This window comes from Nannobrachium achirus (genome assembly GCF_963921795.1).
Source record: "Nannobrachium achirus genome assembly, chromosome: 23".
NCBI lineage: Eukaryota > Metazoa > Chordata > Actinopteri > Myctophiformes > Myctophidae > Nannobrachium > Nannobrachium achirus.
This window is the reverse complement of record NC_137830.1, coordinates 31466161-31538249: the sequence shown is the minus strand read 5'-3', so window position 1 is coordinate 31538249 and position 72089 is coordinate 31466161. Positions and strand designations below refer to the sequence as shown.

The 72089-nt window shown below is 40.9% G+C and overlaps 1 protein-coding gene and 1 pseudogene across 3 annotated transcripts; one reads left to right on the top strand and one right to left on the bottom strand.

Moving 5' to 3' along the window:
• Positions 1 to 15529: 15529 nt before the first annotated feature.
• Positions 15530 to 29831, bottom strand: LOC308308455 (rac GTPase-activating protein 1-like; annotated as a pseudogene). The gene is made up of 11 exons: positions 29810 to 29831; positions 26547 to 26737; positions 26167 to 26303; positions 25965 to 26034; positions 25832 to 25882; positions 25667 to 25741; positions 25373 to 25515; positions 24465 to 24616; positions 24268 to 24360; positions 23597 to 23797; positions 15530 to 15574 (listed from the first exon to the last, which is right to left on the bottom strand). The product of its transcript is annotated as a rac GTPase-activating protein 1-like (transcript).
• Positions 29832 to 30668: 837 nt separating this feature from the next.
• Positions 30669 to 55771, top strand: LOC308309010 (inositol polyphosphate 5-phosphatase K-like). 2 transcript variants are annotated; one of them, XM_080754466.1, is made up of 13 exons: positions 30669 to 30806; positions 33335 to 33397; positions 38856 to 38960; positions 39476 to 39584; positions 39789 to 39905; positions 40391 to 40566; positions 40959 to 41070; positions 42029 to 42138; positions 46865 to 47114; positions 48467 to 48604; positions 51046 to 51129; positions 52453 to 52557; positions 53081 to 55771. In XM_080754466.1, exons 2-13 carry the CDS (start codon positions 33345 to 33347, stop codon positions 53159 to 53161), a joined length of 1440 nt encoding a protein of 479 aa, XP_080610592.1. In that variant the 5' UTR covers positions 30669 to 30806; positions 33335 to 33344; the 3' UTR covers positions 53162 to 55771. The 2 variants fall into 2 exon arrangements, with proteins under 2 accessions (XP_080610592.1, XP_080610593.1); XM_080754467.1 differs by having other exon boundaries at positions 30669 to 30812; positions 33340 to 33397.
• Positions 55772 to 72089: the final 16318 nt, after the last annotated feature.

Here is a 72089-nt window from a genome sequence, read left to right as displayed (position 1 = left end):
ACACACACACACACACACACACTCACACTCGCACTCGCACTCGCACACGCACACGCACACGCACACGCACACGCACACGCACACACACACACACACCTAGTTGTGGGCTCGCCTGGAAGGCGAGCACACGTATGTTATCTTCATTATTGTGGGCTCGCCTATAAGGCGAGCACACTTTAGATATTGTCATTATTTATTTGTTTATTTATCTATCAGTAGACGGGATCTTCGGTTCCTTTCTACTCCTACATACTTAGTGAGAAAATGAAAATAAAAACATCAATGTGTTCAGTTTACAGTGGCGAAGTGTGCTATTATTTTTTACAGCAATCGGCCAAATGGTGGCGCTGTAGGAAGCCTTCGAAAGTGCGAACTTTGAACAGGTATAGCTCATGCTGTGTTTGAGGTCCAGCCATGAAACCTGTATACACTTATGCGTCTCCTCATGCCGAACAACTTTTACCCTCTAACTTTTGACCTCTGACCTTTAGGTCTCCCACAATTCGGAATTATATGAAAAACAGTAAAAATCTATCTCCTCCTGGGATTTTCGCGTCAAGTGCACAAAACTTTTTTCACATGAACTTTGAACCTATATCTACACAGGCTATGTGGTGAGAAGTTTGTACGTTAAATAATGATTTTTTAATAATTCAATATATATTGCGGTTTAATGCAAATTATTCTTCGGCCTCTAAATCATACATGCAAAGTTACACGTTCATGGCATTTGGCAAAGATGTGGAGGGTTAGTCAAAGTATCACTGAAACCAATTTTATTCCAATCGGCCAAAGGGGGGCGCTATACGAAGCGTCTGAAAATTCAAACTTCAAACGGGCATAAGTCATGACTCGTTTCGTTTGAAGACATGCAACTTGTTACACGCGTGCTTTGACTCAAGCGGAAGACATCTGTGTCGTTGTTAAGTAAGCTCCGCCCTTCGATTTTCCGCCACTTTGAGCAGTTTGTAAAACGCGTAAACCCGCTTTTATTCTGGAATTTTCGCGTCACGTGCACAAAACTTTTTTTACGTGAACTTTGGACCGATATCTAAAGATCTGTCAGATCGGATTTCTTTAACATTGAAACGTGCTTTTTTAAATAATTCAATGAATATTGCATTTTTATGCAAATTATTCTTCTGCCTCTAAATCATACATACAAAGTAGCATGTTCATGGCATTTGGCAAAGATGTAGAGTGTTATTCCAAATATCACTAAAACCAATCATACCCCAATTGGCCAAAGGGGGGCGCTATATCATTTTGAGCAGTTTGTGAAACGCTTAAAACCGTTTTTATTCTAGGATTTCTTTTTAGCAATTTGCATGAAACATTCTACACGCAATCTAAGGACCTTTATCTAACATGCCTATGAAGTGCATACAATAAAATAATAAAATAATAACTAGAAATACTGTTCCTTCGAAACAGTGTGGGCTCGATTCCAACCCAACAAATAGGATACTTTAAGGTACTGTAAGGTACAGTACCTTACAGTATTGTACTGTACCTTACTATACTGTACTGCACCTTACTGTACTGTACTGTACTGTACTGTACTGTACTGTAACTTACTGTACTTTACTGTACTCTACTGTACTGTACTTTACTGTATTCTACTGTAACTTACTGTACTTTACTGTACTCTACTGTACCTTACTGTACTGTACTCTACTGTACCTTACTGTACTGTACTGTACCTTACTGTACTATACTATACTGTACTCTACTGTACCGTACTGTACCTTACTGTACTGTACTCTACTGTACCTTACTATACTGTACTTTACTGTACTCTACTGTACTTTACTGTACTCCACTGTACCTTACTGTACTTTATTCTACTTTACTGTACTTTATTGTACTTTACTGTACTCTACTGTACCTTACTGTACTGTATTGTACTTTACTGTACCTTACTGTACTGTACTCTACTGTACCTTTCTGTACTGTACCTTTCTGTACCTTACTGTACTTTACTGTACTCTACTGAACCTTACTGTACTTTTACTGTACTCTACTGAACCTTACTGTACTGTACATATTCTATGTGTTCTAGATCTACATTTTTGATTCTGTGTTTGGGAACCAGCAACTGTCAAATGGACTCCAACTGTAGTGGAGTATATTGAGTGCATATACTGTAGGCTAACAATCCCAGATCACATCTGTCCTCCACTATGTCTATAACCAAGGCGTTCTTCTATGTGGCCACTCCAGACTGAGGAGTGGAGCATGGCTTTTATTGTGTTTGTGGATCTGACTTGGAAATGCATTGGTTTTGATATCTCCCTGACAACCAACAACAACCACTAAAATGGCTGACTGTCCCTGCGGGCTCTAGGATATATGGCTATGGGATTTACATCCCATCGCCCGGACTTGATTCTTGATCACAGCTGTGTAATCAGTAGAGTGGAGAGGGACATTTATTTATAGTTTTAACTATAACTATAGTTTTATACATCACACAGCTTAGACATTTGGATCAAATCAGAGAGCAGACCTGTGTGAACGCAATGATATAGATAGCATATCTGAAGTGTGAACACTGCAGCCACAGCGCCTTAACATAAACATGGGTCTATTATCCTTCTCTCCACTCTACTAAACCCATTGGAAATGCATTGGGTGCTTAAAGTTAAACATTTTTATTTTTTTATATTTATACTACAAAACATTTCAAAACCAAAAGTACAAGCACACGTGTCCTCAGTAAGCTGAACACATAAAAATTTGAATGGTGTTGAAAGGTGTAAGCGTTTAAGAGATGAAGCGCGCCAAAGTTTTGAGGATACTGACTAGTATAGTATAGTATAGAAACTAGAAAAATATTGTTCCTTCGAAACAATTGTGGGCTCGCTTCAAGCCAGAAAACAATGGCTATAAAAGCACAAAATGTCAAGATCGCAGGCAGTGCTCTCTTTGACGTTACTGACGTCAACGATTGGTCCATTTTGTTCCAAAAATGTGTTGTGCAAAAGTTGACCCGCTGGTGGCGCTATAACAGGCCAATGTGAGAAGGGTGGTATCTGTTCCTTGACCTATTGGGAATGTGCTTGCAAGATTTCACGCACATTGCAGGCTGTGTTCATGATTTGAGGTGTTTTTGGCTTTGGCCACTTTATCGCTGCTTGCAGCTATATTCATTATTATTATTTTTTTGTGTGTGTGCACTTCATAGGCATATTAGATAAAGGTCCTTAGATTGTGTGCAGAATGTTTCATGCAAATTGCAAAAAAAAAATCCTAACGGGTTTAAGCGTTTCACAAACTGCTCAAAATGATATAGCGCCCCCCTTTGGCCAATTGGGGTAAGATTGGTTTTAGTGATATTTGGACTAACACTCTACATCTTTGCCAAATGCCATGAACATGTTACTTTGCATGTATGATTTAGAGGCAGAAGAATAATTTGCATAAAACTGCAATATTCATTGAATTTATTTAAAAAAGCATGTTTCAATTTTAAAGAAATCCGATCCGACAGATCTTTAGATATCGGTCCAAAGTTCACGTAAAAAAAGTTTTGTGCACGTGGAGCGAAAATTCCAGAATAAAAGCGGGTTTACGCGTTTTACAAACTGCTCAATATGGCGGAAAATCGAAGGGCGGAGCTTACTTAACAACAACACAGATGTCTTCCGCTCGAGTCAAAGCACGCGTGTAACAAGTTGCATGTCTTCAAACAAAACGAGTCATGACTTATGCCCGTTTGAAGTTTGAATTTTCAAACGCTTCGTATAGCGCCCCCCTTTGGCCGATTGGAATAAAATTGGTTTCAGTGATACTTTGACTAACCCTCCACATCTTTGCCAAATGCCATGAACGTGTAACTTTGCATGTATGATTTAGAGGCAGAAGAATAATTTGCATAAAACCGCAATATTGATAGAATTATTAAAAAATTATATTTCACTTTAAAAGAAATCCGCCGAGATTAGTTTGACCGTATTGGTCCAAAGTTCATGTGAAAAAAGTTTTGTGCGCGTATCGAAAAAAACCCAGGAGGAGATAGATTTTTACTGTTTTTCATATAATTCCGAATTGTGGGAGACCTAAAGGTCAGAGGTCAAAAGTTAGAGGGTAAAAGTTGTTCGGCATGAGGAGACGCATAAGTGTATACAGGTTTCATGGCTGTATGTATAACACAGCATGAGCTATACCTGTTCAAAGATCGCACTTTCGAAGGCTTCCTACAGCGCCACCATTTGGCCGATTGCTATAAAAAATAATAGCACACTTCGCCACTGTAAACTGAACACATTGATGTTTTTATTTTCATTTTCTCACTAAGTATGTAGGAGTAGAAAGGAACCGAAGATCCCGTCTACTGATTGCCTGCCTGATAGATAAATAACTAGAAAAGCAGTTCCTGCAGAAACTGCGTGGGCTCGCTCGAAACTGTTATGAAGTAATAGTAGAAAATGCATTTAAGCGCAAGGGTGTAAAAAAAAGTTTTAAAAAAAATATTTTTTTTTGAAAAAAAATTATTTTTTTGAAAAAATATTTTTTTTTGAAAAAAAAAAGATTTAAAAAAAAAAAAAAATGGAAAAAAAAACTTTTTTGAAAAAAAAATTTGAAAAAAAAAAATTTGAAAAAAAAAAAAAAAATTAATTTTGAAAAAAAAAAATTTGAAAAAAAAAATTTCGAAAAAAAAAATTTTGAAATTTTTTTTTGAAAAAAAAAAGATTTTTGAAAAAAAAAAGATTTTTGAAAAAAAAAAAAAAAAAATTTTGAAAAAAAAAAATTTTGAAATTTTTTTTTTGAAAAAAAAATTTTTTTGAAAAAAAAAAATTGAAAAAAAAAATTGAAAAAAAAAAAAATTGAATTTTTTTTTTTTAGAATTAGATCTACAAATCATGTGGATGTGACAGGTGATGGATTTAGAGCTAAAAATTATGGTATGGAACTGCCGATGGAATTAGATCTACAAATCATGGGACTGGTTTTAGAATTAGATCTACAAATCATGTGGATGTGACTGGTTTTAGAATTAGATCTACAAATCATGTGGATGAGACAGGTGATGGATTTAGAGCTACAAATTATGGTATGGAACTGCCGATTGAAATAGATCTACAAATCATGGGGATGTGACTGGTTTTAGAATTAGATCTACAAATCATGTGGATGTGACTGGTTTTAAAATTAGATCTACAAATCATGTGGATGTGACAGGTGATGGATTTAGAGCTACAAATTATGGTATGGAACTGCCGATGGAATTAGATTTAAAAATCATGGGGATGGGACTGGTTTTAGAATTAGATCTACAAATCATGTGGATGTGACAGGTGATGGATTTAGAGCTACAAATTATGGTTTGGAACTGCCGATGGAATTAGATCTAAAAATCATTGGGATGGGACTGGTTTTAGAATTAGATCTACCAATCATGTGGAAGTGACTGTGTGTGTGTGTGTGTGTGTGTGTGTGTGTGTGTGTGTGTGTGTGTGTGTGTGTGTGTGTGTGTGTGTGTGTGTGTGTGTGTGTGTGTGTGAGTATGCATGTGTATGTGTGCATACATGCGTGCGTGCGACCGTGCGTCCATGTGTTCCCTGGACCACACTTTGAGAACCAGATAAATAGCCGATCTACAAGCTCACAAAGTTACACAGTGCAACTTATTGTGAGCTTGTAAATCATGTGAGACCACTGACTCAGCACTGTAATTAAAGTTAATAAGGAGCACCTTTGCTTCTGAGCTGTAGAACTGTTTGTTCAAGATATGGGCCATATCCATTGGTTTGAATAGGGAGCGCAAGTGTACGAACTGATCGCTCTCCCGGAAACACGAAAAGTTGAAAACACATAGTCTTTGCTCGGGGAGTGGCTCGGTGAGTGGCTCTACGAACATTGCGATTCTGATGTTAAAAGGATCAATAATGTGCGCATGAGAGCAAGCTAGAAATGTTTGGGGGAAAATAAAAACATTCCGAAAACCAGAAAAAAAATGACTTGAGGTGAAGGTGAGGTCTGAGGCGCGACCCGGCACTCAGAGGGCCATAGATGAAATTCTGTAAGTCTCTGTTTTATTTTAGTTGCACTTTACGAAACACGACGAGCGTGGCTACAAACGTGCCAAAAAACATGCATACATTTTAAATATTCTGGCCGCGAGGACGATTCGTTCAGAGAACTTCATTACTTTAAGAACAAGTCTCCCACACTCTAGCTACACTCTAGGACTGGTTTTCCCGCCAAAAATATCCCCAAAATACCCCAAAACGCTCTACCTTTGGACTGCGATTGTGGAAGAACGGTATGACGTTTTCGAATACCGTTTGAACCACGATGAAGTCCAAAAGCGTGTGAGCGTTTTTCAAGTTTGAATCGCGTTCCTACGTAAATGTATGCCAGAGTAATGAGGCTATAAAGTTTAGTGAAAAAGTAAAAATGTTAAAGTCAGATCCCATTCATTCTCTATGGGATGAAAGATTTATGAATAAAGTTAAATATTTCAAACAGTATAAACTTTTTTTCAAAATTATTAAAACAACAATGAAACTTCAAACCTCGCTGAACATTTCAAAGTTGGAACGAGGTTTTTATGTGAAAGTATGAAAGAGCTATAAGAGCACAAAGAATTTGCACCAGAAAAGTGGGCACTTTTCTACATAGACTCCCATTATAAGGAGGAAAAATTAAAGTTTAAAAGTTAAATATTTCCAAAAATATGAAATATTTTGAAAAGAAAAATACAAGCACACATCACTGTAGAAAGCTGAACATGTTGAAGTTGGAACGAAGTTTGTAGCACAAAGTGTGAGGGAGTTGAAAGCGGACGAAGAAAGGGTACGGAACCTTGGAAGTTAGAAATAAATAAATAAATATAAACTGGGGTATAACAAGCTGGACTCGCCTTCAGCGAGCCCACAATAAATAATGAAGATAACATACGTGTGCTCGCCTTCCAGGCGAGCCCACAATAATAAATATAGCTGCAAGCAGCGATAGAGTGGCCAAAGCCAAAAACACCTCAAATCATGAACACAGCCTGGGATGTTCGTGAAATCTTGCAAGCACATTCCCAATAGGTCAAGAAACAGATACCACCCTTCTATCATTGGCCTGTTATAGCGCCACCAGCGGGTCAACTTTTGCATAACATTTTTGGAAAAAATGGACCAATCTTTGACGTCAGTAACGTCAAAGAGAGCACTGCCTGCGATCTTGACATTTTGTACTTTTATTGCCATTGTTTTCTGGCTAGAAGCGAGCCCACAATTGTTTCGAAGGAACAATATTTTCTAGTTTATCTATCAGTCAGTCAGTCAGTCAGTCAGTATCTCCTCAAAACTTTGGCGCGCTTCATCTCTTAAACGCTTACACCTTTCAACACCATTCAAATTTTTATGTGTTCAGCTTACTGAGGACACGTGTGCTTGTACTTTTGGTTTTGAAATGTTTTGTAGTATAAATATAAAAAAATAAAAATGTTTAACTTTAAGCACCCAATGCATTTCCAATGGGTTTAGTGAGTGTCCCCAGAGTGGAGAGAAGGATAATAGACCCATGTTTATGTTAAGGCGCTGTGGCTGCAGTGTTCACACTTCAGATATGCTATCTATATCATTGCGTTCACACAGGTCTGCTCTCTGATTTGATCCAAATGTCTAAGCTGTGTGATGTATAAAACTATAGTTATAGTTAAAACTATAAATAAATGTCCCTCTCCACTCTACTGATTACACAGCTGTGATCAAGAATCAAGTCCGGGCGATGGGATGTAAATCCCATAGCCATATATCCTAGAGCCCGCAGGGACAGTCAGCCATATTAGTGGTTGTTGTTGGTTGTCAGGGAGATATCAAAACCAATGCATTTCCAAGTCAGATCCACAAACACAATAAAAGCCATGCTCCACTCCTCAGTCTGGAGTGGCCACATAGAAGAACGCCTTGGTTATAGACATAGTGGAGGACAGATGTGATCTGGGATTGTTAGCCTACAGTATATGCACTCAATATACTCCACTACAGTTGGAGTCCATTTGACAGTTGCTGGTTCCCAAACACAGAATCAAAAATGTAGATCTAGAACACATAGAATATGTACAGTACAGTAAGGTTCAGTAGAGTACAGTAAAAGTACAGTAAGGTTCAGTAGAGTACAGTAAAGTACAGTAAGGTACAGAAAGGTACAGTACAGAAAGGTACAGTAGAGTACAGTAAGGTACAGTAAAGTACAATACAGTACAGTAAGGTACAGTAGAGTACAGTAAAGTACAATAAAGTACAGTAAAGTAGAATAAAGTACAGTAAGGTACAGTGGAGTACAGTAAAGTACAGTAGAGTACAGTAAAGTACAGTATAGTAAGGTACAGTAGAGTACAGTACAGTAAGGTACAGTACGGTACAGTAGAGTACAGTATAGTATAGTACAGTAAGGTACAGTACAGTACAGTAAGGTACAGTAGAGTACAGTACAGTAAGGTACAGTAGAGTACAGTAAAGTACAGTAAGTTACAGTAGAATACAGTAAAGTACAGTACAGTAGAGTACAGTAAAGTACAGTAAGTTACAGTACAGTACAGTACAGTACAGTACAGTACAGTACAGTACAGTACAGTAAGGTGCAGTACAGTATAGTAAGGTACAGTACAATACTGTAAGGTACTGTACCTTACAGTACCTTAAAGTATCCTATTTGTTGGGTTGGAATCGAGCCCACACTGTTTCGAAGGAACAGTATTTCTAGTTGTTGTATATTTTGTTCATTAATGATGGTGTTTTTGATGTATTGCTCTATCTACACTGTGTAGAATTCTGCAGTGTCTAAGTCTTTAACTGACTCTGAAGATACATATCAACATGACTCCAACATAAGAATACACAATGATAGCGTTATCAAATTGCTCAAACAAGTCTATGAAATCTATTTAAAGGTTTAATCTGCAACACAATTTTATACAATATGTGAGGGGTCCCTGCTTCATCTATCTCTCAACTAAGGGGTCCTTGGCCTGAATCATTGATCAAGACCCCTGGTTTAGAGTGCTAGCACAGTATTTGAAAAAAGAAAATGTACAATAAATAATACCCTGTTGATTGGTAAAATAAAATTAGATTCATTAGTTCTAAAATAAAGACATCCAATGCACTCTAATGGCCGGGGTGAAAAGTTAAAGGCCTTTATTATCAAACAGGGCTTTTTCAAATTGAAAATGTGAAAGACGAGTAAAAAAAAATAGGTTGGTTTACAAAAACATCAAGAGGTCATTTTAGGTCACAACAGTCTGCAGTGTCTCCACCTACTGCAAGCCTAAATCCAGCATAGAGGCGTTGTGTGAAAGTGGTGTGGACTGTGTGGATGAGAGTCATGGTGTCAGAGACACTGAAGTAGGACAGTACACCTGCACTGTGATCCAGGTACACTCCTACTCTGGAGGACGTCACACCACCTGCTGGGAGTGGGAGTTTAGTTTCAATGCCTCTGTGTCTGAAAACATAACCTCCATCACGACGACACAGCAAGGATCAGGAATTGTCGCTGAATCCAAATCCACTTTCCTTAAAGGTTCCGGCTCTGTTGTCGATATCCAAATATGAGACTGCTGCGTTAACAATGTGTCCCCTCCACTCCACCTCCCAGTAGCAGCGTCCGGCTAGACCCTCTCTGCTCAGAACCTGCCCCGATGCAATGAATCTCATGGGGTGATATGGATGTGGCTGGCATTGGTACATCAATGTTACTTTTCTGTTGCCTCTGGAGAGACGCAGGCATTGAGACGCCGTTTTCGGATCCAGTGTGATTTCACATGCGTACTGCAGGAACTCGGCTCTGGTCAGGGGTTCTGGTTCAGGAGGAGGAACGGCCTGGAGTCCTCCTCCCATCTTCAGGCTCTCCACCACCTCTGCCAACATAGTGTTTCTACTCAGAGCTGGTCTTGGGAAGAAGGTATGTCTGCACAGTGGACATGTGATTCCAAACCGGTAATTATGGTTCCAGTATCCATCGATGCACAGGCTGCAGAAGTTGTGTCCACATGCTAGGCTTACTGGATCCTTCAGTAGATCGAGGCATATAGTACAACAGAAATGCAGAGGGTCCAGTTGAACTTGCTGCATCATTTTCCTGTTGACTGTGACAAACAAAATACTCCCCTCCAGGTGTCCTTAATTACTGGTGGTGATTACTGATTACACTTCTTGTCAGGGCTGTGGGGGCATGAACGTGTGTGTGTGTGTGTGTGTGTGTGTGTGTGTGTGTGTGTGTGTGTGTGTGTGTTATAAGCCTAATATATATTTAAATTGAGACATTCTCTAGGGTATGACTTTTTTCCATGTTGATGTCAATCTTTTTCTGCACACAAATAACCATTGCCATGAATTGCCACATGCTTAGGTACGCAGTAAAATCCTCAGTGTTTATTTATCCATTTCTAAACTGAGTGCACAAATCAAACCAAATGGACCCATAACTACAAAGGTCATGGGTCCATTTGGTTTGATTTGTGCATTCTAAGAGTTAAATAAACACTGATTATTTTACAGTGTCTCACCAATCAGTGCCTTAACTGATTTAGACCTAAACGTTGCCTTTCATGCTGGGAACACATCTGTCAGTTTAGATGTTGCTATATTTAGTTGTTTATTTCTCATCCTCTGTAGCTGATAGACATACAATAAATAATCTGAGAGAGCTCACATCTTTGGCTAATGCTGAAAATTACTTTAATTTCTCCTAATATTCTCTTTTTTTTTTTTTACATTGGAAATCAATAACCAAAGGAAATTAAAAAATCACACCCGTGTGAACTGAGCGGTGGTTCCCCCCCCCCCCCCCCTTCCCCCCTGTGTGTGTGTGTGTGTGTGTGTGTGTGTGTGTGTGTGTGTGTGTGTGTGTGTGTGTGTGTGTGTGTGTGTGTGTGTGTGTGTGTGTGTGCGTGCGTGTGTGTGTGTGTGTGTGCCTGGTCTGGCCTGGCCTGAACAACAGCGCCCCTCCCTTAACATGTGTGGTCAGAAAAGGTTACTGCAGGCTACAGACAGACAGACAGACAGACACGCAGACAGACAGACAGACCCACACACACGGCCACGTATAGGAGCGTTGTGACCACCGCTCAAAAAAAAGCTAAGCAGAATAAACGGTGGGAAGTTCTGAAGGAGCGGAAAAACCCCACCGACAGGTTTGAATCCTGCCTGGATCGGTGTGTTGTCCATCACAAAACAGAACACTAAATGAGGCAATATATTTTGTTGGAATCGTGATTCATTCCACCAGACCTTTAGAATCGCTGCCAAGGCACACAGAGGCATTTGGCAGACACACTTATCCAGAGTGCAAGATCAGAGTAAATTCCCTAAACCGTAAGTAGAACAAGTAGAGCAAAGAACAATTATTTAGCGTTAAAACAATAGCATTTGAGGCTGAGCAAACCGCGTATGTCTAAAATAACATACAGTATGAAGTAAGTGTTTTGACTTATTTATTTTTTAAATCTCAAAACACTTACTTCTTTCCAAAGCATTATTGACAAGGAAGTCATCAATGGGTAGAATGGGCTCTTAAAAGCAAGTGGAATTCATCCAAAGCAGCAAACTGCTCGTGCTCTCTTCTTCTTCCCTTACTCTTATGGAAATAACAAAAAATTAACAAAAAACAATGAAGCTTGCACCAAAACAAATTTCACACAATGTTTTACACCTGTAATGAACAAACCTGCGATGTGATAATAAAGTTGATTCTGACGCTGATAAAACCTTCGTAAATTTCATTTACACAATTGCTTGTGATGCAGCTGTGTTTACTGTTGAAATAATTACCCAGGCTCGCAATATGCTTCTTATTTTTTCCACCCTTTGGGCTACCTACGTATGCCTGCATTGCAATGGTTTATCTCTTATCCCTTCATGGTCACTGCGCTGCAAATAACCATGAATGCTTCTTGATAAGGGTTCAAATCCATGCATGGGTTAAGGTTATTGTGTATCATCTTGCTCTGAAGCCCCCCCCCCTCTCTCTCTCTCTCTCTCTCTCTCTCTCTCTCTCTCTTTGTATCAGTAAAGAAGCAACCCAAAGGTGTGCATTGAACAGGAGAGGGATTTCCCAGCATGCCTTGGGGCACACACACACACACACACACACACACACACACACACACACACACACACACACACACACACACACACACACACACACACACACACACACACACACACACACACTTATTGTTGTGTTATTGATTGATTTAGTTGTTGTTTGTATAGGGAATGTGTATCAGGTGGGGATTCATACTGCATGTTGGTTGTGATTTATGTATTGGCTCGTGTTCATTTAATCATTTATTTTGGGGGGAACCATGATGGATAGGGCCGTTACAGGAAGCAGTTTGTGGGCCTTATAAAGGAGAGTTCCAATGACAGAAGTTGTCAGCTTGCTTGGATTCCATCGCTCATTACAATAAGATAAACCAGAGGCTCCCAGCCCTTTATGGTTCACCAATCACCGACCACTAGAAAATCTCAAAAGCGTTCGTGCCCACCCATCTGACCACTTAACATGGCAGCTGCACTCCATGGTGTAAACACATTTGGAGTCACAGTCCCACAGGAAACAGGATGTGAAATGATAAAAAAAAAACTCCAGATCTCCGTCTGCTTCCTATAATTCACTCTTTGTCAGCCTTCTGATTGGTCCCTGACTGACCAAACCAGCAGGTTCTTTCTGCCTTGTCCCGCCCCTTTTTGCCAGACCCATGAAATGGGTAGGCCTACATAAGCAAATGTCGGTCTGTCCCTTTTCTATATAAAGGGTATATATGATGATGACATGATGATGACATGCCTACAAAAGGCATGATGTCATAAATGATGATGACAGACAGGGGGTCTGGCACAACCAGGTTGACCTGGTCTAGTTTATGTTGGATTTGCTATTTTTGGAGAAATAAAAACATTTAAAAACATGCCTAGTCACTATACTGCACCCGAGAGGCTCCTTTTTACTGAAACCAAGTTTAAAATGAGAATTGAATAACAATAAGAAGCAACCGAATTTCAATGGTAGTGGATGGAGAGAAAGGACTTTTGTCCCACCAAGTCACAGCAACCAATGGGTGCAAAGAGGGGCGGGACAACAGGCGGGAATTGACAAAGGGTGAATTCTTTTTCATGGAAACGCCTTTTCTCCGCTTCCTGACTTTCGCTGCCGTTTTCGTCAAAACCGACTAACTTTTATTTCTTTTTCTGGAAGGACATCCCAATGGAAGTGTCCTTGATCCATCGGTGGATCGATTGAAAAATAGAAAACTCTTCTGTCACTATACTGGAAAGGTCAGGAAAAATAAAAAATATATATTTTCAATAATTAATTGTTGTATTAAAATGTTTCCATTTTCCCAAAGAATTATTAAAAAGAAATGAAAAACGTTATAAAAAAATCAAACCTCGGTTCGAAGTGAAGCGGTGGACAGATAAAACCTCTATTCTGAATGTATTTGTGGCTTACTACATTTTTTAAACCCTGAAGGCCAAATTATCATGTGAAGCTTGACCAATCCTCAAAGTATCCATTCATCTAACCGGGAGGGACATCGACATTTTGCTTTTTGAAAAAACCTATTCATTCTGGACTGATATTCTACACGTACGGGACAGGAAAAACCTGTTCATTCTGGCCTGGAGTGACCATATATGGACATAAGGTAACATACTTTGTGTTTTTGAAAAACCCTGTTCATTCTGGACTGAGATCACCATATATGGTAATTAAACGGACATTCTGTGGGACAGGAAAAACCTGTTCATTCTGGCCTGGAGTGACCATATATGGACATAAGGTAACATACTTTGTGTTTTTGAAAAACCCTGTTCATTCTGGACTGAGATCACCATATATGGTAATTAAACGGACATTCTGTTTTTGAAAAAGCCTGTTCATTCTGGACTGGATTGACCATATATGGGCGTGATACACACAAAGCCATTCATTGGAAGCGGTTTTCACCGCATCAAAAAACACTGCTCATGTATTAGGAGGGTAGTATGAGTCAACAGAAAAAATAATGTGCTATCATGGTTAAAATGGAGTTTGAAGTTACAATGGGTGTGCATGGGGAGTGGCTCTGGATCAAGCCTCCTGATAACATTTACATCAAATATCTAAATATTGAATGAAGCATATTAAAATCTGTTCAGGGTTTTCATAAAAGCCTGATTACGCGATAAAATGACAAAGTGTTTTTGAAAGTGAAATATCCCTTTAATGCAATGTATTACACAGCTTGGTTGAATGCCTCATCGCGGAATTCAGCGGTGTGGCATTTCTTGATAATGACCATTCCGCTCTATCAGACCACTCTCTAATCAAAGACACTTCTCGGATGTTATGCCGTATCCAGCATGACAGCCATGTAAACAAACACACTATGTAATTTACAACTAATATATTATATACAGTATTACTATATTCACATCGGGTGATTTCTGTCAAGGCCCCTATGTGTGAAAGGCACTTTGCAGAGTGTGTCGGGTACAGAAAAGCCACATGGTGATAAGGCATGCAGCCCTGACTGTTATAATGCCCGGCTCAGAAGGAAAGCAAATTATTGAGGACAATCTATTCCACTCCAATGGCTGCTATACAGTCACTTCAATGCTGCCTTTTCAATACGGCCTTTTTCGGAGCCACATATCACAGTCAGATGTGAATACCATTCACATTTTATTATTCCTGTAAAAAAAAAGGCAACATGCCAGTCCATTTCATCTGCTTTTGGCCCTCCGTCCGGAAAGGGGAAAATAATTAACTCGTACAGGCCACCCAGGGGTGGGGTGAGTGGGATAATGGAGGTGAATCGTTGGTCCGGCCACCTAAACCTAACCCTAACCCTAACCTCAGTAAAACTATGCCTAAACATAACCTTAACCCTAAAACTATGCCTAAACCTGACCTTAACCCTAACCTCAGTAAACTATGCCTAAACCTAACCTTAAACCTAACCTAAGTGCATTTTGAGTGTAGGATCTAGATCTTACAACGCGTCGCAAAGTTGTGTTGTCGTTGTGCAAAGAAGTGCATTTTGTGTGTGTAAGATCTAGTGCCATGAGTTAAGTATTTGTTGTATCGTATAAGACAGCAGCTCAAGCATGCAAAACAGTAACAGAGCGTGACACATTGCAAAGCTGGATGTTGTTCAAATAAGAGCGTTCATGCTTGACAAATCCTACCCATATGCTTTATAACCAGGGATTTTATAATGTATGCTCCCTTGCAATGAAGTTGAAAGCATTTTTATAGCCACACAGTGTCGTGGCCAGAGCTTTCATACAATGAATTGTAATCTTTTTGAATTAGTTATCATACCATTTGAAGACAATGCATTTCCCTTTGGCCTCCATTTGTCTTTGAAGACTCATGACACAATCACGCAAATGTGTGGCTTTTATGATACTGCTTTAAACCGCAACACTGAATTCATCCAGTTACACGCTAACATATGGTGAGCAATATACTGCAATTATCCCGTTGCTCTGCCAATATGTGTGATATACTGCACAGCAGTTATTAAAGTATTCTATCACACTGTAGCAGCACAGCTTTGGTCTTTGCTAAATGGGTTCCGCTGAAAGAGAGGAACCAAAAGAGAATGTGTTGTACAAGGGGGATTGTTTTCTAAATGAAAGATTGGTGGAAAACGTACTCACATTTTACTTAAGTAGAAGCATCAACACTGCAATGTAGAATCAATATCTACACCAGGGCATATAATTGTGTGCAGTAAAAAGTACAATATTTGCCCCTGAGATGTAGTGGGGTGGGGCAGAAGTAGTGGGGCAGAAGTAAAAGTATTGAAAATTGTAAAGTAAAAAACAAAACAACAATAACAACAACTTGAGTACATGTACAGGGTAGAGGGGCTTTTAGGCTAAGTCACAGTGGTGTAAACTTTACACCACTGCGAATTAGCCTAAAAGCCCCTCTAGCCACAAAGTTTTTGAGGCAGTTAGGATTTATCCTGCAATCTGCCAGTTATATCTTGTGCACAAAGTTGACATTTAATTTAGTCCAAAGGGTGGCACACTGGCACTGGAGTAAAGGCCACAATGTCACTCAAATGTTTTGGCTCAGAGGAGTACACTTTTCTTGATGTTTATTGGTTTTGTTTATTGGATCCATTAGCCACAGGAATCCGAGTAGGCTTATACATAATAGTTCCCCCGCACCATTTTATTGCTTTGGTGTTTCCCATGCACTCCCACATTCACATCAGTAAATTAATTTTGACCCCTTAAGTACATAAATCATGGTGAGCCACCGCACATTGTCTCTCCCTGAGAGCGGATTTTCTTAAGCGCCGGCCATAAAGAATGGTTTATCGATCGTCCCAATACTGGCGCTTTATTAAATGCTTTGCATAACAAGTGTTTCGGTGTGTGATCAATCACGTGAACCCACGCTGTTTGTTTGTCAAATAAACATTCATACCTTCATTGTGCATTTGTGAACACACCCACAGCACGCACACAGACACGCACACCTTCATCGCACGCTTGTGAACGCACTCACACAGACATTGTACGGCTTTATTGCACGCTTGAACGCACCCACGCACACAGAGTGTGGTCTGCGGTGGAAGACTAAAGACAATAATGATGATGACCTTGTCAAGTCTTTAAGAATGAGAAGAAAACAAATAATGAAACCGCAGTGTTTATTTCACTTCATGGCAACTCACAATATTCAACTGACACCAATATTTCAGACAGTTAGTGATGCTGGAAATAATATTCTCACTTAGATTTTCACCTTGATTTTTAGTCTGCAGTTGCTGTCAGGTTTATTGCAACCGTAGGTCGCAGTTAACTATGAAAACCGGAACATGTTGTCCATAGAGTCGTAGAGTCGTAAGTTCTCGTAACGCCTCATTTTTGTTGACATTGTGACATCACGTAACATCACCTCATCAAAGATCAAAGCCTGGATATCCATTATGGAGACAACTGGATCATCACCTAGATCTCCATATATGAAGCCGACCTCCATATATGGACACACTAATAGAATCCCTATTGGACAATAGACAATGGAAAAAAACATAGCACATTTCTATGAGGCGATATGGTGGAAAGCGAGGTTGACGCGAGAGCCTCCATCTCTCAAATGGTTGGTGGTGTATGGACCAGGATTATTTTCCGATTCTAGTCTTTTGCGGGCTCCTGTGGAGCAACGCAGTATATTCAGGTTGATGAAAAACGCTTTAATTCGTGGCAATGAGTTACGGTAATACAGAATGACTTACAGTAAGCAAGGTAAACACAAAGTAATAGGCCTACATCAAATGCATAGTAATAGGTGAACCAAGTACATCTATTGACTTAACATAAACAGTGTTGTTTCCTGGAGTCACTGGGTGTTTCGAGTCTTACAACAGCTCCTCCAGACCCCCTCCTCCAGGCGACCTGACCTAGGCTGATCAGAGCGTGGCCTGATCATGCTACTGCCCACACTGTCTCTTGGGGGCTTATTCTGACAGGTGAGCTGTTAATTGCATGGCTATGGGCACTGTGGAACCTCAACCTATAATCAGTCTAAAAAGTATAATATTAAAAAATCTGTAATCTGTACTCAACAATACACACTACTATAGGAGTCCAGGTCTACAAATTATGGGACGGCCTAAGAGCTCGCCCTCCCTCAAATTATTAGCCAGAAGGTCTACAGTATAGCTGACACCCCCGGATCACTTTGGGATAGGCAGCCCCCAGTCAGATCACTTGGGGACAGGGGGAATTCAATCAGGGAGATCCATGGGCCACAGCCCAGGCTGGTGAGTGAGATAGATGGACTGAGAGGGAGGTTGTGATGGGGGGCAGATGTCTTGGTGCTAGTATTTCATCCCTGTCCTGTTGTTGCTACACTTGTTTCGGGATTGTTGTGCTCGCCTGGGCGAACGGAAAAAGGGGGAACGGGTCTCAGACGGCCTCCCTCTTAACAGCTTTTTATCTGACTGTTAGTTTAAACCTCGTGGAAGATGATTAAAGGGATTTTGCATTTCAAACATGTTTGGGGTCGTTTTAACGTCTACTTAGGAATTTGTGAGCGCCACAGACAATTTTTATGTTGCTAGATTCTGTATTTAGATATTTAATATTTAAGATGTTTATATGTGTGAAAACTTGAAATAGGACTAGGCAGACTGGTAAACTTATACTTTAAGTACATTTTGATACCAATACTTTTGTACTTTTAATCAAGTGATAGTTCCAGACTTTTATTTGTAACAGACCATTTCTATTCTGTTATTTCTATATTCTATATTGCAGTATTGATACTCCACTGCCACTATTCTGTTGTGCAGGACATCATTTTACAATGTAAGCAAATTGAAAATAATGGTTAGTTGCAGCCAGAGGTAGGCCTACCCATAAAAATAAAAGATAATGTATTTTCAACACCTGCGAATGAAGAACACCAGCGCGCTATAACAGCCATTCCCTGTTGATGGTGGGTAGTGTGTTATGCATGGCAATGACTTGTGTCATGTCCCATTAATAATGATAATGGCAGCATTAAGGACGGTGCCATGCTGTGACATAATTCAATGTTCTTGCCAGTTGTTTGGTGACAAGGTCATTCCATAATGACAGCGAGGGGGCCTGACAGAGAATCTCCTGTTTCACTTCACTGAAAGAGGGAACATGAAAACCTATCCACAACTTTCCCACGTCCGGTCGTGCATTGCGCAGAAGTTGTGCGGTAGTTTCCGGTGTCGCAGCCGAGAATGATCTACAAGCTCACAACGGTTGCAACTGCGACGCGAGCTTGTGTGTCTGCTGTTAACTGGAAGTGTCCCACAGATAATGCTACAGTAAATCCTCGCGGAAACAGGTGGATAGTCTTTGCTACTTTACTTGGACAACTTAAAGTGCCTCTGAGATGTAGTGGTATAGTACAGCATTGAAAGAAAGTACACTACATCAAAATTGTACTTAAAGGACAACGTTTTTACAACAAGGGTTCATATTTTAGATAGTCATTAGAGAAAAGAGAAGATGAGTATTAAAATGTTTTCATTTCTTTCTTTCTATTGTTTTAGCGATTTTACAATTTTGATTTCAGTGGATGGGGGCATGGTCAGGGGATCTTAGTATAATTGGGTTATTCAATTTGAATCCAAAATAGACCGGGCATGCTTACAAGAGGCTAAATATGTATTTTTAGACACAATTTCCGGTAATTTCTTTATTACTATTTACACCAGCCCCCATAAGTCACATCTGACCATGAAAGATTGCAGTCCATCTTGGAAATGGGCTTATTGTGTCTAAAAATACATATTTAGCCACTTGCGCATGCAAATCGAAATCGTTAAAATCACAAAAATGATAGAAAGAATTAAATGAAAACATTTTAACACTCATCTTTTCTTTTCTCTAATGACTATCTAAAATATGAGTATATGAAAAACATTCCTTGGGCTAAAAATGGATGAATAGTCATCACTTTTCAGAGTTTCGTGGGGGCTGTTTTTACTTAGCCCAAGGAATGTTTTTCATGCAAAACAAATGCTTGCATTGGATTCAGAATCATTAAAAAACCCTAGTTTGACCCCTCACATGCTTAAAGCAGATTTTTTGGGGGTATCCTTTATAGTGTATAGTAAGTGAATGAGACACACTTTCAGCAGCTGTCAAAAATTCCCCTATGGATTTTGCAAATGGAATCTTTTTTTCTGATTTGTTATACTCTGAGGTTTCCTAAAATATATAGTTTTCATAATCCCCCAAAAAATTGAACGAAATTACACAAGCAACTTGACTACATGGACAACTTCATCTGCAGCAATGATGTGCAACAGTGAGTCGACAGAGGAAGCTTTGTGCAGGTTGTCAAAGTTTTACTGTCAGAACTGCCACATCTTGACCGTATCCGTCTGGACGGTTAACGCCTGACACTGTGGTTCCCCTGACACATCACTGTGACATCATAGGTGATATTACAGTGATGTCAGATACTCAGAGCAGGGATAACACCTGAAACTGTGGTTCCCCTGACACATCACTATGACATCACAGGTGACATCACAGTGATGTCTCAGAGCAGGGATCTACATATATGGGCATAAACAGGTGACATCACAGTGGTGTGGCTGGTTCAGACAGGGATCTCCATGTATGGGCATGAAAGGTATTGTATGTTGTGATGTCATGAGAACCACTCTTAACAGAATCCCATTTATGCCCATATGGAGATCCCTGATGTCATCAATATTAAGCCCATATCTAACAGGACTTCATGGGAATGCCCATATATGGAGGAAGACAGCCCAGATCTGTGTGGCTGGTTCAGACAGGGATCTCTATGTATGGGCATAAAAGGGATTGTATGTATGATGTCAGATGTGATAGACGTCATAAGATTTTCACATAAGCATGTTTGGGGTTTCACAGCATATCTCCATAAATAGTAGCCTACATTGATCTCCATATATGGGTACCAGGAGTATATGGGTAACTGGTCCGATATATATCACTGGCCAGACGGCCAAGACAAGGTCGCTTGTCGCCCCGAGGCGTCTTACTATTGTGTACGCTATACTGTATAGCGTACATACTGTAGGCCTACAGTATGTGAACGAACACATGCACTGTGTCAACTCAACTGTACATCTCAGTATATTGAAGTCAGCTACTTTGTCTTATTTTGGACAAATTGATGTGTGTTAAGCACTTACTTGCAAAGTTGCACATTCTCACTGCTTTTAAAGGGTGAAAACAAAACGTTAACATTTTACTGAAATATCTATAAATGCACACATCTCTGTGTGTGTGTGTGTGTGTGTGTGTGTGTGTGTGTGTGTGTGTGTGTGTGTGTGTGTGTGAGAGAGAGAGAGAGTATTTATAATACTATAATTGATATTTGCAAAGTAACTAGTATCAAGCTTTCAAATAATTGTAGTGGAGTAAAAGTACAAAATGGGGATCCTAGATGTAGTGAGAGTAGAAGTAAAAGTATTGTAAATTGGAAATACTTAAGTAAAGTACAGTACAGTACTTAAGTGAATGTACTTAGTTACTTTACTCCACTGCACTCAATTAGAACACTGCCCTTTGGTACCGATCCGAACACACACATATAGGCTTGCCTTGGCCTGCGAACATCTCAATTAGCCTTCCATGCTCAAAATACTAATTATACAAAATGAATCACTGCTTAATGAAAGAAATGCACCACAGACCGGGCTTATAACTTGACAGTGAGGAAGCACTATAGAGTGTTCCTGAGACCCTAGCGTATCACACAAAATATTTATACAGCCTCCACTATTTGGGAATAATTCTACTACAGTCGCTAGGCAACTAATGAACAAAAAGGGGGTGTGTTGTGGGGTGGGGGAGCGGGGGTGCAATTTAATTTCACAGAACAAATCACAGGCAAGCCAGAAAATGAACTTTAATCTATACGCTTCCAAACACAACCACCTTGAGCTACTGATTTGTTCAAAGTAAATGAAAATAAATTAGTCATTATCCAGGTACAGGAGTTGTTTTCTTTCTTCGTAAAGTCTACTTGGCTAAGGCTGTTAAGGCAAGGGAGGCTCTGAAATAAGAAACCTTGAGCAGCACATGTATTTACTAACTTCAGTGTAACAATGTTGAAATATGTTACCAGTAAGACTCCCTAATCGGGAGATAATCGACTGTCAGGTAATGTAGGATAAGTGATTTAATTCAAGTTTCAGTTTTCATGTAGGTGACATGCCTTCCTCCATGATCAAGCGGGGGCAGGCCTTGGTGCACGTAAGGCCCGCCCCCACTTGACCATTCACACTCCTCCATCAAAACTGAAACAGTTTGAGTTGTTTCTCCACAGGAGATAAGGCTGAAGTCCAAATATGGACCAAACACTCTAAAACTAAAGTACTGAAGTACTATCAGAACATAGACCCATTTTGTTATTATGAAATCACATAGGCCTATTACCCTACCTTTAAGTAAAGACAAAAACATTTGTGAGAATATTCACACTCATGTTTGGCACGCAGTGAGTCGGGCCCACTGGTGGACGATAAGGATATTGTTGGTCCCCAAATAATTAGCAATATTTTAATAGTAATCTAACATTAATGGAACAAAATACGTGAAAATTGAGTTTTCATTGTGAATTAAAAGTGGAACTTATATGACATAGCTGTGGTGGCGATTGTGTGGTTTCATAGATTCCACAATTTTTTTGTCAATATTTTTTAGTCAATATCTCAATACTGAGTTTACTGACATCATTTATTATTGATTTCAGCAGTTCCAATTCAAAACATCTGACTATTCACGATGCATTTACAGTACATTGAATTAAATTGTTCTATTTTCTTAATGTTCAATTATTTAAGTTCATAAAGTTAATAGAAGTATTACTAAATGCTTTTGTAATACAACTTTTATACTGAATAATAATAGGCAATAACCCTGTATTATTAGATTCTTATCAGGCTATTTGAGGGATGAGGTTTACACAACTTTACAGTATACTAATGTGCATGTACAGACTGGAACTAGCCTTGCGTTGCCAGACTTCATCCACCCGGCTAGACTGGAACAATGACATCTTAATTTCATTTTTATATACTTCTTTATTGGGGACACTTAAGTAGCATAATGCCCCTGTACAGACCACCAAAAGAAGTCAAAGCAGGTGGTACCAGTCTCTGAACAAGACCATAGGGGAAGAGAGGAGGGGTGTCATTTGTGGTCTCAGGTTTGGCAATGGCACCTCCTAGTGTTCACATTTAATCTCAAATTCAGTTCTTGCATTATAGTGTTGATTTTGACAACATATTTTGATTTAGTTATTTAGTCATAGTCTTTTGAATAAAATGTAATTTAGCTTTAGTCTCATCTTAGACATCCGTAAAGTTTTAGTTGTAGACTAGTTTTAGTCGACTAAATATCATACGATTTTATTCAACTAAATCTGACAGTTGATTTTGTCGACAAATTCTTATTTTTGCAGGCCTTGATGGTGTCGTAATGGCTGATTTTATACTTGGTCGCAGGCTGAAAATAGACGATCTACAAGCTCACAACACGTCGCAGAGCTCATAGATCGTCTATTTTTAGAGGAAAACACCCAAGCGCAACGAAACCTAAAATTAATTTAGTTCTACTGGAGTCCCTCGCTAACATTTTAGTCTACATTGTATTTGTTGACGAAATTTGTCTCATTTTGTCTTGGTTTGAGTCATCATGGCTTAGTTTTTATTTAGTTCTTTAGTTTTAGCTAAATAAGAACTAAATATTATAAAGAAATTATAATATTCAATACCAGGCTGCCAATAATCATGTATGGGAGAAAACATCAAAATAAAGGGGGGAAAAAAGGCAAACACAGGAGACTACCAGAAAGGACAGACGTGAACAAACTCACGTAATTAACAAATAAAGTCTTGAGTTAAGGATGCAAAGCGATACTGAAATAAGCTCTTAGTATTTGGGGTATTCAATGCTGGAAGGTCCATCACAGTATCACAGGTCCAATGAGAATCAACAACTGTAGGCAGAATGTGTTCAACAAGGAATTTATTAACAAAACAATTGAGGGTCAATACAGACAGAGAGGTCAAACGTGGATTGCAGTGAGTCCACACAGGCAACGTCCCAGAGAAGGCCAGATTGAGGCGGAAAGTGACAATGGGTTCCTTGAGGTTTCTCAGGAAGTCCTTGAGGAGGCCAGTGATGGTGTGGAAATAGTCCACCTTGCTGAGGGGAGGAATGGTCTTACCACGCAGGAATTTCTCCTTCAGCTCCTTCACTGTGCGCTCAGCACCAGACAGACGGTACAATCCAGTCTGAGAGCAAAGGAACACAATCAAACTGGTTCGGGGTGAAAAGGGTTCATGGCTGCTACTGGCTACACTGTGGCATTATGACTTCATACCATCAAATTGGTAACATTACTGTAGCTAACAGCATAGCTAAAAGTGTGTTCACACATCACTGACTGTTTCTGGGTATGGTCCTTCAGGGCTTATGCTGTACTGTGACAGACAAATTGACTGATTGGCTCCACTACTTCTGGCGCATGCTGCCTTTTATTATTGACACTTGATTCATGTGCATCCAAATTCGCACCACTCTTTCGCTTTGGGTAGAATCACTCGGGGGCAGTTCTCCATTCCTAAACCTGCCATTCCTACCCACTGCCATTCCTACTGAGGTTAGGGTTAGGGTTTGGTTTAGGTGGTCACTGCCTCCGTAGGAATGGCAGTGCATAGGAATGGCAGGTTTAGGAATGGAAATGTGTACCCGGATCACCCACCTCCTTTAGGCCCCTTTTGCTCAATCTCACTGAGCACCAATTCAGGAATCATGGGTGATTTGTGTGACACATATTGTAGTCTGCAAGGGTACCCTGTATAGAGTATAGCAAAAAAAAAAAAAAAAAAAACAGGACCGTATTATCATGTTATCTTTGGGAAGAACACACACACACAAAATAAAAGTAGTCTAACATACCTCGTTAAGCTTGACAGGTGTGGTTGGGCATGCATGGCAGAGGGCAGCGCTCATGGCAATCAGGGTGGCTGACGACTCTGAGTCTGCAGGAATACCCTCCCAAACTTGATCCTCTTGCCACAGAGAACACAACACGGCTCTGCCTTGCTGACCTGTGGAAGCGAGAAACGTGGTGAAATTAAAGCAATTAAAAGACTGGGAGTAGCTTCACCTCCCATCCCATGTGTGGAATTTGACTGAATGTTAAAGACCATAGTTCTCAATAACATTGTTTGGCATGGCACACAAAATAATGACATTTGTCTGCTGTTACGCAGAAATCTTTGTTTGTAAAATAAATGATTCATTAATTTACTCTGTATTTTGAAACATTTTCTTACCACCTTTATGGAGACAAACTCATTCCCCGGATTCCCCCGTTGCTCTGTGGAGTGCTGGGCTCAGCTCTCATCTCTGGTTTATTTGACTGTTTGAAGATGTCCTCAGATGTAACAGATTCAGAGTCCCACTCCATTGCAGCTTGAACATGGGAGAGCAGAATATTAGTTAAGACTGGAACATAGTAGATATTATTCATTCCAATATCCAGTTGGGAAATAGTTTTAAATGAAGTGAGTAAGTGAGTGCATTCATGCATTATGAGAATAACAATCCAATTGTACCATTCTAACCACAAATACTGAATAAATAACACAAAGGTAACAAGCTACAGTGGCAGCATTATAACATAGGACAGGATTGTTCAAGTTGTTTCACAATATATTTGATGCTTTGCACTTTAGGCCTGACCTACGTTTTCTGAAAAACTTCAAATACTATTCAAAAATTACAAAAACAAATATGTTGCTACATACTGTACGGTACATAACCCGATGGGTTAATGTACTACGAATACTAATATTACTAACACTCCTGACACCTGTCTTTCTCCTGCTGCGAGTCCAATAGGGTTTGGGAACAGGGTCCCAGTCTCGATAGTAGAAACTGCTTCAACAGGTCCACCATTTGCAGGCATCGTCACAACAGTCTTGGCAACAAGTGACTCATTTCCCTAAGGCCAATAAATGAAGACTCTGACATTTACACTTGTTTTCACTTATATCAATTACTTCTATAATAGATTAAATTGATTAATTCTTAGTTAGTAATTACAACAATACTATGTTGACGCATTTCTGTCAAGATTGATATTCACAACATACCCTGTCTGATGTTCTGCCTGTAGAACAAGACCTTTTGGAGGCAATAGGAGAGCCATCAACATGTCTGGAAGAACGCTAGAAAAGAGAGAATAAACCTCCAACAAACCTGCCAGACCCAAAATCTCTAACATTTAGGAAGACAATTCAACACTTTAGTTAACATACCCACTTTTGTCGTTTCTTGAGCCGCACTGTACGCGCTACAGAGTCCCAATCCTGTAAACAGAATACAGATAAGACAAACTGGAAGGTAATCTGCATTCTTTCTTCTTACACTGACAGATGAGAATTTGCTTACAAGGGAGTCATCCGTTGAGTCATCATAGCTGATGTCTGACAAGGAGGCAGACTCATCGATTCTTGTGACCCTATGAAGAACAAACCAGATCATATGGGTTAATATCATGCGATGGAAGATTTTTAAGCAGCAGGACAATCAGGACTTCACATGGTCTGTGTATGGTTTAAAACTAATACTATAGGTGGGGGGTCAAATCTACCTTCGGCTGGTGTTCAGGTTCTGTGCTGGCTGCGAGTTTAGGAATGCCAGTGCTGAGCGTTGCTCTTCATTCAGCTTGATACTGTTTGAGGATCCCTCCTTGATGAGGAGATCCCGAATCAACTGCAGCTGACGATCCTTTATGATAAGAAAAGATTACTAGAACACCATGCCTAGTAGCAGAAAATCGTATCAAACTAAAAGCAGTGGTTTTCAAACAGTGGTCCCCAGCTAAACGATGGAGTTGGTAACAAAAGGAGTAAAGGACCCTTATAGATCTTTAACTCTGAAGGTGAGAGTGTAAAATGAAACCAAATGGACTATGAAAAGGGTTAAAAACCACTGAACTAAAGTGAACACTTGAGTCCAAGTCCAACATACCAGCTTCTCACAGTCTCGGCCTTCTGTCGTTGTTGGATTTGAACATCAACTTCGTCGCGGTTTTAGTTTGACCTCTAGTGCTGCTCGGCTCTGGACTTGAGCCAGGACATCCTTGCAGGAGCCCAGGTCCTGCTCTACTTTCAAACACTTCTTACAGCACTCTTCAAAGTTCAACACCATCTGAATGAAGTCTGGGGAGAGGCAGTGGTGGAAAAAGTACACATTTTTTACTTGAGCAAAAGTATCAATACTGCAATGTAGAAATACTAAGTCCAGAATTCAAAGTATTGGTATAAAAATGTATTTAAAGTATCAAAAGTAGAAAGTACTCATTACACAGAATGTCCCATTTCACACGTTTTTAAATCTTTTGAAAATAGCAGATGCAACATATTGTGAGCTTGTAGATTGTCCAAGTAACTAAAAATTGTACAAGTCTTCATTATTTTATACTTTAGCCATTGAAAAATAGCAGATATAAAAGCTCCCCCCTATGAAGAACATATTGATTGATTGATTGAAGACTTTATTAGAAGTTTGCATAGGAAAAAGTACAGTTTCATGATGGTACAGTTCACTGGTACAAGGTCTACTAAAAGGAGATCCTAGAAAATACTTACTTCCATAGGAAACCATTGAAGTATCTCATATAGGTAACAGGTAGAGTCGCCGAAATGAAGCTCGCCGAGAAACGGGGGGTGCGTTCGGAAATGCACACCGGGTGTGGCAACGGTGCGCTTTTTCAGCCTGAACTCTGAAGGTAAACTTTCTGAAAAGCAGCAGTTGCTAACCTAATGTTGCTATTGATGTTTATAAACTAGGGTAAATTATGGTTATAGTCTTAATCTCACAGTATCATAAATGTTAATGCTAGCAACAACAAACATGTAAAGTAGGACACACAATCACAGTATGCCTTCTTCAGTATCAACATGAATTAATATTCTAATATTCTATTATAATTTACCCTAGTTTATAAACATCAATAGCAACGTTAGGTTAGCAACTGCTGCTTTTCAGAAAGTTTACCTTCAGAGTTCAGACTGAAAAAGCGCACCGTTGCCCCACCCGGTGTGCATTTCCGAACGCACCCCCCGTTTCTCGGCGAGCTTCATTTCGGCGACTCTACTGGTATTCTCTCATATAACATTGAACTAGAAAAGAAAATTTCGAAGAAATTTTAAGTGTGCCTGCAGCTCGCTAAGTGTGTGCAACCTTGTATGTGTTAACATTAGCATCTTTGTTAGCATTAGCATTTGTTAACATTAGCATGTGTTAGCATTAGCAATATGGTTTCTTGTTCTTAAGAAATAGGCTCCTCCCACAAGTTCCGCAAGGCGATTACGTTGTCCCGTCGCTCCCGAGATCGTTTGTGTTTCGTTTTGAGAGGGTCGTTCCCCCTGAAAAACACGTTTTGGCATGAAACGGTTACGTTTTGCGCGTTTGTGGTGCCCCCTATGGGTCGAAGTGGAAATGCTTTTGGGTATATGTTCAGTATAGCGCCTCCCACTTGTGGTTAAAATTTGGTGTTGACTGGATGTTTTGTTTGTGATTTATGGCTACTTCTTACAAAACGGGCTCCTCCCGCTAACTTTGGAACCCTGTTACGGAAGAACGGTATGGACTATCAAAATATCGTTTAAATATGTTTATCGCATGAGTCCATAGATCGTGTGTATCGATTTTTGTGACATTTGGAGAAAATATGTAGGAAAAGGAGCAAAAAGTGTGTTTTGAAGAAAATTCAAAATGGCGGAAAATCTATCCTGACGCAAATGGGCGTGGCCTATATGAGGAGATGCGTCATGACCCAAGGAATCCAGGGAAAAAGGAATTTTAATTTTCCGACCCACGGTTCAAGAGTTACAGGCCGAAAGGTAAAGTGGACTGTTATAGCGCCACCATGTGGCCAACTGACGAAATTATTTTTTATTTAATCCTTGATATCATTATAAATCTCCTCTCCAAGTTTTGAAACTGTAGCCCCTATGGTTTGCGAGAAAAAAAATATTGAATGTGAGTTTTTGCGATTCCCATTATAAGTCAATGGGTAAAATTAATTCACTAATAAATTAATATCAATTAAACGATACAACTTTTCTCTTAGAAAAGTAATAGCACACCATTCCCGGCCGAGCCGCACGTTTTGATGTATATATTGCGGCGGTGGCGTAAATTGTGCGGCAGTTATTAGCGCACCAAATTTGTGGGATCATTAACTACCCTAATTAAGTATGGCGGATTACAATAAGTCAGGGGTCTTCAACGTTTTCAGGCCGGGGACCCCCAAACTGATGGGGAGATGGAGCAGGGACCCCCTACCACCTCGTAGGGTGGGGGGGTCGGGGCTACGACATATTTTTTATTTTAAACATGTACAAGTTACAACGAGTAGGGTGGGCCGTACCACTACCATTTCTAAACATACTACTTATTAACTGAGAACCAATGTCAATAATATCAACAATCTGTCAATTGCATAGTAATCATGTATTCAAGCTATTCAAAATGGACAGAATCATGATTTATTTTTTAACATAAATGTGATTTTTTTTTTTTTTTTTTTTTTTTTTTAAGCAATAATTTCGCGGACCCCCTGCAGTACCTCCGCGGACCCCCTGGGGGTCGCGGACCCCCTGTTGAAGACCCCTGCAATAAGTGTTTTGCCATTGCATGGCAGGCACACTTAATGACAAACGGATAGAACACAGTACTACTACTACTATGCAGTAGATAGTCAGGAAAAAAGGGGGAAACATTTAAAAAAATCACACCCGTGTGAACTGAGCGGTGGTTTCCCCCCCCCCCCCCCTTCCCCCCTGTGTGTGTGTGTGTGTGTGTGTGAGCGTGTGTGTGTGTGTGCCTGGTCTGGCCTGGCCTGAACAACAGTGCCCCTCCCTTAACATGTGTGGTCATAAAAGGTACTGCAGGCCTGCAGGCTACATACAGACACACACGCGCACACACACACACGCATACACACACGGCCACGTATAGGAGACGGTGTAACCACCGCTCAAAAAATAAAAACATACAGTAGGTAAATACAAAGAGGGGTCAGGGGAGGGTAGGACTGAGCTATGTTTGTTTTTACCAGTTGCGAACGGCTGCTGCCTGTAAAAGTGTTTTTTCAGGGCGATTTTAAATAGAATCCGGTCTCCTTTGCAGCTTTTCAGTGCGATAGCTTCTACTGCGTCACGATCTGATCTAACCAACCAATATACGACAATGGGTCACGTGACATTAATGTACAGGAAGTGGACGTGCGGGAATCAGTGATGCCATGTCTGCTTATTATAAGCGACTTTGGTCTTGTTTTCTCTTTTGTAAAGTCGCAGGTTGCAGTTTTTTGGCCTTGTTGTTGGCTTGTTTCTAAAGTCTAGCTGTCAGTTTATTTGATCTTGCTTCCTACTTTCTAGTGATGTTTAAACCAGTGGTTCTCAAACATTTTCATGTAAAAAGTATTTTGTCCGCAGACGCCCATCTGAAAATATTTTTGCCGGGCCCCCACCATACAATCTACAGCAGTGGTCCCCTAGTTGAGAGAGAGATGAAGCAGGGACCCCCACAACCTTTTCATAGATTCCATAGAGTTTCATTGTTTGACAGCACGATGGATTCATGTCAATTTGTGTTTTCAGATATTTAACCACTTGAACCGTCAATACTTATGAACTTGACCTTTCACTCTGTACTTAGTCTGCTCTTTTTCCCCTCTACACAAAGCTCTTTGCTGATAATAGCCGATCTAGATCTTGTAGATCTGCTATTTTTGGCTAAAGTTCTCCAAATATGGACACTTAGTGTTCAAGTGGTTAATATAAAAAAGGGAAGAAAAAAAAAGAAGTATACTATCACACAAAGATTTGGAGGACAGCCTCTAGTAACTCTGAGGACGGGGTCCCGGACCCCCTGTTGAAGACCCCTGATCTACAGATCTACAAGCTCACAAGACTTAGTGGCGCGTTTTGAGCTTGTAGATCTGCTATCTTCAATTTAGCCACTTATTATTATTAGGTTATAAATCATTTTGGGCTTGTTTTCATAGTAGACCCTGGTTTGCTTGCTTCTCTTGTGAGATCTGGCAACGCTGGACTGGAGCGAACCCGAGAGACAGGGAAACGTTCAGTCCACTGTTTACACGTTAGGAAAACAACAACGACAAACTAAAATTAATAAACAAAGTAATCTAAATATGCTGGCTAACGTTAGCTTTTAGCTGAGCTCCATAATCATCATCAACAACAGCGAGAGTTTACAGTAAGTGTATGCTATACTGAACTGTCTGTAGCTAGCCGCAGTGTTTACATCCACAAATAGTGCGTAGAAGCCATGTCTGTGATCATAATAGACTTGTCAATATTCAATGTGTAGACAGCATTATTATTATTAGGCTATTATTATTATTATTAGTAGTAGTTGTTGCATGCACTAACTAGCATTGACTGCTTTGGTCTCTTTTTTGTAAGACACTTTATGTATATATACTTATAGCTCTGGTCCATCGCTTCACCTCCCGCATTGCTTCACCGGGAGCAATGCGGGAGGTGAAGCGATGGACCAGAGCTAATATACTTATATATTATTCGCCCCCTCTATCGATGCAACTTCTCTTTATTGGTACTGTACTGCTCTTGTTTTTTACTCTTATCTATCTTTTCCTACTTCTCTGTAACTGTAAATAACTGTATACTGCTGTGCTACAACGGGACAACTGAATTTCCCCCTTGGGATAATAAAGGTATCTATCTATCTAGTAGTAGTAGTACCGTAGCTACTAGTATTTTCACTGCAGAAACCTTGTATCTCCATTCCATATGTCAATGCATTCTAAAAGTTAAATTACTACAGTGTCATACAAAGTAGCAAACTAGCAACATCATAATATGTGTGTGTGTGTGTGTGTGTGTGTGTGTGTCTTTTTGAGCGGTGGTCACACCGTCTCCATAGCGTGGCCGTGTGTGTATCCGTGTATGTATCCGTGTATGTGTGTGTGTCTGTATGTAGCCTAAGTACCCCTGGGTGACCAGAGAGGTGCTGTTGAGTCTAGTCTGCCCTGAGTGGCATGCATGGATGGCTCTCTCTCTCTCTCTCTCTCTCTCTCTCTCTCTCTCTCTCAAGCACCCCCCCCCCCATATTTTTTTATTTTATTATTATTACTATTTTAAATATATTTTTTAAATATTATATATATATATATATATATATACTGTATATATATGCTGTTGCGCAGCCTCCACGACCACCGCTCAGTTCACACGGGTGTGATTTTTAAATGAATATTGAACCAATGAAAACATGTCCTAGAAAGTAACAGTTTAGTATACAGGTTTCCACCTGACAGCTGATAGGCTGTTTAATAATAATAATAATAGCTTGGATTTATATAGTGCTTTATTAACTTTATTAACTTTATTTGTTCGATCAAATTTGATGTTTGCATGCGTTTCTCAACCTAGGGTCCCGGGGACCACCAGCGTTTCAAATGGACCGTTTACTCGGGATTATCTCAAATGATTGCGATTAGACAATTTTCTGTGTGTTCTGTTGATGTTGTTCACGGTTCAGAGCCTATGCCACTTCCTCTGTATACGACTCATCTCTGACAGAGGCTCAGAGTGGCTTATATCCTGCTATGAGGTTGTTCCTCATTCCCAAAAGGCACAGTGACAGACAATTGTTTGAATACCAGAATGCTCACCCTAAAACCCAGTCGCCTTGGGCGTCTATCTGGCTTAAACGGTAGAACGGTCTCTGACTGGTATTCCTAATCCTAAACGTAACCTCTGTAAAATATGCCTAACCGGTTAAACCTAGACTTATTCATAACCTTAAGCTTAACCTCAGTAAAGCTATGCTTAACCCTAAAGTTATATCTAATCTTATCCTCAGTAAAACAAATACAAGAATACTAGAACCGTCCCACCAAGCGGTTAGCGTGAGGTCGGCGGGAAAAAAATCAGGGTGAGAAGGCTTTTTTGGCAGCCCCCTCATGTATTGGTGTGTGTGTGTGTGTGTGTGTGTGTGTGTGTGTGTGTGTGTGTGTGTGTGTGTGTGTGTGTGTGTGTGTGTGTGTGTGTGTGTGTGTGTGTGTGTGTGTGTGTGTGTGTGTGGTTACGTGTGAGTGAAGTAGGTGGTGTGGTCGGTGGGTGTGCTTGAGTGATCTGTCTTTATTTATTTTATACATGTACAGGCATTGACACTAAGGCTTGCCCACCTGCCCCCAGCAGGTAAATAAAACCTTCGGGCAGGTGAAGTTAGCTTTCAGGTTGCCCGACCTGGCAAGTGCTCTTTTGAGAGGGGACGCAACCGTATAAACACAACACCAGATATCTGTCTAAACACCTGAAATTGGCCAGATCGCTCTGTCTTCTGGTCTGTGGAATGTAAAATAAAAGCACTGTTTACCTATGTGCTGTAGTGCTGTTGTCACTGTTGCACACTTAAAAATATAAAATAGTTGTGAACCCTTAGTCATATTAAATCACAGCTATGTAGGTATTTGGATCAAAATGTAGGTACAGTATGACATTTATCGCACGCAGGGGGGTAAAGAAAGTGTTAAATTGAGCGGTAATTAAAATCTTACTTATCATTTTATAATAGATTTACTTTTCGGGCAAGTGGGCATGACCTTTGAGCAAGTAGAACATGACCTATACTTGCCAAGTGCCTCTGAGACCTTAGTGTCAACCCCTGGTGTATATGTTTTGTATATACTGCTGTCTTAGCCTGCCCAGCTGCAGCGTCTGCTAAATGCCCACATTAATTTTTAACTTGTGTTTCAGGTGAGGAGAAATGGAGGAGGACGAGAAACAGACACACTTCCACGATGGAGACACCAGCTTAAGGTTGGAACAGATATTCTCCGTCTCTGACGCGTCTTTTCGGAACGCACCGCAGCTCCAGTCAAAGCCTGACCCTGGAATACAAACACTGGCCATTGTAATACAAGTCAAATTGTCTGATGCATATTACAGATAGCAGCTTATTTAGGCCGAGGCTCATTGTTTACCTGGTATCCTATAGCAGGGTTTCCACAGAAAAAGAATATAGTTTGATTAATTAATTATGAATGTACCGGGCAGTGTTTGGATTCCAGGGACTGGCTTTGCCTTGAGCTGCGGTGCATTCTGAAAGGACTCCTCTCTCTGACCAGGCTTAGGCCATGGCTACACGGAGCTGGATATTTCATATATCCTGTTTTTTCAGATATCCACATCCACACAAAAATATCTAGGTCCACACGACAAAGATATCTTGGCCTAACAAGCACACACACAGTAAAGTCTTCAGAGATATCCGGGTTCCCTGTATCTACACGGATCCAGTGAATCGGATATTTTTCAATCTCTCCACTTATTTATCCGGTTTAAAAAATATCCAGCTTTGCGGCCGAAATATCCAGCTTCATGTGGCTGCAAGCCCCAACAGCACAAAAAAATGTCTAGCTTCAGAAATATCCAGCTCCGTGTAGCCATGGCCTTAGTACCACTGTTCCGCTTATTATTGCGTTTTTTTGGGTCTTGTTAGTTGGTTGTGTAGTTGCTTATGGGCTTTGGGCTCGTTTTCGTAGACCTGGCCGTCCATTTCCTCTTGCAAAATCTGGATACAGAGTTACATCCATCCACTTGTTATGTGTGACGTAGTTACATAACATGGGTCTATATTATGAAATTACCATTGCTGTAGTGTGTGAGGAGCTTTTGTCTCATATGACTGTAGGTTTGTGTGTGTGTGTGTGTGTGTGTGTGTCTATAAGAACATACGCTATGGTGCTTTACAAATCAATGCTAGCAATGTGGAAGGTGGATTAGTTTACCCAACACATGCTAATACTCTTAGGAAACTGTGCGTGTGTGCGTGCGTGTGTGTGTGTGTGTGTGAGAACTGTGGTTGTATTACAATACCTGTGGGGACCAAATGAATGTAATGTGAGAAACAGACATTGTTGGCAATTTTCACTGGCCGCACAAGAAAAAAACATTGTTGTTTTATGGTTTAAAATATACATTTTTAGAGGCTTTAGACTTAAATAAAAATGCCCAGAAATGTTAAATAAATGGCATTCATAAAATTGGTGTCCTGCAATGTTGATGTCCTCACAAGTACTGAAGTACAGTAATACAAACTTGCGTGTGTGTGTGTGTGTGTGTGTGTGTGTGTGTGTGTGTGTGTGTGTGTGTGTGTGTGTGTGTGTGTGTGTGTGTGTGTGTGTGTGTGTGTGTGTGTGTGTGTGTGCGTGTGTGCGTGCGTGTGTGCGCGCGTGTGTGTGTGTGCGTGCTTGCGTGCGTGCGTGTAGAAGAGCCAGGAGGTACCAGGCAAGCAGCATTTTCTTCTTACACGTCATTGTTGTCGGGCAGAAACCTTGTATCTCCACTTTTCAATTATTTTTTTACCAGTAAAATGTACACCCTACCCTATTTTCATCATAGAAGGCTTTCGCAGAAATGTACTAAAAATATTGTCTCTACCTTTAAAATGTTTTAAAAATAATAACTTAAAAAAAGGTTTGGACGTATAGCCTACGTTTTCCACCGACAGCAACCAAATGTCTGTAATCAGCGTTGCGCAACACTTAGTCGGTTTCTATTGCTTCATTCGGGTTTTCTTTTAGCACACAAAGTAGACTTGGCGACAGATTAAAACATTCCTCTCAGGGGCCCCCAAAAAAGCCACTTTTCCTCCTGAAGTCACTCCACTTGCTTGGATTCTACGGAATTGGCAGCCAGCGAAATGCCCGTTCTCCTTCGTCCTTCAACCACACTGACTCTACTTGTGGATAAATGTATTTGACTAATACATTAACTGATGCTGCTAATGGAAGACTAGGTCATATTTGTCACTGCTTGAAGGACCATTTGAGGAGAAGAATCACCCTCGGTTCACAGACAGACGGAGCTCAGTCTTTGGCCGGACGACTTCCTCAGGAGTAACGCTGAGGAAAAAGGCCACATACCGAAACAACGCGTCCGTGTTTTTGTAAACCGCTGTTGCTGCTGCTGCTCCAGATCTTTATTGAACAAAGACTCCTAAAAACGTCTCCAGAAAGCGATGCGGATGTTCCTTTCATTGTGTATTATACCGTCAACAATCTGCAGACCAGTTTAAACCTCAAGACTCTTAAGAGTTGAGCGCGCCTTTCCCCTTGAAGTGAGTTAATGAGTAGAGATAGGACTGTTGACCGGTTTTAATGTTAACCGTGAATTTGAAATGTCACAATCGTTTAATTGTTGATAGCTCAGTATAATTGTGTGGAGCTGAAAATGTTTATTTTGTAAAATCTTTGCATGTATTATTTGGCTATTATGTTATTAGGCTGCTACTTACTATATTACTTGTGTTTTGTAAGGCAGCAACTTAAAAAAAAGCCAACAAATTCATTTTGAGTGGAAAAAACGACTAAGATCTCAACTTTACAAATGATCTTAAGATTTTTATATTTCATAGTTTTGTAGAATTATTTCTTTTTATGCGTAATGATCATGTAATAATCGTGAAACCGTGATTATTTCTCTCACTGTAACCATACCAGCAAAATAATCCATAATCGGCCTACCGCCTAGTTACAGAGCTCAGTCCGGACCTCTACTAAAGCCGTCACAATTATGACATTTTATGCGACGATTAATTGCGATTAGCGATTTAATTGTGTTTCTGTCTTTGGAGCATATAAATACACATGTACATTTATGTTTGGCTTTTAGGCTTTGTAAACAAAAGGTGCATAGGGCAGTTAACCTTTTTTTACTTTATATATAAAAAACCTGAATAGTGGAGCTTGCAGATCTGCCACTATTTTTGTAAATGTTTGAAAATGTATATAAAAAGAAAAATCTAGCACAGAAATGTTCATGTATGCTATTAGGCGAGTATGTTATAAGTGATAATTGTGACTAGGGATGGGACAGTAAGCGATATCATCGTTTATCGTGATAAAACACACTCACGATAATCGTATCGTGGAGATTTAATTTATCGTGATATGGTCCTCCGTCATGCACTGGGGTCAATTCACCATTTATTTGCTGAGCTGCATATCCGGTACCATTTAATCCTCTATAATTGGTAAAAGATACTTATAATATACGTACTTGATACCGTCTTTTTTTCACTCTCTATGAAATGTATTTGCCAAAAAATAGCCGATCTACGCGACACGTTGTGAGCTTGTAGATCTGCTATTTTTTGGCAAATGCTCCGCCCCAGGATATAATGGATTTTGATTATCGCGATAATATCGTAAATCGCCATTTCTTTTGTCACGATAATCGTGATATGACATTTTCATATCGTCCCATCCCTAATTGTGACAGTCCGGACCTCTACAGGCTAGCCGACCACGTTGTCTCGAGTCCACCATGATGGAAGAGACGCGTCGCCCGTACGGGGCGCTGGATCGCTTTCGCTCCCAGAGCATGGAGAGCCTGCTGAGCGACGCCAGCTCAACGGGCAGCCGGCTGGCGCTGTGCCAGCGTCTGAACCAGCTGATGACCTGCGTGGACGACCTGGACCCCAGAGACCAGCTGCACCACAAGGTGTCCAAGACCCTGGACAACGCGTTCCTGCTCTGCGGCAAGAAGGCCGTCAAGCCCAAGAGGGACGCACTCAGGTGGAGAGACCAGTGTTCATTTTGAATTTGGTTTCAGTCAGTCTCGTGAATCCAATTCAATTTAGTTTTTATTTTAGTCTGAAATGTTTTATTTAGTATAGTTTTTGTTTGCCCCTAGCCGACTTAAGGCCGGTCCATATACTACTTCCGGTGCCAGAGGTTTTCTTTGAGGTCTGGTTTAAATAACTGGACCGGTTTAACTAACCGGACCGGAAATCTGCACTAGATGTTGTGACTTGCCAAAATCTACTTTGGAGGTCCGGAGAGGGATTGGTTGGTTACTTGGTTGTGTGTGTGTGTGTGTGATTCTTTGGTTTTTCTCTCCCCTCCCCTCTACCTGGGTGTACCCTAGCCCCTTTTGAAACCCACTTTAACTTTTTATTTGGGAGGAACGACAGGGTATCCAGGGTCAATTGAGTCAATACATTCTCCCATTCAGAAGTTCGTACCTGGGGCCTGCCTCACAGCTAGAAGGTCCTGGGTTTGATTCCCGCCGGGGGACGCTGTGGGTGCTGGGGGCGTGTTCTCTCCTCCACGTCATCAGCGCCCACACCCTAGGTGGAGTTTGCGAAAGGGCCTTTCTGTGTGGAGTTTGCATGTTCTCCCCGTGTCTCCTAGGGTAGGTACCCTCACAAAAACATGCAGTAATCCTGGTATCTATTATGCCTCTCCCTGGCCAGCCGGGGCGCCTGATGGAGGGGAAAGGAACCGGTTGGAATAACGTGTTCCTTCCACGCGCTACGTCCAAACCGGGGAAATCCCCCCTGTCAGGTGAAAAGAAACATCTTGGACTACTCATGCATAGAAGGAAGCATGAGGTCAGTCCGTTGTCTCCCCAGGCGCGGCAGAGGGAGAGCAGAGCCCAGGATTACATAGCTTAAGCAGTTGGCAGGCACTGGGTGAAAAAAATGGGTTACAAAATCGTGGGATAAAAGTTAAAAAAAACAAGTTTGTACCACTCTCTGGTCTCGAACAAATATAACGTCTCTAAGTGTTGCAGAGAGATTTCAATGATACTCTTAACTGCAGTAGGGTCCCGCGGAAAGGCTTGTTGATCGGCGTTGCCATTAAACAATCCATATTAAAAAAAAAAATCTCTTCCTCGCACTCCACGTCCCGTCTCCCCCATCTGCTACCTGCACCTGCAGTGCCTAGCCATTCACCAGTTTTACCAGATCTTGCAAGAGAAACAAGCAACCAGGTCTACTAAAACAATCCCAAAAGAAGCGACCAGGGCAGGCTACACACACACACACACAGACACACACACACACACACACACACACACACACACACACACACACACACACACACAGGGAATTAGGTCGGGGCATTGTCCGATGTTTCACACATGTAGCATGCATCAGGAGATGTTTCAGATGTGTTCACACATGAAGGTAAGTAGGTAAACGCCCTGGGGGTCCCGGACCCCCTGTTGAAGACCCCTGGTCTACAGGTTACACAGGGTAACATGCTTTCATGTAACACATTGCCATTGTCTACAGGTTGCATTTGGTCACATGTTTTCATGTAACATTGTCATTTTGTACATGTTACATGGTAACAGGTTTTAATGTAACACTTTGTCTACTACAGGTTACACATGGTCATGTTTTTTAATGTAACATATTGTCATCGTCTACAACAGGTTACACATGGCCACATGTCTTAATGTAACACATTGTTATTGGCTGCAGGTTACACATGGTCACGTGGAACGTAGCGTCGGCTGATCCTCCAGATGACATCAGCTCTCTTCTGCACCTGAACTCCCCCAAGAAGCCTGACATTTATGTCATTGGGTAGGTTGGTTTCATTTACAGTATGCCATTGTCAGGATGGAAACCTCATTATGTCCACAACAGTTACTTTTCGGGATAAAAACCAAAACAAAACAAAAACGGCAAAAGTAGCAGATTGCCAAACTCAAAGGCGCCTCTTTGTGACGCGTTTCAAGGTTGTAGATCTGCTACTTTTGATGCTTTATGTGTCTAGTCAAATCACTACCATCAAGTGTGCAAGCCTGTGAGTCGATCCCATTGGTCGAAACCCTTTTTGCTTGTTCGTGTAGTGAACCCCAACCGACCCAAACTAAACATGCAATACCAGATTTGGTAAAGCTAAAAAAAAACTCTCCCCCAGTCCTCTGAGGGCTTGCTGGAGTTAAACTATATTTTCACACTCTTTCAAAATCATACAGTATATTTATTAGAACTTGGCCTAACAAAAATGTTTCAGTTGTAGCTTTTTATTTAGCTTTAATCTGTGTGTGTGTGTGTGTGCGCGGGTGCGTGTGTGTGCATGTGCATGTTTTCAGTCTACAGGAGGTGTATTCAGGCCCTATACGGTTCATGTCGGACATGGCGTTCGACGACGCCTGGAGTCTGATGTTCATATCAAACTTAGCAGCAAGGGGATACTTCAAGGTATGTGCACACACGCACACCATTCATGACTGCTTTGATCCAAGATTCAATATGTTGTGTTTGTCACTGACTCATACAGGTACAGTACATGCAGTGACGTTTTGTTGGGACTTGGAGGTACCTGCCGATTGTGCTACATACATCTAACGACATATAAGAAAAAAAAAGTTGTATAAAAATGCTCTCTCTCTCGCACGCACACAGGTGTCCTCCATCAGAATGCAGGGACTGTTGCTGCTGTTCTTCTGCAAACTGGAACACGTTCCGTTCGTCAGAGATATCCAGGCCAAGTACACACGCACTGGTCTTTTTGGTTACTGGGTGAGATGTACTGTACGCACGCATGCACGCACGCACGCAGGCACGCACGCACGCACGCACACAAACACACACGCACGCATACAAACACAAACACACACACACACACACACGCACACACAACACTCTCCTTCAAATGTCACATACTCTTCTCCCTTCCCTAAATCACCCTGCACTACGCCACTGGAAGAGCCCACAGGTCTTCTTGAATCTGAAAATAATCTTATGTTCACTCTCGACAATCCACTCCAAAGATATGGGCTTTTGCGTCAACCTTGCGCCCAGCCCCTCTCCCATACATACATTTTTAAGTTCCGGTTACATCATCGACGCGTCAGGTGACGTCCAGTAGAATCGGAAAATATTTGGTGACCCATAGGCTAGCGAACAGCGCCATCCAGCGTCAAAACACAGAACTCGTCAGAGAATGAGTGAATGGATCACGTTGTGTATTTATTGGAATGACTTTTTTTTCTCTTCTTCCTCAGGGCAATAAAGGGGGCGTGTCCATCCGGCTGTCTATATATGGTCACATGATGTGTTTCCTGAACTGTCACCTGGCGGCTCACATGCACTACGCCTCAGAGCGTGTCGACGAGTTTGAACACATCCTGGACACACACACCTACGAGAGTGTCAAAGCTCCCAGTATACTGGACCACAGGTTAGCCCCCATGCATGCACAGGCACGCAATACACACACACACACACGCACGCGCACACACACACACACACACACACACACACACACACACACACACACACAAACACACGCTCGTGGATCAGTGGTTTTATTGTTTAGGTTCAAGGGGGTGTTTACGTTAATGTTGTCACCACTTCCTTTTTACAACCCCTTTCTGTCATCCAAACTTCATCTTCCCTCCATCCTCCTCTCTTTCCTCCTATTTCCTCCTCTCTCCATCCTCTCACTCTCTCTTCCTCCCCTCCCCTCCCTTCCCCTCCCCTCCCTTCCCCTCCCCTCCCCTCTCCTCTCCTCTCCTCTCCTCTCCTCTCCTCTCCTCTCCTCTCCTCTCTCATCTGTCTCTCCTGCACCAGGTTGGTGTTCTGGTTTGGAGATCTAAACTTCCGTATCCAGGATCATGGGATGCACTTTGTTCGCTCCTGTCTCAACAACCACACCTACAACCTGCTTTGGAGCAAAGACCAGGTTAGATTATTATTAGTAGTATTAGTATTAGTATTATTCTTATTATCATGGAATATGTTGTCTGACCTCAATGTGTCGTCATGGAATCAGGCACAAATAAAGGCTCGGACGTCGGCGACATAATAATAATAATAAAATGTTATTTGTATAGCACCTTTCATGACATGAAATGCAGCTCAAAGCGCTTCACAGAGCAGAAAATGAAGCACAAATGATTTCAATACAGCAGAGAAAAATAAAAACATAAAATATTGAAGAACATATAAAACATTTTAAGAACAGTGCGGACTTCTGTAGCAACACAGAATTTTAAAATTCAGCTAAAAGCAAGAGTAAAGAAATAGGTCTTGAGCTGTGCTTTAAAGCTTTCCACAGAGGCTGCCTGTCTTAGGTGTAGTGGGAGTTTATTCCAAGCTGTCGGTCCGTAGAAACAGAACGCTGCTTCACCATATTTTTTATATGTCATATTGGGCACATCAAGCAGGCCTGCACTAGAAGACATAGCTGTGAGGGCCGCGAAGTGGCCCGAACTATAGTTATGAGGGCCGCGAAATAGCCCAGAAACTGTTATAGCAGAATGTTGACCCATAATGACCTGCTGTCCACAATAGGTAAAAGAAGAAGGGTTAAAATATGGACCAAACGTCAACATGTCTCTTCTCCAAATGTTCTGAATCACCAAATCCAAATAATTATGTGATGTGTCACAAATCCCAAAAATGCAATGATGTGTCACACAACCAATTATCGTGAGTTGTCAAAAATGGCACATTTTCACGTAGCCTAAGTTTTGTGGCCTTTGTGCCAAGACATGAACTGTCCTTTCTATGGTGTTGTTGTCAGCTGACCATGATGCAACACAAGGAAGCAATCATCCAGATGTTTATTCATCTAATGTTGTTGTTATTGTTGCTGTTACTGTATGTACAGTATGCATTCCTGTTGTTGTTGTTGTCAGCTGACCATGATGAAGCAGAAGGAACCAGTCATCCAGCAGTTTTCAGAAGGTCCTCTGGACTTCCAGCCGACGTACAAGTTTGACCTCAACTCTGACACCTATGACAGCAGGTAACCCTGCCCACAATACAGATCGTCACTGTCGGGCAGAAACCTCGTATCTCCAAGTTTCAAATGTGTCGATTTTTTTCGCAAAGCAAAGCCCTGATTCATCATACAAGGCCGTCGCACAGAGGTAGTGAAAACAGCAGATCTACAAGCACACAACGCCTCGCGGTGTGAGGCGTTGTGTGCTTGTAGATCGGCTGTTTTCACTAGTTTAAATCATTTTTAAAATGATAAATACAAAACCAAAAGCGGTTTTGGACATACAAGGTTTCCACCAGACAACGACGATATATTATAGCTGTAACCCAGCCTACCACACATATACCTACAACAGCGGGTAGCATGTATTATGAGTACACCACACCTTCCAAACACTTATTCTTAAAGCAGCACTATGTATTTAGGGGTATCAGTGGCCACACAAATAACATGGCAGCCAACGTCTTTGACTTAATTACCCAAGAGCCTCTGCAAGCATTTCTGGCGAGGACACAATGTGATTGATTGGCCAGTCTTTGGTTTGACTGGCAGTTCTGCCTTTGCTTCTTGGCAAATGCGAGGATGAAACCCATTGTCTACTCCCCTATTCACCTTATTCCTGGCCCTCTCTAGGGAGGCAGCCATTGCCTTTTACAGAGAGAGCGCTAGAGAGTTTTTCTCTGTGTGCTGCTTCAAAAACATCTTTTCACTTCCTCCCAAGTCTAAGAACAAGAGATCCCAAGTAAGGAAGTGACAGGAAAGCCTGATTATGGATCCCACTGGAGAAGACAGATGGAAACAGTATATAGCGCTCGTTTTCACCAGCGTCGGCAGGTTAGCTACTCACCAGAGTCGGCAGGTTAGCATTTCACCAGGTTAGCATTTACCAGCGTTAGTTTTACTGAGGTTAGGGTTAGAGTTAGGGTTAGGGTTAGAGTTAGGGTTAGGGTTAGGGTTAAGGATAGGTTTAGGTTTTGGTGCACCTCTGCCACGGTCCAAGTGACTACAATGGAGCGCTCCCTACATCCGGTTCAGCCAATCACAAGCTTCAAAAATGAGTCCGGGGCGTGGTTATCCATCTTTCCCAGTGGGATCCATAATCACGCGACAGGGAATCGTCTGTTGCCAGATTTTGCTAAAGAAACAAGCGGCCAGGTTTATGAAAAATAAGCCCAATAGAATTAACTAGGCTCAGTTTTCCTACTTTACATTTACAAGCTCACAATGTCTCACATTGCGACACATTGTGAGCTTTTATATTTGCTATTTAAAAAATATTGAGGAAATAAAAACTAAAATATTTTGAATATTTTTGAAACACAAATCTGTGTGGAGGTCCCTGACACCACATATTTTCAGATGGGGGTCAAATATGTTAATCTGGGGTCCTTGATATGAAAAGATTTGGGAACCACTGGTTTAAAAAATATTAGAAAGTAAGCCCAATAAGCAACTACACATTTAAGACACAAATTGCTTATTATAAGCAGACATGGCCACACATGTTCATTCAGAGCCCAGAATGCCAACTACTGCCCCTTTAATGCAAGGACACAGGAAACCCAATGATGTTTTTCAGCCTCTTTCAGGATATGAACAGAAAGCCGGGGGCGGGGCCAGGAATAAGGTGAATACAGTACATAGTAATACAGTCAAGTCCCTAGCAGGGACTCCCCTGAGTCTATACATACAGTATATGGAATGATGATTGTTATTGCTTAAACATGTAACTTTATAATTTTTTGTGACATAATACACTATATAGTTGTTAAAAAGTGACATAGTGCTGCTTTAACCACTGTCTTAATCCCTTTATACTTAGTTATCATCTGCGCTCCCCATCTGCAAACTCCCTGTTGAATTTTGAACCGCAGACTCACTGTGGTGTGTTGTCCTTTTCGTCAGCTGTTTGTATTTATTGAACGTTTGCCTCTGTTCGACTCCACAGGTCCTTCAGGACATGGTTTGCCTTTAAGTAAGAGTTCAAAAAACCCATCATGTCCCTCCTCATATTAATGTGTCCCATGTTATGCCTCCCTTTATATTACTCCCATAACCCCTCTACTGGTATACTATTGAAGCAAACGGTGTACTACAAATAGTATGCTATATACTATTGAAACTAATGGCATCTTGTTATCAAAGTGCAGTCACGTAGTGGAACTAGCCAAGCTGGTTACGTTCCACTACACATAACCAAGCTTCTGCCTCCAACAGTCATTGCAAGACATACATGTCCTGTTGTCTCTGTAATTAAACTGTAACCACAAGTGCTACACTAAGTATGGAAGGTCGAATGGAATGAATGGAATTTGAAATTAATAATATACAGGTTCTGAAGTATGCAAAGAAACTAAAGGCAGCTCTTGAAAAAGAATATGTACTGTATGTTTTCAGACTATTGCACCTATTTGGGTTTTGAATGATACATTTTTAAATTGATAAATTGAGTGCAAGCAGAGTGTTTTCATGGTGTTTGGTGCAGGCAGCCAAAAGGCTTAAACCACTGGGCACAACGGACATCGCTTTACGATGCTTTACACCGCTCCCATCAGCTTGTTCAGCATAACATCAAGTCTGTCTTGTTGTGTGCATTAACCCACATGGCAACACCATGTTGTATTAAAAAAACATAGCTTGTTTGCATCGTAACTATTGTCTAACACTTTAACCATGTAGTGAGTAACTATTGTCTAAGGCTTTACACGCAGCAGCCATATCATACAGACATTTAGCCTCTTCATTGCTTCCTTCACAGGTGTTACCAATGATGTGTCCAGGGACCCTCATGGTTTCTTGAAGCGATTCCAAACGGTCCCTTATGGTTGTGTAAATCTGAGAGTTTACACATGGAACCAAATTGAACCATAAGGTTCCATTTGTACACTCTCAGAGTTATGGGGGTACTTGATTTTTTTTTTTTAGAACAGCTGTGCTACACTAAATGGAACACCGGTGCCAATTTCGCTCCGACATGGCTGTATGCACAGGGCCTATTTGTCTGTGAGTTGCTACTATGTGCAGTGTTGTTTTTGACAGCAAATTTTGATTTAGTTTTAGTCATAGTCTTTTGAATAAAATATAATTACATTTTAGTCATAATTTAGTCACCTGAAACTTTTTAGTTTTAGTCTAATTTTAGTCGACTAAATATCATATGACTGTGTTAATGACTGATTTTACACTTGGTTGCGTGCTGAAAATAGCAGATCTACAAGCTTAGCTTGTAGATCGGCTATTTTCAGCACGCAACACCTGAGAGCAACCAAACATAAAATGACTCTTCTCCACTAGTCCCTTCCTAACGTTTTAGTCTAGTTTTTATTTTGTTGACGAAATTGTCAATATATTTAGTCTTAAATTTAGTCATCACAGCTTAGTTTTTATTTAGTTTTCGTCAGTGAAAAAAACGCAGTCGACAAAAAAATTTCGTCATAGCTTTAGTCGACGAAATCAACACTGCTACTGTGTAGCAGATGGTTATAAATCAGGGTGTATGGGCAGTGGTTTATGCAAGGGATGATCAATGGGGAGCAGGTCATTATTATTATTATGGTAAAATAAACCCTTACAGGGGTCACCCTGAAAAAGCATTAGTGTGGTCCAATTATTGCGACCAAAGGTCGCAGTTTACCATGAGAAATGTCGCAGCTTGTCTCTGTATCAGTGAGTCAGTCAGTCAGTAGGCCTACACATTTTTACAGTCTATGGGTTGGTTCCCTTGTCACTGTGACATCACCTATGTAAAAGTCCCTATATGGGTATTCCCCAGAATCCCTTTTATGCCCATATATGAAGATCCCTGATGTCATCGATATATATCACTGGCCAGATGGCCAAGACATGGCCCATATCTGTGTGGCCGGTTCAGATAGGGATCTCCATGTATGGGCATAACATATATTGTATGTATATGGATACATATTATTATGAATAAAGGATAAAATAAATATATGGGCATTCCCAGAAACAAAATCCCTTTAAAAAAAGGGATGCAATGTGTTGTGAGCTTGTAGATTGGCTATTTCCACTATCAATGTTCTTTTCAAAGTGTAAAGTTATGAAATATGTCCTTCATTTCTTTGTATATTTAGGTTACGTGTCATATTTACCATGTGCAACTTCAAAGCCTACAAGCCAAACAGAAATGTAATTGTCAACGACAAAAACACAATTAAATCGTTAATCGCAGTTATTTGAGTGACAATTAATCGTCATGTAAAATCGTGACAGCCCTACTGATCCGAACCTGCGGTTTCCACCGGACTAAGACAATATAGGGGTGGGCGATATGGAAAAATACGATATCATGATATTTTCCCAAGATGTATCACGATACACAATTTTATCACGATTCTTTTCCACGTTGGTTTTTATGGTTATTTTTCAAGTTACTTGACAAAAACTAGACTTTCTGGGTTCCTTTTGGGAGGTCTAAATTGAACTTTACAAGTATGTAACTCTGACAGTATACCAATTTGTATACTGTCAGAGTTAAGTGGAGACCTTGACATTTTAAAGTTGAGAACTGAGGATTTTGACAAAATGCAGGTTTAATTAATTTTGCAATGAATCTCTGCATTAACGATTGAACAGGATTTTTTACAAGGCTCCCTCAATTGTATCACGATATATACGATACCTTTGAAAAGGCATATTGTGGAGACATTGTATTGTCTCAACGATAATTATCACCATATCGCCCACCCGACTAAGACGATATCTGTGTGTCCTCTGTCTCGTTGCCCAGCGGTAAGAAGCGTAAGCCTGCGTGGACAGACAGGGTGCTGTGGCGTCTGAGACCCAAAGCCAGCCAGGGAGATGAGGCTGGTGAGGCTGGTAAGGATGCTGGTGAAGAGCAGGCGGTGGCACAGAGGAATGCCAGACAACAGGAAGAAGACGAAGCGTTTCCTCTGAAGATCAAGCAGGAAACGTACACCAGCATCATGGAGTACGGCATCAGCGACCACAAACCTGTACTCAGCCTTTTCACTATACAGGTACTATTCTATTGCTATATCGTCGTTGTCGGGTGGAAACCTTGTATGTCCAAGACCGTTTGTTTTGTATTTATCATTTTAAAAATGAACTAAACTAGTGAAAAAATGTTTCACTACTTTTGTGCAACAGCCTTGTATGATGAAGCAGTAACGATATGTACTAGGCAAGCTCACGATTCAAATCGATTTATATTAAAAAAAAATGATTAATTTGTTTTCAAACTTTTTTCAAAAAATATTTTTTTGGGGGGCTAATGAATTATGGTGTGTCTGATATGAAATGTGAGCTTACCATAATCACAGTAATCCTTAATCATATTCCATCATATTCAATAGCTTTTGGAGAGGGAGAGTCTACTGAGGTTTTAGACATATTTTAGTTTGTTCAACACAGGATATTTAAATGTAATATTTTGTTTTGTTTTGTTTTGTAAAAAAGTAATAGAATTACTGTATGTTCTTATTGCACTATTCTGCTCTTTTTAACTATGGGGTTCTCTGCCAGACTTTTATGAGATGATGACGTATCCGGAAGTGCAGGGTCCCTCCATGCTAGCATTAGCTATATCTAGCCATCAGCCTTTCGTTATTGAACCCCACTGCTACTGCCCGACTCATAACTAGGGGCTTTTGCCGTGGCCGCCCCTAGGCTGTGGAACGACCTTCCTCTTCGTGTCAGGTCTGCCCAGTCTATTGAGGTTTTTAAGTCCCTTCTTAAGACTCACTTTTTTAATCTGGCTTTTAACCACAGCTTTTACATTTTTAACTTTGTTATTTTTCTTCTCGCTTGTTTGTTAATTTGTCTGTACTTTGGTTGTATTGTTTTTTGATTCCACTGTTTTTATTCTGTTGTAAAGCACTTTGGTCGGCATTGTCGTTTTTAAATGTGCTATATAAATAAAGTTTTGATTGAATACAAACTACAATCCATAACGCCGCTTCAGTAGGTCGGATTTTGATTCCGATTTTTTTTTGTGGCGTGTGCATCCGACCATTTGCCCAGACGATAAGTCAGTGTGCACGATCCGGCACGGATTGTCCAGATCCGCCACGTTGATTACTGCCGTCTGCTTCCATTATAAAACCCATAGACAAACGGCTGTTGTGTAAGCTTCACACTCAGAGGGGTAGCCTTTTCAGTGTTACGATGGCGCTCTCTAGTGGTGTTTTGGTGGTGGTTAATTACATTAAAATATAACTATTTCCTGGCATTATTAGCGCACAGCCATATTTTGGGTTCGCAGGGAATGAGTTAATTATATTCCCTAGTGCTACTATACTACTCTACTAAACTATTCACTAGTGCTACTATACTAAAGTATTCACTAGTCCTTTTCCTCTTTCTCCTACAGTTAAGGAAGATGTTTGACAGTCCTCTGGTGCGTCTCCAAGCAGAGGGGGATTGGAGCGCTGACATTGATGCCATGGTGGTCTACACTGCTCTGCAGCCTTTCCCCTCTAGTGCCTGGGACTGGATTGGACTCTTTCCGGTAGGGATGGGACGATAAGCGGTATTATCGTTTATCGTGATAAAAAACCTCTCACGATAATCGTATTGTGGAGTTTTAATATATCGTGAAATCATCCTCCGTTTTGCTCTACGATCAATTCACCTTTTATTTGCCAAGCTGCATATCCGGTACCACTTAAACCCTCTATTGGTAAAACGTACTTATGATATACGTACGAGTTGATACAGTCTTTTTTTCACTCCAAACATGACGCGTTGTGAGCTTGTAGATCGGCTATTTTTTGGCAAATGCTCCGCCCCAGGATAATAATAATAATAATAAAACATTATTAAAAACTAGAAATACTGTTCCTTCGAAACAGTGTGGGCTCGATTCCAACCCAACAAATAGGATACTTTAAGGTACTGTAAGGTACAGTACCCTACAGTATTGTACTGTACCTTACTATACTGTACTGCACCTTACTGTACTGTACTGTACTGTACTGTACTGTACTGTAACTTACTGTACTTTACTGTACTCTACTGTACTTTACCTTACTGTACTTTACTGTACTCTACTGTAACTTACTGTACTTTACTGTACTCTACTGTACCTTACTGTACTGTACTTTACTGTACTCTACTGTACCTTACTGTACTGTACTGTACCTTACTGTACTGTACCTTACTGTACTGTACTTAACTGTACTCTACTGTACCTTACTGTACTATACTGTACTGTACTCTACTATGCCGTACTGTAACTTACTGTACTGTACTCTACTGTACCTTACTATACTGTACTTTACTGTACTCTACTGTACCTTACTGTACTCTACTGTACTTTACTGTACTCTACTGTACCTTACTGTACTGTATTGTACTTTACTGTACTGTACTTTACTGTACACTACTGTATCTTGCTGTACCTTACTGTGCTGTACGTTACTGTACTTTACTGTACTTTACTGTACACTACTGTACTGTACTGTACCTTACAGTACTGTACTTTACTGTACTCTGCTGTACCTTACTGTACTTTACTGTACTCTACTGTAACTTACTGTACCTTACTGTACTGTACTTTACTCTACTCTACTGTACTGTACCTTACTGTACTTTACTGTACTCTACTGTACCTTACTGTACTGTACCTTACTGTACTGTACTTTACTGTACTCTACTGTACCTTACTGTACTATACTGTACTCTACTGTGCCGTACTGTACCTTACTGTACTGTACTCTACTGTACCTTACTATACTGTACTTTACTGTACTCTACTGTACCTTACTGTACTCTACTGTACTTTACTGTACTCTACTGTACCTTACTGTACTGTATTGTACTTTACTGTACCTTACTGTACTGTACTCTACTGTACCTTTCTGTACTGTACCTTTCTGTACCTTACTGTACTTTACTGTACTCTACTGAACCTTACTGTACTTTTACTGTACTCTACTGAACCTTACTGTACTGTACATATTCTATGTGTTCTAGATCTACATTTTTGATTCTGTGTTTGGGAACCAGCAACTGTCAAATGGAATCCAACTGTAGTGGAGTATATTGAGTGCATATACTGTAGGCTAACAATCCCAGATCACATCTGTCCTCCACTATGTCTATAACCAAGGCGTTCTTCTATGTGGCCACTCCAGACTGAGGAGTGGAGCATGGCTTTTATTGTGTTTGTGGATCTGACTTGGAAATGCATTGGTTTTGATATCTCCCTGACAACCAACAACAACCACTAATATGGCTGACTGTCCCTGCGGGCTCTAGGATATATGGCTATGGGATTTACATCCCATCGCCCGGACTTGATTCTTGATCACAGCTGTGTAATCAGTAGAGTGGAGAGGGACATTTATTTATAGTTTTAACTATAACTATAGTTTTATACATCACACAGCTTAGATATTTGGATCAAATCAGAGAGCAGACCTGTGTGAACGCATTGATATAAATAGCATATCTGAAGTGTGAATATTGCAGCCACAGCGCCTTAATATAAACATGGGTCCCTTTCCTCACTAAACCCATTGGAAATGCATTGGGTGCTTAAAGTTAAACATTTTTATTTTTTTATAATTATACTACAAAACATTTCAAAAAGAAAAATACACGCACACTTGTCCTCAGTAAGCTGAACACATAAAAATTTGAATGGTGTTGAAAGGTGTAAGCGTTTAAGAGATGAAGCGCGCCAAAGTTTTGAGGATACTGACTAGTATAGAAATAAATAATGAAGATAACATACGTGTGCTCGCCTTCCAGGCGAGCCCACAATAAATGAAAAAACACGGCCTGCTCACGTATCCAGAGGGTATCCAGAGTCACCAGAAAAAAGAAAGGGTGTTTTTGATTAAAAAGTGTCCGGGGTGTTCCCAACAGCTTGAGTAGACGATGAAATGACCAAAGACTTTTTTGAAAGTGGAATATTCCTTTAATTGATCATTATGTCTTTTTCAGGTGGGGTTCAGTAGTGTGTCAGATTACATCACGTACACCTGGGTCAAAGACCAAGAAGTGTCCTTCAATGAACAACAAATCCAGGTAAACTATGTCTGTTCATAATAATTAGTATGGGCAACACACTACTGTTATTGTTTTGAGTTTATGGAGGAACTATTAGCCAATGAAGAAGCAGCATTCTCGTGACGTCACCTTTATGCAGCTTCCTCATTGGTTAAAAGGAGTTTTTGCTGCTTCGTTGCTACTAGTAAGACGCCTCAGGGCGACATGTGACCTCGCCCTCGCACCAATTCTTGGCCATCTGGCCAGTGATGTATATTGGACCAGTTACCCATATATGGAGACCCCTGCATAATAGTCAACAATGTGATGTCAGAACATGCCCATATATGCCCAACATTACCAAATATGGGCATTCCCAGATATGCGCTTAACATTGATGATATCGGGACAGGGATCTCCATATATGGACATAAAACGGACAAGGACGTAATTAATTTGCATGTGTGACTCCTGATGACATCAGCGATCTCCATATATGGGCATAAAGACAACCCCATTCTGTTAAGAGTGGTTCCCCTGACATCACAGTGACATCAGAGCATGATGTCAGAGCGACAAACCCATAGAACCACAGACAAACCCATAGAACCACAGTGTCAAGCGTGACAGAGATATGTGGACAAGATGTGCCGGTTTTCATGCGGTTGCAAATAAAGTAACCCCATTGACTATACACTGATGTTAACTCATCCTCAGCCAAAAAATACCCCTTTGTACCCCTTCCCTGCCATGCCCGAGAAACCCGAAGATTTAATAAGCTTTAATTTAAAAAAAATGTTTTATCGAAGCGGAACTAAAATAGGCCGGAACTAATGCTCCGTGATCGGTTTCTACACGGACACATTATTGAGCGGACCAATTAACATTGAGACCGTAAACCGGAAGCTTTACAGACGGAGAACTTATGGATCAATTGAAAAAAAAATAAAAGGATTTGTCCGATCACGCACGATGGGAACTGGATTAGCGGCCGCTTTAACAGGTAGGAGAAGCCAGCAGTGAAAGACATAGAAAAAACTTCGGGCTCCTCGGCCGTAAACTACGAATGAGTTCATGGGGTTGAATGGGGTGTTTTTCGTCACCGCGGTAGATTTGTACAGTAGCTACTATAATATAGTTTACTGTACAACGCGTCAAACGCGTCAATGGGCACAGGGAGACATCAAAGAGTTTGGCGTGACCTATGAGTTAATGAAGAGCTCTTCCAGGTGAACTACTGTAGCTCTGTTTGATTGAGAATATCTATCCTTAACATAGATGTGACCATTAGTTGAAAGTTTGTGAAAGTAAATCTATTGGGCAGAAAAATGTTGCAAGTGTATAAATGTGTTTATGTTGCAGGTGTACGTCAGTAAGGAGGAGATTCCCGTGCGAGGAGGAGAGTGTGTATTGTGTTACTACAGCGCTACCATGCAGTGCATTATCGGAATCGGTGAACCATTCACGGTGAGTGTTATTGTAGGAATCCAATCTAAATTGCCGGGGTACTGGGTACACTAGAGTATGAAGGAATCTAGATTGGAATCGATAAACTCCTGATCATTTAAGGCAGTGGTTTTCAACCAGTGGTCCTTGGAGGGATTTCAGGCGGTCCCCAGCTAAATGATGGAGAGTTGGTAACCAAAGAGTTACATTATTGATAAACACCTGCATTACTTCATTTACAAGATGTCTACACAATTACAGTGTGTAGAAGAATTGTTATTTTTGATTGACCTGTTATCAGACCTATGGTACCACATCTACAGTATACAGCATGGGATTGTGGACAAAATCCTATCCCACAATAACAAAATATCCTACTTTTTGGGTCTGAGATGCAAAATCTCATCAAATGGTGGTCCGTGGCTCAAATGCTGAATAAATAATGGACCTTGATATGAAAAAAGGTTGAAAACCACTGATTTAAGGGGTTTTCCAGTATTTTCACTCATTATGCATCTCTGTTTTTTTTGTGTTGTTTTTTTAGGTCCACGAGTCCAAGGTGGCTGTTGAGGAAGGTCTGTTTCCTGAAAATATCAACGGACTTGACAAAACCACTGGAAGTTAAAGCTGCACTATGTAACTTTCCTCTTCTACCCCGGATTTGAACCTGGTTTCCTGCGCAAGTGCAGATTCTTTTTTACTATTGAGCTAAGAGAACCTGCCTGCTTGCTCAGGGGATACATTGAATATTGACCATCAGGTCAAAATTCGTGTCAGATCCTGTGTCTAGGTGAGACATGACCTTTGACACAATCTAAATGCCTCGATAGAAGAGCATCCGAGACCAAATACGACCACCCCAATTGTATAACGTCGTTGTCGGGTGGAAACCTTCTATGTCCAAAACCGTTTGTTTTGTATTTATCATTTTTAAAATTATTTCAACTAGTGAAAACAGCTGATCTACAAGCCACAACACCTCCCACCGCGAGGCGTTGTGTGCTTGTTGATCAGCTGTTTTCACTACTTTTGTGCGACGGCCTTGTGTGATGAAGCAGTGCTTTACTTCGCGAAAAAATTAACACATTTTAAACTTGGAGATACGAGGTTTCTGCCCGACAGCGACGATAAGTTATATTACATTAACATACTCTACCACACAGATTGGACTAAATTACATTTTATTCATTACGAAAATGTTACATTGTGCCGCTTTAAGACACAGAGACTGAGACACAATGCAAATTAGAATGTCCTCTGTGTAGACAGAGACACATAGGGGCACCGTTTTGTGTCTGCTTGTGTCAGATAAAAAGAAAAAAGTAACTAACCTACAAGGCCAGTATCAGATTGTTTTTTTGTTTTGTTTTGTTTTGTTTTTCCATACCTTATTTTAATGTCCGAGATGAAGCAGAGTTTTAAGTTAGATTGAAATCTGAGCTGGAACACATTACTCGAGATACTGTTTAATTTGAAGCGTTTGAGCTTTTTTAATCAACAGACTAAAATAATGTAAGGATTGGTTTGGCTTAGAGGAATACTGAATCAACAAGTTGTTTAGATGCTTGTGTGCGTGTGCGTGAATGTGCGTGTGAGTGTGAGTGTGTGTGAGAGAGAAGTGTAAGTGTGTGTGAGACTCACTAGTCTTACTGAATGAGAAGGAACACTCCATCTATACTGTGGTGTCTTCATTGAAGGAACTCTCCATCTACAAGAGTGTTGTTTTTTCCCCAAAATGTAAACAGCAAGTACTTGTGAATTGAACATGCTTGAACGTTTGATATTTGAGGTCTAATATTTAAACGATTGGTACAAAACTTGTGGCCAGTATCATGTGTCTATCTGGTTTGTATCGTCAGTTGTAGACAATTTCCAATTATTATCACAAATAATGTACAATGTACACAATATTTAAGAAAAATAAATGAATAGCAGATCTGTTTGGGGTCCCGGGGGAGACATAGAATTTCTCTTTTTGGGTCTCCAGCTAAAGGGTCTGGGAGCCGCTGAACCAGACGCTAGACTGAATCTACCCATCAGACCAAAATCTATCCACTAGACTTCCACTTGACCGCTCCAGTGCTTTCATAGTCTTTTGAATAAAATTCCATCTAGTCATTGAAATGTTTTAGTTGTAATATCAAGATTTTAGTCGACTAAATCTAAACAATTATTTTGGCGGGCCTTGATGACGTCGTAATGCCTGATTTACACTTAAGCCCGAAAATAACCGATCTAAGAGTCTGGGTCTTAGTTCTACTGGATCTCTCCGCCTTCCCTAACATTTTAGTCTAGTTTTAGTTTTGTTTTTGTCAGTGAAAATCTTTAGTCATCATTTTTGTCAACAAAATTAACACTGTTCTGAAGCCAGTCCACTTATTTCTGATTCTTGTTGTTGATTCTTTTTATTTTAGCATAATGCTTGTAAATCATTGCTGTTGAGTGGGAAACCTTGTATGTCCAAAAATCTTATCATTTTTTAAAAATATTTAAAAACAAGTAATTAAAATAGCCAGTCTACTACCGGTAGTTGATGTGTTGTGAACTCAACTGCTGTTTTTGCTACATTTGTGCGAGGGCATTAATATATAAAAAGCACAAAACAAAACAAAAAATATGGAGATACAAGGTTTCTGCCCATTGCTTTCACAACGCTCACTCTCCGTTGACGCACAACCGTATGGTTTCATTTTAATTTGTATTCTATTTCTGTACTGTAACTGTGTCACTGCAGCATAAAGGATATTATTGCACTGTTTTATTGATATTATAAATGGTTACATGTTACTTTAAGTGATTGTCATAGTGTTGGTTTGTCTTATAATATATACATGTATTCAGAAAGAACTGTCACATATTTTTGGTAATTATTCAGTAAAGTGCCTTTCAGATGGTGATTACTTTTTCGATTATATTATCATCAATGTTTCAACTTCTGCTTCATCCTCCATAACAGTCGTACTCAAAGTTTTCAGGCCACGGACACCCCCCTAATGAATCATATTTGAACTGAGGACCCCCAAAAATTTTCATATTTGAACTGGGGCCTCCCAAAATAATCATATTTGATTTGGGGACCCCCCCACCCCCAAAAAAAAAAAATCATATTTGAAATTTGAACAGGCAACCCCCCAAAATAATCAATAATCATGCTTGAACTGGCGCCTTGAACCCCCCCCCCCCCCCTTGCTGGAATTACCTGTATGTATCAACGCTGTCAGATGGAAACCTTGTACCGGTATGTCCAAAACTGATACTTAATCACTTTTTCAAAAGCTAGCAGATGATGACATGACAGCAACGATAACAGTCACTTTATCTACAGGCTAAACGCACAGTGATGTGTTTTCTTGGTATGAAAATAAATAATAGCCTTGTCAAATATTAACTCTTCATGGTTTATTTGTCTGTTTTTTTTTTTTTAACAGTATGTCTGTGATCTGTACGTCCACAAGTTCAGTTCACGTTTACAATAATCTGAAAAGCACCTGTAATGGAAGTTTTTGATGTTGCTATAAGTTAAGATGCAGGACTGCAATATCAGGAATCAAACTTCATACTTTATTGTAGATCTCATCACAGTGGAGAGACTTGCGTCTCCCTCCAGAGCTTCCTCCATCACACCCCCATCACTAATGCCCCACACATCATTTATACTGTCAGGAGATGTTCTGACTGAGGTAACAACAGATGGTCACTCCTTTCATAGTCAGCATCTTTGAAATAGGTTTGTAGCCCAGTCAATCTGAGGTTTGACCCAAAAGAAATTGCAATAGTAATGGTTCAAGGTTTTTTATGATCCTTAGGGTCATCCAAAACACATGTTAAAAATCTTCCAAAATATTCTTAGTGGATCAAGGTAAATTCAGTTGGTTCAAGTTTGGGTCCCTTCACTTACTATAGAAAAAAAGACTCCCCAAAAAAAATCTTCTTTAAGTAGCATGTGAGGGGTCTAACTAGGGGGTTTTCATGATTCTGAATCCATTGCAAGCATTTGTTTTGCACGAAAAACATTCCTCTGGCAAAAAATGGACCCCACAAAGTGTGAAAAGTGATGACTCATCACTAAACCATCACTATACCATCGTGTTGTGGGTCAGTTTTTGGCCCGAGGAATGTTTTTCATGCAAAACAAATGCTTGCAATGGATTCAGAATTATGAAAACCCCCTAATTAGACCCCTCACATGCTACTTAAAGAAGATTTTTTGGGGGGTCTTTTTTCCTGTATAGAGATTCAAGATTGCTTTATTTGTCATTCATCCCTTTATGTCTGCAAGCAGATTTAGAAAGAGCAAACAAAATTGTGTTTCTCCTAGTTTAAGACAGCAATTCATAAAAGAATAAAAACAAACAGTGCAGCAAAATACTCTACTTTAAATCTTATAATAATAAAAACTACCTAGTAAGTGAAGGGACCCAAACTTGAATCCCCTGAATTTACCTTGATCCACTAAGAATATTTTGGAAGATTTTTAACATGTGTTTTGGATGACCCTAAGGATCATAAAAAACCCTGAATGATTACTATTGCAATTTCTTTTTGGGTCAGGCCCCTTTTTAGCTTAGATTGACTGGCCTATTGTGTGAGTCGGCTGTTTGTAAGGAGTTTGTCAGGGAGGAACAGGTGATGATGTCAACCCCTTGCTTGCAGAGGGTTTTAAGTTGCATCTACTTATACATTTAATTAATCAATACCACAATGTTATATTCATAGATCACATTTTTGGTGAGCGACCCCATACAACAAAGTATAAATGCAGCTGGCGCACACAGCCTGTAGCCAGGCTTTGATTATTTGATTAATTTAATTCAAGGGTAGCCTTATTTCCTTATACTGCTAAATCCAATTGTAATGTATCATTTAATTAAAACATACTTTGCAAAGTGGGTAATTTTTTTGGCTATATAAAGTGATAGGAATGCACCTCCTTAAATGCTACATTTCTGACTTAAGGGGATTCCAGACGGTACGCGGTCACCGCCTGCTAGTAATTCATTTTCAATGAGAGGCGGGCGGCTATTTCGTCCGCGCAGCGAAGTTTAGAGGCGGCGAGGCGAGCGGGCGCAGTCCTGTGAAAATCCCTGCGAGCGTGCTCGTTTGTGCATGCGTACGCGGGCGGTGAGAGATGGATTGTGTTCATCTTTGTGAAATACCGCGCAGCGTTTACTCAAAGAGCGAGTGTGTTTGTGTATCACCGCGGCGCGGTCCTCGCAGATCCAAGCGGGAGCCCCGGCGGCAACCGCTGTCCGTCTGTAGAGTGCCTTATACAGTCATAAATTTGCATGTTTATATAACACGCAAATTTGTGAGATTTATCTGGCAAATCTGTGAGATTATTAAGTCAGAAATTTGCGAGATGTTTCTCCGAGTTTTTGAAGTCAGAAATATTCGAAATTAGACCCCCGGTGGCGGGGCCCGCCCCCGATGACCCTAATACGCCATAGCATCCCTATTCTGGGGGGAAGAGTCATCAAAAATATCTTAAAACTGTCCCAGTGAGTGCTCCTATATCTATTATAACCAGTTCTTCACACCAACATTGGCAACACATGTCCTGAAGTGACCACTAGGGGGCAGTAAAACCTTACTTATGTCAGAAAATCATGCATTTTCTATTGCTTCTGCCCAATCTGCTGATCACATAGCATTTCTCAATTCGGCCTCATGGTAACAGCTCATTTCATGTTTTGGCCAACAACTGTTGAACTGTAGGTAGCACAATCAATCCATTCCTTGATTCCATATAGGCACGACCCATTTGTGCCAACTCCATTTCCGTCTTTGTCAGTGTCCTTCAAAACTACAAGGTAGGCCTATATCAGTCAAATTTCTCATAACATGCATTCTTCTAATCATATATAACTGCCTTCCCCGATGTGCATCCCTGCCCTGGGTAGTACAAAACGTTATTATAATTTATTTAAGATATCCTATAGAATATTTAGCAACTAATAAAATATTAGCAAGTCAAATGCACACACCAAAGATCACTGCAACAAGCCTACAAAGATAGGATAACACTTCTATTGAAATTGAAACAGTAAAACCAAAGCATGCGTGTTGACCAGAAGGGGGCAGCATGACACAGGCTATGAAACCCCACTGAGAATAACCCCAACCCTGCAAGCAGCAGCCCCTCTTAACTGCACTTATACCATCACAGACAGTACTATAAAAGAAGGCACGTGCACACATAGACATCAAAGGGGGCTTGAGCCCCTGCCCTTTTATCCGTCTGTAAAAAGTGCACCCTCCAGGGGTCCATGAATGCAGTTTTTTACTATGGTAAAAGAAATGCAAATGTCCCCTTTCCATACCATAACTGAAGGCTGCTTTCACGAGAAGTGTCTTGTCCAAACTCTCCAGAACTTGAATGCAACATCTTATGTTGAAAGAATTGCCCTCTGTGTAGAAATCCATGCTGTTACGCCACATCTCCAATATTGACTTGATTTTGCTTAGTTCAGTGTGGTATGCAAGCACCAAACATAGCCGACCTCCAAGCTCACAATGCGTCGCAGTGCGACACGTTGTGAGCTTCGAGGTCTGCTATTTTCGATATTTCCAGCAGAAGGCCCCTTTAGAAAGGTCAGCCCCTGCCTTTCTAACATTCTCAGCACGTCCCTGTTTAATAGTAGGCTACAATATAAACTCTCACTGCAGAGGAGAGGTGTGAACTGGATATACCCTCTAAAACCCTAATAAAACTGTGCCCACCTGCCAGAAGGCCAAATATGCATTCGGCCTACAAGCCGGTTTTCGGCACAATCGGCAGTGTGTGTGAGTGCTGACACACCGATTAAAGAAGAATGCCAACTGATGCCAAAATCTGCATGGACACAAACATGAGCGGGGTTCATGCTGGCTTGTGGGCTCGCCTGAAAGGCGAGAACACTATGTTATCTTCATCATTTATTTACCAAGTTCCGCCACAGACAGTACAAAGGCAGGGCCCTTATCCAATGAGGTGCAATTGGCGGAAAAACATCTGGGAGTGGTGTTAGCTGGAGTATTGGTTGAGCTTCACATGACAGTTAGTACGCTGCAGAATATAGTCACGTTGGCAAACATACGAAATTAAGATTTTTTTTTTTTTTTTATTATTTCTTTACGAGCGAGCCCACACTGTTTCGTAGGAACAGTACTTCTAGTTATTATCATTATTTGCCACAGACATACAGAATGAGTGGACAATACCATTCCTATAAACACAAAGACATAGCCCTGAATGACCATAACAGTCTGTAACTGTGGGTGTAAATGGAACCAAATGGACACACAAGCATGCACGCACGCACGCACGCACGCACGCACGCACGCACACACACACACACACACACACACACACACACACACACACACACCTGTACACAGGCAGAGCTGCATCTAGGCTATATATGCAAATTCAACCGAGAGCTGTCAAAATGATGCATTTTCGTGTGCCCCCTGGTGGTTCAGAGAGGTATAGGAGCTTTATGAGGATTAAATGAAGTGCTTAATGGCCGTGGCGATATGGCGGAGCAACCTTCAAGTCTGTCTGAAAGACATCTCCCATCATTTATAAACAATTGTTGCTTGTGCTTGCCCGCACTCATTGCACACACACACAACACACACACACACACACACACACACACACACACAAACACACACACACACACACACACGCACACACACACACACACACACACACACACACACACACACACTCACACACACACACACACACACACACTCTCTCTCTCTCTCTCTCTCTCTCTCTCTCTCTGTGTCTTGGGTAGATGCTAATTGCACGGGGACGTAAACAGGGCAGTCAGGTGTGGAGGACGATGAATGGAGCGTGAATATCAATCTGGTCACATCAGTGTCATCATCAGATGACTTTGACGGAGGGGGGGTTCCAGGGGGCGCTCATTAGCGTGGCGTCTGCGATAAGCCCACCGCGGGCGGCATGCAGCCCAAGGTTATATTGTAGTCTAGAATGTGAGCGTTGTTTTGGAGTTTTGTCGCGTTTTGACTGCATGACTTCAACTTTGGTTTAGTTTTGAATCATCTTCTACCATAGTTGGTTTCTTTATCAGTTCTTATAGTAGGCTACTTGTCCGACTTTATTCCATCCATCCATCTTCCAGGGCCTCCTTTTTTTGCAGCGCTACTCCTCCCACAGTTTTGGTGGCACACACTTGGGCCATGCATGTGTCAAATCGACCGGCTTCATCGGGAATCGATTCCTTGCATTTTGCTAAGAGACGCGTTATATAGTTTAATTTATATATATTTATTCGTGAATTATTTTTCTCCATTGACGGCTTTTTGCTTCACTGCTTTTAGCTCTCACCTATGGTCATGAAGTGTGGGTCATGACCAAAAGTATAAGGTCGCGGGTGCAAGCGGCCGAGATGGTTTTCCTCAGACAGGTGGCTGGTATCTCCCTCAGAGATAGGGTGAGAAGTTCAGTCACCCGAGAGAGACTCGGAGGAGAACCGCTGCTCCTGTGTGTGTGTGTGCGCGCGCGTGCGTGCGTGCGTGCTCAAGCTTGCAAGTGACAGATCCAAAGAGGAATAATTTAACCCACCCTGCATACATTAGGTGACACCCATAAAGTCAGCCACCTCCACACATGCACATGAATACAGTGTTCTCACAAAGGCATGTGCGCACGTGCATGTACAACACACACACACACACACACACACACACACACACACACACACACACTCAGTGTCACACACACGTGCGTGCACGCGCGCACACACACACACACACACACACACACACACACACACACACACACACACACACACACACACATTTGTGAATCTGGTTATTACACACACTTGTGCCACCGGCATTACTTTGGCTCAGTGTCACAGAATGTGACATCCAGAATTGCCTATCTTGCACATCGGGTGGCAGGCATGGCAACCAACTCCCAATTCCCAAATCTAACTTTTTTTCCCCCCAACAGTCTCCAAGGTTTTTGGTGTCGAGCTTCGAAAACTTTGGAGCATAGATTTCCTAGGAGAAATTGAGCTCTTTCATTCAGCCCAGTGTTCTAACACAAGTCAGGGTGTATTTCTGTTGAGGTTTTGTTGTGGAATTATTGGACTGCGGCAAGGACAGAACAACTCTTAGTTTGTTAATGTGATGGTTTTCCTCTCAACCTTTTCAGGCCACAACCCCCCCAAAATAGTCATATTAGAAACTGGGGACCTCCCCAAAATAATACTTACTTTCTCCCTCTCTCCATCAGTGTTGATTTCGTCGACTAAAACTATGACGAAAAATGTTTGTCGACTGTGTTTTTTTCACTGACGAAAACTAAATAAAAACTATAGCTGTGATGACTAAAACTAAGACTAAATAGACCATTTCGTCAACAAAAATAAAAACTAGACTAAAACATTAGGGAGGGACTAGTGCTGAAGAGAGTCATTTTATGTTTGGTTGCTCTCAGGTGTTGCGTGCTGAAAATAGCCAATCTACAATCCGTGTCGCAGCGCGACGCGTTGTGAGCTTGTAGATAAGCTATTTTCAGCACGCAACCAAATGTAAAATCAGTCATTACGATGCCATCAAGGCCTGCCAAAATAAATTTCAGTAGACTAAATCAACTGTAGATTTAGTCGCCTAAAAACACATTAGAACACAAACACAAATTAGACTAAAACTAAAACTTTTCAGGTGACTAAATTATGACTAAAACTAAAATACATTTTATTCAAAAGACTATGACTAAAACTAAATCAAAATATGCTGTCAAAAACAAAATTGCTCTCTTCCTGTGTCCCTCCCACCCGCCCCTCACACACCCCCCATCTCTGGTTCTCCGATCTCCAGTGACCCACCGACGTTCAAAACATTGGGCCAGAATAGCATGTGCCCCCTAGGTAAATACATATTTATGCCATGCACTGCTGTACTGCTGTACCAACCGCAGAGGAGAAATAGAAATAGTCTGCTTTTATTTTCACAAGGTGAGCAAAAACAAACAAGCAACTTCAAAGGAATTTAAATGTAGTTGATGTGAATTAGCATGCAGTCATATGTTTATCTTTTCTCTCTCTCTCTCTCTCTCTCTCTCTCTCTCTCTCTCTCTCTCTCTCTCTCTCTCTCTCTCTCTCTCTCTATCTCTCTCTCTCACTCTCTCTCTCTCTCCTACAACAGGAGTGGAAACCGGCTGGATAGTTGATGAATCCAGTCATGCCAGATGACCTGATCTGTTGTACAGTATGTTTGCCACATGCGTTGGTGTTGGCGAGGCAGATGGATCCAATGCAAATCGTACACACATCATGCATGCTTTGAACTAATATGGGTGCACACAGTGGTGTAAAGTAAGTACATTTACTCAAGTGCTGTACTTTCTGACATATTTTTTACTTTACTGAAGTACTTCCAATTTTCAATAAGTTTGCTTACTACTCCACTACATCTCAGAGGCAACTATTGTACTTGTACTTCACTATAATTGTTTATGAAAACTTGTGTTGTTTGTGTACTTTGTAGATTTTGATTATTATAGAGGGTATGCATCATACTCATCAGCACCACTCAAGCCATAATATGCCACTCAAGCGCTCGTTGGTAAACTCCTCACTCCTCATGACTCCTACTGACTCTTGATTCCTGCATGTTGATGCCAATACTTTTGTACTTTTACTCAAGTCCATTTTGAATGCCAAACTTGTACTTGTAACAGACTATTTCTACAATAGGGTATTGATACTTTTCTTCCAGCACTGGCGTACATGTGCAAACACATGACACCTGTACACCTCACACACTCATCACAAATGTACAGACTCAAATCTACGGTGCTAGTAATAGAGAGTATGCTCATTCATCACTTTTCTACCGGGACAAAACCTGTAGATCCACATGTGTCTAAAGGCTGCACAATCACATCTGGAGAATTGTGTGTGTGTGTGTGTGTGTGTGTGTGTGTGTGTGTGTGTGTGTGTGTGTGTGTGTGTGTGTGCGCGTGTGCGTGTGTGTATGTGTGTGTGTGTGTGTGTGTGTGTGTGTGTGTGTGTGTGTGTGTGTGTGTGTGTGTGTGTGTGTGTGTGTACGTGCGTGTACGAGCTAAATGATTCATCATCACACACGGTTGGCACACTACATGCATGCTATGATCCAGCCCTACAACCAGTGGGCGGTGTAAAGTAACTAAGTATGTGTACCCAAGTGGGAAAATCCCAGTTGTCCGGTGTCCCAGTTGTCCGTGTCCCAGTTGGGCGAAATGTGTGTGTGCGCTGCTGGCTGTGTAGCGTTAGGCGGCAAGCATACAGCTACTCAAGTAGAGTACAGCTATGAGACCCCATTGATTTCTCGCCGAAAATTCGCTGTGCATTCATTGTATGACATCGTTATCTTGATACCAATACGTTATACTGTAGCCTGGCTGTATGTCTGTTACTGTAGCCTACCCCCACCTCCAACAAACAGCATTCCTGGCACTCGGCCGATTTTCACAAGTTCGCTTTGTCCCATTGTTTTTAGCACTCTGCCGATTTCACACGTTGGCTTTGTCCTGTTATACTGTAGCCTAGCTGTATGTCTGTTATGTATGTAGCCATAACAAAAGGAGGCTAGGCTACTCTGTTGGAAAGGCTCTGAATACTTTTAGGCTATTTTCTATCAACAGAGGTAAGTCATTTTCGGTTGGTTTGTTTGTCCCCGGTGCTGCTGCGCTATGATCAGGATACGGAACGAACTGGAGTTCTGTTTAATGTGTGCGCTGCTGTGTTTAGGCTGACCTATGATCAGATTCAGGTCTGTTATTAGCCGCGAGGCAGCAGCATGAAGAATGTGAGATGATAATGGTGCAGCAGCCAGCAGCGCACACACACATTTCGCCCAACTGGGACACCGGACAACTGGGACACCGGACAACTGGGGCACCGGACAACTGGGACTAGCCCTACTCAAGTGCCGTCCGTACTCAAGGACTAATTATAAACACCATCTCTGTTTCTCTCTGATGTGTGACCTGCAGGGATGTCTGTTAAGTGATCGTCTAATTAAATGCAAATGTCACACACTCACATATCCATCAGTCAGTGCGTTGTGTCACACACTCTGATGTCATGGATCATTATGTGTTTAGTGAAGGTAATTGGAAGTCCCGTGCAAACGTAAATAGTATAAATCAGTGTTTCTCAATCTCAAAAGCCATCTAACCACTTTAACCCCATATATCTTTAGCCTGGAATCCAGACTGATCCTTTCCAGACTGTGAAGTGGAGTGAGGATAAAAAATAAAATAAAAATAATTATGACACTTCAACTTGTTCAGCTTTACGCTGTTATTGCTTGTAGTTTTCTCGTTACATATTTTCATGCTTTTTGAGATTTTTGAAAACAGTTTCCCAGTGGAAGCCTCTGGGAAATTAATTATGTCTTAACATTTTATTACTTTAGTTACTATCAAAACCTCCACTGGCTGTCTGTCATGTCACGCCACTGGCTGTCTGTCGCGTTGCGTCACACTTTTCCCCTACTCATATCTCCGCCACCGTTGCCCATTTTTGGACACTGCTCCTACAGATTTTGCCCTAAAATCACGCAAAGCGGTACACAGTATCTCTACAGTCATGTCATCAACATGGATCTGTCCCATTTCCCATATTCCCTCCTGATTGGCTACCATTGCCTTCCAAAGTTTGTGTATGCGACCTGACGGTCGCTTATCTCCCGATTTAGGGAGTCTTACTGGTATTACTGCTTGGGTTTGAACTGAATCGAAAGTCCTTCTGAGGAGGGATGCGTACATTTTCTGCTTTACATAATACACTTTGTGCGTGTCAGCGAGCCCACGCAGTTTCTGCAGGAACTGCTTTTCTACTTTTTATGATGAAATTGTCAATTTAGGGTTAACTTTAGTCATCATACCGTCATTGTTCTACCGTGGTTCTGGGGGCTTGGGGTGGGGTGGTGTAAACAGGGGCGTCACAAGGGGGGGGGGGGGGGGGGGGGGGGGGGGGGAACTGAGTTACTAGGGCCCAAAGTGGAGCGCCTTAATTATTTTATACTTTAGCTATTGAAAAATAGCAGATATACAAGATATACACTCAGTGCCGTGCTGGGAGCTTGTAGATCTGCTATTTTTGAAAAGTCATGAGAATGGGTGCACATCAGGCGTGTTGTTGCCAGGATTATTCATGAAGCATTCCCGGAACAGAAAGATCCCATGATTGGCCGCTAGTTGCGCTGTTTTCCCCCCGCGAGGTACCAAAGAGAATATTTCTCCATTGGACCCCAGTCATTTCCCCCTTCGATTTTCTAACCTTAATAAACATCGTCATAAATACTTTATGGTTCCTGTCGCTAGTAAAAAACTGCCTTTCAATCACCATGATATGCGTTTTGTTCAATATGGTCCCATTTATGTTGAAATTGATGATAAAGTTGCGGGGGGCGTGGACAACTAAAATGATACCAGCCGGCTGTGCTCTTCTTCTTGTGCTTTATTTTGGGAGGCTCAACACCACATTCTCCCATGTATCCCTGCGGTTCCACGTGACCGTTGGCAGCCAATAGCATTCCTTATGAGTCCTTGGGTACCATTAAAACAATGATGGCGACACCCATACAAGGGACAAAAAAGCGTCATTTTCGCAGCATAGAAAGCAATGGCTTCGCACCGTCCATGTTTTTTTTTACAGTCTATGGTGCACATCTTTGAATATATCAGTTTTTTAAGCGAACATTAAGACATTTTGCTTCTGGGGGGTCCCTGGAACTAAATATTTTGAGATGGGGGTCCATGGCCAAATACATGTCATGTTGGGGGTCCTTCACATGAAAAGACTTGCACAAACTTTCAAAATCTTTCAAAAATAGCAGATCTACAAGCTCGGTGCCGCGCTGTGAGCTTGTATATCTGCTATTTTTCAGTAGTACCCAGGGCCCAGAATTTGGTGCCACACCCCTGGGTGTAAATCTAACAGAGGGCCCCCGTGGTAGAGCTTGAAGGATCAAATCCAATTCTGGCAAGATGCACATTAACCCGCGTCAATCATCCTGGCCGGTGTCCTTGGAGGAAAGCTGAATGGTGATGAAATGTTTGGGGGATCAGGCCCCATGCACACTAACACACCCACGGCTTAATGCAAACAGATATATATAGGAATGTGTAAGCTTTCCTCTTGTGACAAAGTCACATGAACGTGTGACTGTGAATAAAACATATATCTAGACATCGAGGCACATGCACCAATAAACAATACAGTATGGTTGCATGCATGCACGCACACACACACACACGCACGCACGCACGCACGCACGCACGCACGCACGCACGCACGCACACACACACATACTTTATAAAAACAATAACAAACCATTTCAGACCTATATACATTTCGGCCATTGGAAAATAGCTGATCTACAAGCTCACAAGATTCTTACATGCCTACCGTACATCAGAAAACTTGCGAAATGATACCAATCCTTATGTACTTTCAATTCCAGACTTTAACTTGTAAAAGAATATTGAAAAGAGTGTTAATTTTGTCGACTAAGACTAAGACTAAAAGACTACAAGACTACAAGATTTAGATATTTTTTCCAGGGGGAGGCAGTATAGAGACCAGGATTACAGCATGTTGTATTAAACGTCACACTCACCAAAAGCTTGAATTATCCTCTTTCTATCTTTCTAAGTGTTTGTTTCATAAAAACCCACCGTAGACAAGTTATGAGCTACTTTCTGTCAAGAAATTCCGTTCCGTGATTATTTTTTCAAGTGTTCAAGTTTGGAAGCGCTCGTGGGAAATCACTTGATGGTCCTGTGTACCATCTGGCTCCAAATTGCACATAATGCAGGAGGCAGCAGGACGTTGCGTTATTGAAGATGAAAGCTTCCAAAGTTCAAAAAAAGAATGTCTGCTCGGATTTATTGACAGAAAGTAACAGATAGAAAGAAGATAATTCAAGCTTTCCATACAACGCAATGTTGGTGAGTTTGACGTTGTTTAATAGAATCAGATAGCAAAAAACTGTTTGGATACATTGGCAGCTATTGCAACCCTATATTCAACATGTTTAAAAAATCTACTGTTGCAATTTGCATCTAGAAAATGACTTGATTTTAAGTTTCTCAGTTGGAAAAAGCATGATTATACAACCCCTGTCACATACAGTATGCATGTCTACCCCCAAAATGATTTCTATTGATTACTCACACCATGGAGACTTGAGTTCAATCATAGTTTTAGTTTTGTGTCGCATTCCTAACTGTATCACCAAACGTATCATATATGATACACATAACTAATTATCCAATCTGTTATCAGTGTAATTAATACTTGGACCAAGAACCATTTGTATCACATCTGACACATCCCCTGTTCACCCTGGACCATACCATTTGCCCTGCAGGAAGTTATATAGCCTCAGGTGGTATGACCCAAAATGGCTGCCTCCACTAAACAGGGGAAGTTGATGCACTATTACAAACAATTGTTTTTTGAAGCAGTTCTGATAAGTTTTCCTAGTATATCTTAACTAATATTTTGAAATAGGTGTTGCATAACTTGAATGAAGTTCTCAAAATTGAGCATTTTAGTTTATTTTTTACCGTGTCAAATGTTTGTATCATATTTGATACTACAGGAGCTATGTATGTTCTGTATGCAGCTAACTATGAATGCTGGACACTAAAGCATGTCCTACAGAAGTCCCATGGCCACTGTGCGACACCAGAATGCTACTTGGCACCAACAAGCATATGTCTATGGGGAGATAGCAAGGCTATGAGAAGACACCGGGAGCTGCAGCAGGGGAGAAACTCAAGAAAGCACACCTACTGGCAAGATGTATCAACCGAGATGACTGGAGATGCCACTTGGGTGACTATCTTTCTATGCAGGGGTTCAAGGTTTGACCCAGGCCATTACTTACACAACTGAGGAAGTCAAGTAGAAGACAGCTCAAGGTAGGCTTGTTTTGTTTTTGTCTTTGCTGCTGTTGCTGTTTGTGTTTTGTTTTTGTCTTTGCTGCTGTTGCTGTTTGTGTTTTGTTTTTGTCTTTGCTGCTGTTGCTGTTTGTGTTTTGTTTTTGTCTTTGCTGCTGTTGCTGTTGTTTGTGTGTAAACTAATGTGATTCAGGGTGTTCTACTGCTGTCATTGTGAGGCCCAATGACATGATATGTTAAGTGACAGTTGTGTTGGGTTGCTGTTAACAGTAGTGAGTTGTGACAGGGAACATTATTATGTGTGGTGTGCCTCTTGGTCACTTCAATTAGCCTATGATGAGTTTGCTCAATGCTCAATGCTATTTCCTTTAAAGTTTAAAGTGGAGGTTTTGGGCTTCGAAATAACAGGCATATTTCTATTGTTCTAAATGTGCATTTTGAATTGAAGACTGATGTGTCTGTTGTGTTGTTGTGCTCTTGTAAAGTTAGAGTTGTGACTGGCTGTAATGGTTCATAGTTGGCAAAACCTCTGTGGGCCTTTTCATTCCTTTCTTTCTTTCTTTCTTTCTTTCTTTCTTTCTTTCTTTCTTTCTTTCTTTCTCTTGCTTGCTTGCTCTATTGTCATATTGTGTTGTATGCTGAGCTTTTTTGTCTTTGCTGCTGTTGCTGTTTGTGTTCCATGCTAAGTGTGTAAACTAATACTGCATTGTGGGATCCAATGACGTTGACATTTAGCCTATGATGAGTTTGCTAAATGCTATATCCTTTAAAGTGGAGGTTTTGGGCTTTGAAATAACAGACATATTTCTATTGTTCTAAATGTGCATTTTGAATTGAAGACTGATGCGTCAGTTGTGTTGTTGTGCTCTTGAAAAGTTAGAGTTGTGACTGGCTGTATGGTTCATAGCTGGCAAAACCTCTGTGGGCCTATTCATTCATTCATTGCTTTCTTTTGCTTGCTTGCTTGCTTGCTTGCTCTATTGTCATATTGTGTTGTATGCTGAGCTTGTAGATCAGCAACTTTTGGTGCATGACACAGGCTGCAAATATAGGGTCACTATCACTTCATTAATATTATTGACCTTCATCAGTATGGCATATGTCTTGTTTTAACATAAAACAGAAAAAAAAATTGTGTACTTGAACTTCTCCTTCACTTGTATTCCGCTTGATCAACTTGGCATAGGATCATTTGATCGGTCCCGTTGGACCATCAACTAAAACAGTGGTTCTCAACCTGTGGGTCGGAACCCCCAGGGGGGGGTCCCCAAATTATGTTGGGGGGTCCCCAGATGATTAACTTAATGTGCAACAGTCAACAAAACAACATAAAGTTTAAGTGTATTGAGGGTATATGCACATTTCTAAAATGTCAATTTAAGGACTTTTTAATACCTCTAAAATGACAAATTAAACAAATTGTGAAATATTAGAGGCATACATTGTGAAAATAGCCGATCTACATGCTCACAATGCCTCGATGCCTCATCAGAATGTAATGCCTCAACTCTTAGTGCTCGTCAGGGTGGGGGGGTCCCCAGTTAAAATATGATTATTTTGGGGGTCACAGCCTGAAAAGGGTTGAGAACCACTGAACTGATAGTCTCTCAGTGTGTTGGTGATAAGGATACATGTGTAATGTTCAAAGGGTTAGAAAAGAAGCTTAAAAAATATTTTGTTCTTTAACTTCTCCTTCACTTGTATTCCGCTTGATCAACCTGCAAAGGATCCTTTGATCGGTCCCGTTGGTCGTTGGACCATCAACTAAAACATAGTCTCTCAGTGTGTTGGTGATGAGGATGCATGTGTAATATTCAAATTAGGCTTATTCATTCATGTTTGCAAGCGTGTCATCACGTCCCACAACTAAATGTTCTGTCTGAATGGCTGTTATGTTGAACGATGATGGGATAATTGAGTGATGAGTGAATGGTAGCCGCAAATTGCAACACTTTTTTTAATCGGATTAATCTAGGGTTGCAAATTCAATACCTCCCATAGGCAGCCAATGCATCAAAACAGTTTTTTGCTATCTGATTGTATTAAACGACGTCAAACTCACCATGTAGTGGCGTGGAAGTAAAAGTATAGAAAATATGAAATACGTAAGTAAAAGTACCTGACAATTGTACTTAAGTACTTGAGTACATGTACTTACTTACTTTACACTACTGGTTAATAGAATGGGTACACATTATTGTGTATCATTATGCTTTAACTATTGAAAAATAGCAGATATACAAGCTCACAGCGGGCACCGAGTGCCGTGCTGCGAGCTTGTAGATCTGCTATTTTTAAAAAATCGTGACAATTTGAATTTTGACCTGATTCTATAAGTGTCTTTTGAATCCTTTTAAGATTTTTTGAAAAACCTATGTATCTATGTCAGCAATCTGGCTGGCCATCGTCAAAGAAAAGGTCCTTTTCACTTAACTGGAGCTCAGTTAGTCTGTTCTCGATTGACTACAACTGTATGTCAGTGGTTCTCAAACCTTTTCATGTGAAGGACCCCCAAAATCATATTTATTTGGCCGTGGACCCCCCATCTCAAAATATTTTGTTCCAGGGACCACCCAGAAGCAAAATTTGATTTACAAACGTTCGCTTTGAAAATACATATTCAAAGATTTGCACACATTTTCAAGACTTTTTCAAAAATAGCAGATCTACAAGCTCGAAGCGCGGCACTTGTTTCTGCTATTTTTCACTGGTTAAAGCATTCAATAATTCTAGGCCTAAATGGATTAAGTAATTATTTAGGTGTGAGTAATAGGGAAGTAAATTGGGCATCAAATTGGGTGATGTGGTCAAGAAGAGGAACAGCCATATGTTCCACCTGATTGCGACCGTCGGGTCGCATTTACTACCAAAACCTCCACCGGCTGTCTGTCTGTCAGTCAGTCAGTCTGTCCGTCATGTCACACTTTTCCCCAACTCATATCTCCGCCACCGTTGCCCCAAGACATGCCAAACTTTGCACACACACTCCTTGCCTGCCAATCCACAACCTCCACCTCTCACGTCATACGGGCAGCCATAGTTACACCTGGAATGTTGAATCTCCATATATGGAGATAACCTACGCATCACACAAAGTCTGACCTCACCAGCCCATACTTGGGCATGGACGACTTATATCTCCATATACGGAGATGGCCATATATGGAGATACGATGACATCACAGAGTCCACAGCTGATGATGTGGCGTGATGTCATACATGTCATACATCCTGGCGATAAGGTCTGAGTCGATAAGGTCTGAGTCGAGGAATGCTCTCTTCCCTGGTGAGAATTGCCCCTTTATATAGGGCTTGTTTGTGTATTGTATGACATCACGCCACATCATCAGCTGTGGACTCTGTGATGTCATCGTATCTCCATATATGGCCATCTCCATATATGGCCATCTGCTCCTACAGATTCTGCCCTAAAATCACGCAAATCGGTACACAGTATGTCTACACTCATGTCATCAACATGGATCTGTCCCATATAGCGCCACCATCAGGCTGATTTTTTCAAACACATTTTTGTACACTGCTCCTACACATTTTGCCCTAAAATCACGCTGCGACCTGGCGGTCGCTTATCTCCCGATTAGGGAGTCTTACTGGTGTACTCTTCTATGGT

Excerpts from the sequence above, each read along its gene's own strand:
- LOC308309010 (XM_080754466.1), top strand. The coding sequence starts at position 33,345 with ATGGAGGAGGACGAGAAACAGACACACTTCCACGATGGAGACACCAGC. Across the intron at positions 47,115-48,466 it reads TCAGCCTTTTCACTATACAG|TTAAGGAAGATGTTTGACAG; the intron begins GTACTATTCTAT and ends TTTCTCCTACAG. Across the intron at positions 52,558-53,080 it reads GAATCGGTGAACCATTCACG|GTCCACGAGTCCAAGGTGGC; the intron begins GTGAGTGTTATT and ends TTGTTTTTTTAG.